At 39.7% G+C, this 70,290-nt stretch overlaps 3 protein-coding genes and 1 long non-coding RNA gene across 4 annotated transcripts; 2 read left to right on the plus strand and 2 right to left on the minus strand.

The window, feature by feature from the left end:
* Positions 1-3,741: 3,741 nt before the first annotated feature.
* LOC138306691 (A-kinase-interacting protein 1-like) lies at positions 3,742-10,643 on the minus strand. The gene is made up of 5 exons (XM_069247148.1): positions 10,587-10,643; positions 8,251-8,391; positions 7,781-7,861; positions 7,300-7,404; positions 3,742-6,875 (listed from the first exon to the last, which is right to left on the minus strand). Exons 1-5 carry the CDS (start codon positions 10,596-10,598, stop codon positions 6,732-6,734), a joined length of 483 nt encoding a protein of 160 aa, XP_069103249.1. The 5' UTR covers positions 10,599-10,643; the 3' UTR covers positions 3,742-6,731.
* Positions 10,644-11,255: 612 nt separating this feature from the next.
* Positions 11,256-12,709, plus strand: LOC138306696 (uncharacterized). Its single transcript, XR_011205896.1, has 2 exons — positions 11,256-11,471; positions 12,331-12,709. It is a non-coding gene; the product is annotated as an uncharacterized lncRNA (long non-coding RNA).
* A 6,131-nt stretch (positions 12,710-18,840) lies between these two features.
* LOC138306644 (uncharacterized) lies at positions 18,841-21,253 on the minus strand. Its single transcript, XM_069247087.1, has one exon. The coding sequence runs from the start codon at positions 20,692-20,694 to the stop codon at positions 19,024-19,026; it is 1,671 nt and encodes a 556-aa protein (XP_069103188.1). The 5' UTR covers positions 20,695-21,253; the 3' UTR covers positions 18,841-19,023.
* A 1,080-nt stretch (positions 21,254-22,333) lies between these two features.
* LOC138306685 (serine protease inhibitor dipetalogastin-like) lies at positions 22,334-38,304 on the plus strand. Its single transcript, XM_069247134.1, has 13 exons — positions 22,334-22,397; positions 23,283-23,379; positions 23,924-24,043; positions 27,003-27,122; positions 27,342-27,461; positions 30,361-30,480; positions 30,983-31,102; positions 33,642-33,761; positions 34,258-34,377; positions 34,637-34,756; positions 37,308-37,430; positions 37,666-37,750; positions 38,071-38,304. The coding sequence occupies exons 1-12, from the start codon at positions 22,334-22,336 to the stop codon at positions 37,712-37,714; spliced, it is 1,293 nt and encodes a 430-aa protein (XP_069103235.1). The 3' UTR covers positions 37,715-37,750; positions 38,071-38,304.
* Positions 38,305-70,290: the final 31,986 nt, after the last annotated feature.

The raw sequence follows: 70,290 nt of genomic DNA on the forward strand, positions 1-70,290 counted from the left end.
TGGTCCCTCCCACAGCCCCCTGGGGGTGGGGGTCAAATGATTCACATTTTTATTGGCCTTATGCCTAAGAAGTTTTGTGAAAATTTCATTGACATTGCATCAGCTATTTTTGAGAAGAAGTCGAAAATGTAAATTGTTAACGAACACACGACGGACGACGCACGACGACGGACTAAAGGCGACCTACAAATCACTTATTCGTCTGCAGCTGTTTTTGATAGCGCAAAAAAATGCCACTTTTCTGCGGTGGAGCATCTTTAACGAGAGTGCTGATATAATAAGTAGGGGGAAAGACGCCAATATAGGCTTAAGGATGTATTCTTCTGAGGTTTCAGTCCCGTTGAAGTCTCGTTTCGACAAAGATCAAAGAAGTTATGAGATTTTCAAATACAATTTATCAATATCTGTAGCAAGTTGCCAGTTGCAAATTTTGTCAAAAATTACAGTTCTAACTTTAGCAGATTTTTTTATACGGGGATTTTAAGAAATGGCCCATTTGGCGGCCATTTTGAAATTGTATCTTTTTTCGCTTCAAGTAGAGCCACAGTTTTACCATTTTTTACTGAAATTGTTTTTACTTAAATCATCACTGCACCAGCATTTTTAGCTGTATTGAGCTAATTTTTGCTGTAAATCTTTACTTGGTTCGTGACAATTAAAATATTGAGCATTAATGTATGAAATGATTCACTTTTTTTCACTTTATTTTTACATTTAATGGTAATTTGAGCACTTTTAATTTTTACTCTAAAATACTGAAAAATAACAAATATTCAAGTGGGACAAAAAAGTAAGCACACGGACCCCCCCATTTTTCTGCCTGATTCTGAAAGAATAGCCCTTTTCCTATTGATATGCAAAATATAAACAAAAGTTTAATACCAGAACTTTTTCTATAAAGGGTTAGATTTGGCAAAAATGGCTGAAAATGGTGCATTTTGTAGCTCAAAATTAAGGGTTAGGGGTAGCATATCTTGTTATTCTGAAAAAAAAAAATAGTCTTTTTGATCAAAACTGGTATATTTTAAAAGAAGACTACTGGAAAATAAATTCTACAAACATAAATACATATCAAACACCTCATTAGGAAATTATGGCTTTAATATCTTGTGTATATGGTCAAAACGGCAAAATTCCCATAAAATCCAATATTTTGTCAACTAGGTATCTTTCAGTGACAGTAGCTCAAAAACGAGCATACGGACATATGTTTTTTCTTTCATTTTCTTTCATGGTATGAACTCCTCTTTCAAAAAATCTATATGAGAAAAAAAATTAAATACAAGAAAATTTTGACTTCTGAGAGGAGTACATCCTTAAGTGATAAAAGCAGCATTGACAGTGAAAATATCATTTTGATTGTTACGTCATTAGTTTGCTCACAAAATTAATGTCATATTTTTGAGTAGAAATATGACGTTATGATCCAAAAATACGAAGTAATAATCGCAAGGGAAAATAACTGTTAAATACAATGGCAAAATAATATTTGGCGGAACTAGTAGTGAAGGCCATCTGTAAATGGAAGCAAGAAAACAAATGTGATAAATTTAATATTCCTTGTTTCTTGATGAACACCAGTAATATTTCATCTCCTGAGGGTTAAACTATTATTTTTCACTCGTGAAAATATCTTCTATATATTTTTTGATACAGTTTTAAATAAAAAAAGAACCCTGACATACACCTCTACTGTGCAATTGTAAAGGACTATGTTGTATGATTAGAGTCCTTTTTGGCCCCCAAATCAATTTTTAAAAAAGTATTAAGAAAATAAGTTGTTGTAGTTGAAAAATTTAGTACATCTCATATCTAAACGCAATAAAAGTTCTCTAATTTTGCGGCAATAGTTGCTATGGTAACCATTCGATCTATGCATAGATTAAGTGAATTTGAAAATGTTGCAATTTTTTGCCTATATTTTGATACTTTCTGTCTCAGAAACAATAGAGCGCAATATAGAACAAATTCCATATTTATTCAGAATATGTAGGTACCTCAGATACATCTTTAGGATCAATATAAAGTTTGTTCAAGGATGCACTCCATAGTTTCTAGATGAAAAACTAACAAAAGTATAACCAAAATTGACCTTTTCTCTGCTTTTCAATCTTTTCAAAAATTTGAGACACATCATTTCAGTACTTTCTGAGAAATAGCGCAAACAAACTTCATTTACGGTAACAAAATCCAAGATGGCGGTCTTTCGGCCATCTTGTTGACCGATCGTCCCAAACTGCAATATGCACAACTAGGGCCATAGGGGACCATACAGATACAAATTGAGACAGATTGCTTCAGTACTTTCTGAGAAATATCAGTAACAAACTTCAACCTGTCAGCCATCTTGTTCGCAAATCGGTTCGAAAAATGAAACACGCACAACTTGATCCCTAGGAGAACCTGCACGTGAACTTTGAGACAGATCCCTATAGTTCTCTCTGAGAAATAGCGGTAACAGGAATTGTTAAAAGACGGAAGATCCTGAGAGTCATTTGATGAATATTCATGAACTTTTTTTCATGAACCACAATATGCTAATATTCTTGAAAGTTCATGAATCATTCATGAATATTCATAATGTCATGAATACCATCTCGCAGGGGTTATGCTTAGTGTGCTATCCTATGCTTAGTTCCATAGAAGTCATTTAAATTTATATGGAAATTGCCAAATCGACCCTGCCTCTCAGACCCCCCCTGGGGGTCAACCTAACTAGATGTATAATTTTAAACCCCCCCTTAATAGGCTAGGGATGCCATTACGAATAGTAGTGCTGACATATGCTTTGTTTTAGAAAAGAGTCAGTTATAAGGAAATAGCCAAATTCAATTATTTTGGCTCTACCCCTCAGGCCCTGGAGAGTCAGCATGATCATACATTTGTACAATTTTCAGTCCCAACTCCATGAGGTTGCAATCAGGCATATTTATTAAATTCCAACCAGCAGTTATGATGAAGAATTTTTGATTGTTGACGGGACGGTATAATGATCAGATGGACCCCACATGTAGGTCATATGTACCTTGGGCGTGAGGACTAAGTTAGCCAAAAATTTACACAGTATTTGGGGCTCCATTATAGCATGCCTCATAACCTGTACAAAAGTCTTTTGACTTTGATATTATTAAGTGGTAATTTACAGTTAATTTCACAAATTTGACTGAAATTTATATATCGCGACATTGCATCATTTGCCTTTATCAAATTCAAAGATCCCATTTATTATTTATGTTTGAGGTTATGACGGTATAATGAATTTGTATTGAGCACATGTAAATTATTTAACCCCAGTCGTTTCCTGTGTTACCACAAAATTTACATGAGTCTCACGAGTGTATCCATTTATACCGCCGAATAATACGGGTTTAAACAAAAAGATTCAACCGTACGGTTCGGTTCGGTACGATAATTCTAAGTTTCGGTTCGGTTCATTAAAAAAATAACTGTCCTATAATACCTGTAATTTACGTGTATAAACTGTATTGCAGATTATTTCATTGAAAATACGGCGAAGTTGTTTGTCAGAATCCCGAGAAATACACCTGTTGACCGACATATATGTGTAACACGTGTGCAAGTTCAGTCATTCAGAAGATCGTTTTTTGTTGTCTGCGGACATGATTTTTCACATACATAATATCTAAATGATATATTTCACTAAATGTTTGATATTTTATAATTGATAATTTTTTATTATGTATTTTTCCGATAACATTAATCCCGCAGAATATCGGCAGCTAAATCAAGCCGCCATTGTGTTGCCGATTGTAAACAATCGCGTTTCCGTCGGCCAATATTCCGCGAATTAAACCATTTTACGATTGAACATGCACCTGGTACGTAATAATGTTTATCTCTATTATAATTCAAATGCATAATACTTTTTAAAAACACTTTTTCTGGGATTATACCGATGTATTGATTTGCGGTAAAACTTACGATTTTCACATGTCAATCATCACATAATATTAATAATGCGTCATGAAGGATACGAGAAAAGTTTTAGTGACGAAATAATGTATCACAAAGGATACGAGGACATATATCTCTCTGTGACTGATTAATGTGTCAATAGTACTGAAAGAGTTAAAAAGATAAGAAAATGTTCAATTATGTTTTTTAAAGATGTTCCACTGCTGAGAGATCATAAATGATACTCAATATTTGAACAAACATTGGTATTTAATCGTGTTATATGTCTAATTAAGACACAAAATGATATAGAATAATTAATGAAATTTCTTTGCTGCATGCACTTTTAGAACTTCAATGTATACAGGATATAGTGCTGTGGATTATTTTTCAGGGCGCAATAAATTATATATTTTTAATTAGAAGTGAAATCTTGATAAAGAAAAAAAAAACATTTGTTTAAGTGATATACCATCTTTAAATCTAAAGCAGAACTTGCTTTTGATAGAAAATAGACTTAAAAAGTGTAATTGAGATTTGCCTGAACCGAACCGAAAAAACCGAAAACCGATCAAAAAAAGTTGAAACCGAACCGAGCTGAAAAAACATGAACCGTGACATCCCTGACCCCACGTTGCTGTGCCAGCGACTATTCCTATAACAATAGAATCATCACACGTGCTCTACTATCATTATACACTGATAATGATAATACTATGAAGCATGGTTATTGAGTCCATGTAGGCGCAAACTGTAAATATAACGAAATATTTGCTAATAAAACCTTTACCTTGACCTTTGAACTAAAAAATGCTCCACCGCATCTTTAAAGAAGTAATTACCTTAATTAAAAATCATTTTTACCAATAAAATTAATAATTGAAATAGACTATAAAACATTTTTTTTATAATTTGTGAGTGGATAATTACAAGGATAAAGGGAGGCAAATCTTGATATTGGTACTGGTAAACATCATTTTGAGTTCTCAGTTCATGATGGTCAAAGCATCAGTTCTGCAATGTAACTGGTCATGTGCTATGCAATAATGTAATACATTTATTTTAAGTTGATAAGATATTTTATTGCAAAACAACCAATGTCAGATTATAAAAACAGAAAAATTAATATTCCACCATTTCTGCGTTAAAATCATCCTAGAAAAAGTGAACTTAAGACGGAAGGAGCAAGAAACAAGAGATCCCAGAAGGATCTTGGCGCCCACCAAAGAATGATCTATGTTTGCTTTTCAAACTTTTACTACATACTACATATTCAATTTGACAAATATCTTTTCAGTACTTTCTGAGATATATAGCAGTAACAAATTGCAATTATCAAAATCCAAGATGGCTACCTGTCTTCCATCTTGTGGACCAATCGGTTCAAAATGCAATACACACAACTAGATCCCTACTACCTCCACATGAAATTTGAGACAGATCCCTTCATACTTTCTGAGAAATAGCGGTAACAAACTTCAATGATCAAAATTCAAAAAGGCCATCTTGTTCACCGATCAGTCCTAAAATGTAATATGCACAACTAGGGACCTAGGGGAACCTACATATACAATTTGAGAGAGATCGCTTCAGCACTTTCTGAGAAATAGCGGCAACAAACTTCAACTATCAAATTCCAAGATGGTGGACTGTCGGCCATGTTGGTCAGATAATGCAATATGCACAACTAGACCCTTTGGGGAACCTACACATAAATTTGAGACAGATCCCTTTAGCACTTTTTGAAAAATATTGGTAACAAGAATTGTTAACGGATGGAAGGACGGAGGGATGGACAGACTGAAGGACGGACAAAGGACCACAGACGAAAGGTGTTTGAATAGCCCACCATTTGATGATGGTGGACTAAAAAATGGGTTCAACAGATAATTCTAGAATGGTTCTCCTGAACAAAAGGCAATATCAATATAATATTATGTAAAGATAGATAAAAGGATTGTCATAAAATATAGGTAATTAAATGTATAAGTAGATTGAATGGAAGAAGCTAATTAAATTTATAAACTAGATATAGATTGCATATTTACTTCAAAAATAAGAAAATGTGTAAATGTTTGTCACAATATTTGTATCCATATTCTCATATGATTTTTGAAGACCTATTCACCCTCTTTAATATTAAGGGATGAGCCCCCCCCCCCCCCCCCCAGATCTGAGCTCAGTCACACATGGTTATTATGCTGTAGAACAATTCTCATCCATCCTTCTAACACAACTCACTCTCAAAGCTTTGTACATATGTTCAATCGACACACAAAAAGACTGACAACAGTCTTCCCTTATCTAACTCTTGATGTCCAATAAAATGGGCAAACCACTACTGAATTACATTGAAAAGTTTCTAGGCCCAGATATTTTATACCTTGTCATTGATCATGTACACGATTCTTAAAATGAAAATAAATATGTTTTAAATAAAGATATTGCGAGCCATCTCAAAGTAACCTACAATACATATCACAGTAGTGGCTGAGTCAGCACTAGCCATCTCATCAAATTGCACAACACCATTGAATGTAATCTTCTCCAACTCAAAGTCACTATCGAACTCTCAGTACTTGTGTGGTCAGTGGGATGATTCTCGGATATGGATTTTAACATGATTTTGCATTGTCCTTATCTGAAAGTTTATCATACACAGAGACCGATCACAAACAGCCAAATCTCAAGATTGTCAGTCACAAACAGTTCAGACAGCTGACCATCAGATTTTCACATTCAAAAGTCTAGACTGACCATTACTTACAACAATGTAAACTGACCATCACAAACTGAGGTCTAAACTGCAATGACTATCACATACAGAAGTCCAGACTGACCGTCTGACCTTGGTTCACATTGACCATGTGAGTCTGCTGTTGTTGAGTTCCCCATGATCCGGCCGTAACAGCGTAAGTGCCTGGGTGGACAACTACATGGACGTCCTCTGTTCTCTGTAGCTGTAAAGGACAAGAAGAACAGGTTTTATCTTCCTTAATAAATTTTCATATCATTTATTAATGCAAGCATTTAAGTTTACTGATATTTTTTTGAATTTGTTATGCCATATATCTAAGTCAGCAAAAGAGAAAATGTTTACATATGTTTACATAAGTTTACCACGTAGATTGTACATATCTCTGATATATGCCCCAACAGTGGGAACTACTTTCTCTTTCCTTATATATTATATGATACTGAAGCATTGGACTGCCAATATTGTAAAATAACTTGAGGTTAAAATTTCTGTTGTTTTTGTTTTAATTATTTCTTAATTTAATAACTTGCATGTACCTTGAGCCCCACAGCCTATACACAAAATTGTTTTCATTATATCTTCATGCTATATGAGGTGTGGCTGTTTCTGGTAATACTAATACTTACAGGATTTTTATGTTGGATCTCTGTGTAGGCTGGTGTATGGAAGCGGTTACAGTGCACACTATCACACGATTTCTGAATGTTGTCATCGTTACTCTTGTAATATCTCTGTAGAAGAAGAGAGCATTTCACTGATAATCCATTGTAATGGAACGTCCAGACAACTTGGGATGTGTGCAAGACATGGTTAACAGAATACATCCCCCTCACTCTATCTCATGACATGAGTTATGTGTGATACAAAGTATAGTAAAAAGATCACTTGCAACCTTTTTCACATGTCAAGTTGTATGAAATCAGTTAGACAACTGAAAGTATACATGTATAGTGTTGTTCTGCCTATAATTGAAGATTTTTGTTATTTTTTTCAATAACTGCCTTACAACTAGTTATAACTTTCCGACACTGTCCGGTTATAGAGATATCTGACACATTAATCACTCAGCCAGACACTTACACTAATTATCTGCTCTGACTCACTTACCTGGCACTGTCTGGTAGTTTGGGACATGAATTGTAGTACAGAGGCAAACGCATCATCGACTGTTGTATATACTAATGGATCCTGAAATAGAAACAAGACTTTGTAACAGGATCCATTAAACCAAAGTTTTCAACTACAGAATGACACTGCAAGTCCAAGATTTTAGATTTGCAAGTACAACTACTACATATATATATCACATTCTGATATAAGTACCTGCTATTGAAGATCATAAAAGTATCAACTTGTTTTGTTATTGTGACATTTGTAGATCTACACTTTCTATGAACATGAACTAATGAGTAATTGAAAACAAATTACTTACATGAAAAAAACCAACATGAGTAAAATTAAACTTAGGTTAAATTGCTCATATAATCAAATGTTTTACAACATGTATATCCTTTATAAAATCAAAGAATCCTCCTGCCAATGTCACCATTCATCTGTAAGTATGTAGATCGTTATACCTCTACTGGGTTTTTCTGGTTCTGTTTTTGAGATATCGATGGCCATTCTATTTTCCTTGTGACTGTTCGCTGGAGAACATCTTGTCCCATTCTTTGTGCCCGGTTGAGGGTACTATGGGCCCACTCCCTACCAAGGTGATCCTTGAAAAGAAATAGTAAACAATAAGAAATATATTAGTAATAAAAATTAAATTACAGTAAGGCACATACATGTACAAACCTTTCCAATATAAATTATGTGAACCCCTTTGTAATACAGCTACATATCTACAGATACATGTATCTTGTTAGATACTGGTTAGCGACCATTGACGACCAATTCTCACCATCACATGTACATTCACATGTGTATATATTTGTATGATTACACAAATCAGTTTTCAAGCAATATTTTGTAGAAACCAGATCACAGTAGTGTCTTCTATCACGATACAACTTTATTTGTTGGGTATGAAACAATGAATGATAAAAAAAGTGTCTCGTCATGTTAGCCTAACCTTACTCCCATAACATCACTTGGTCATGATCAGTTGTTTTCTGATATTGGACTAACACGTTATTTTGCTGACTGTCGCAAGATATAATCAAATAGTTCAAAAGTGACATCTTGTTGTGCTATTCCTAATTAACCTGTAACTTTGTTACTTGATAGAAAGCTTGTGTTTGTGGTCAGAGCAAACTTATCACATACACAGCGGTTTGTAATGGATAATAATGAAAATAACAGTAAACCAGAGTCGAGGATATTGTTATTTATTAATTTATTTGCATTAGCTAGGTTCATTGGGCACTCTAGATCTCCTGATCCTATATATGCGGGATAGCCCTGCATGCATTTGACTAAAGTAACGTTTTCTATTTCTAGCCCCATGGCCATAGTGAGCAAAAGAGGTAATTTTGTTTATGACTTTTACAAAAATTTAGACAATATGACACCTGTCCCGATTCGAGTAATAATTACGTATACTAACGTTATAAGTTGTATAAGTGATTGTGACATGGAAAATTTTAACGCCTATTTATTTCATTAAAATGTTTAAAACAACTTCGTGCGTTTTCATTTCACAGAATCCTGCATTTGGATAAGTAATTATGATCACTCAAATGCAGGACTGTCCCATAGTCAGGTTGGGCACAACCCTGCATATGGGTAACAGTTACCCATTTGAGTAACGGTTACCTGTTTGAGTAATCAATAAGTTACCCCAAGGACGTATATGAGAAGGATAAGTCACACTGAGTTTTAGGCAAAGACAGCGCAGGTGCTTTTGTGTTTGTGCACTGACCGTGACGTTGGGCGACGACTGATTTCCTTTGATATCCGCCACAGCAGCCTTTGATGTAGCATGGGGGTGCGAGGGTTACCGTCTTACTTTCTGAAGCGTGCTGCCATTTCATGAGCGGTCGTATTTTTTTAACGATAGTTTAAGACATTTCTTCTAAATCTTCCGTCTTTAAAGCAAGTTATAAACGTTGTGAAATTTAATTTACTTTACATTGGTGTTTCGTTTGACTCGATAAGACAAGTATTTGTTGAGAAAAACGGTTTTTATTCCCGGTTCATAAGCGTCTCGCGTGGTGTTTAGTAGTGTAAAGAGACAGACACGAATCCTTCTCACTTATAAATCCTTGGTTACCCAAATGAGGAATATTTTGTAAGAAAAATGCATGAATTTGTTTTAAACTTTTTTATCAAAAAAGGGCGTAATAATTTTGACATGGCACCATTACTAACATAATATAGTACATTATTAATCAAAATGGGACAAACTTCATTGTCTCAATTTCGGTAAAAGTCACAAAATAAACCACCTCCATTGCTTACTATGGTGCTAAAAATAGAAACCATTTAAAACTCATTTAACCATGACATTTGCACTGAATTTCCCTGATAGCTTATACACTGAAGTCAATGGAGAGCACCTAAATTGTCATCTTACAACAAAGTTAGACAACAGATTTTGATATTTCACCCACAGAAGCATAGTCTTTGATCAGTTGTAAGGCATTCTAAAAATTATGACGCCCTTTTTTGATAATAATTTTTAAAACAACATTATGCGTTTTCTTTTCACATTATTACTCACTTGGGTAACTTATTGATTACTGCAAACAGGTAACTGTTACTCAAATGGGTAACTGTTACCCATATGCAGGGTTGTGCCCAACCTGGTAGTGTGAGTGTGTCCATCTCATTCTCAGTAAATAAACTGCTAAACCAACTTCGTATTCTACTTTCTAGACATATATTTACGATAAATATGTTTTCTTTGACAATTAAAAACACGACGGCATTTACTAAATTTAATTTGTTGACATATCAGAACAAAACAAACCTCTTGTGGCATTGCTTCTCTTTTCAAAACAAGTTCAATCTGGAACCGGAAATACAAATATCATCGGTCAAATCATGCGCACCGACACATCCGGTTTAAATAACATACTTCCCGCGCTATTTTAAAATGTACAAAGTAGGATATTCAGGGCAACTTCGAAGTTGGTTTCAGGAATCTAAATGATAGGCCTAATTATTTTTAAAATTTGATTAATAAATGTAAAAGTATTGGATTTATCCGTACTTACACTCGGTGTTTTTATTATGTCCTGCGTGACAAACTATGTGTTGTGATCGAGACTCCATTTGTTATGGGGATTTTCCTGATTGAGAATCCCGTTTACGGTTCATACTTATGTAAATTTTGATTGGCTGTTATTTTTTATACCTAGGCCCTTTTCGTTTATTCGGAACAACCGGTTTGACCGTTGGTTAAAGCCGCATGATCCGTATCTTTCAGGGTCCGTAAAACAAACAGTGACAAGATATGGTGTAATATCCCTAAAAAGTTATGAACTTTCCCCAAATTACAAGTCTAGAAAGTTAAGAGGTCCAAAGATATAAATATACAAAATTTTATTTTAGACTTATGCGCGGTCCGACAGAAAGTCAAAAGTGAACGCCCCCAAAGCTTAGAAATGCAACTTTACGCATGTCCGGAAATAAAAGTTGTTTACCGCAATATAATGGAGCGAGCTTTGCAGTGAAAGCTCGCCGGCTTAGAATCAACTGCTGATTCGAAGTGAATAAGGAAATTATTTAAACTAAGAAATGTTGTGAATTGCTGAGAATATTATATGGAAACGAATTCGAGCTATGACAACAACTATGATTTATGAATGATCTACCAAAACCACATTAACTGACTTCTCTTCGTCTCTATAAGGTGAGTGGGGCCCCGAAGGGGTAACAGTTTTATATTCTATAAGTGTTTGGTCGCTTTTTGGAATTGGTACCATAGTAAAATAAAGATTAGAAATCAGGAAAAGTATTGATAAATTGGGGAACATATTACAGATTTAATCTTGGGTTACAACAGAAGCATTAATAGAGTCGTATTATACGCGTTTCCTTAAAAGATGATCACATTCTTCAGTGTTATACATGTACGATATACATGTAGCTACTGTTACAGGCTTACAGCGTCAGGAGTGTGATATCTTTTCCGATATCTATTTGTGTATTTATGTATATCAGTGATATATATCCTTTAACTATATGTATGCTATGGATATTACTGAATTAAAGAAGCCACTTTCAAACTTACAAATGTACTTCATCAGTGCTCGCGTGTGTAAGATTGTACATGTATTTTTTAGACTTACAGTCACTTAGTCACGTAGTCGTTATCCTATCTGCTGGTCTAAATTATATAAAATTCACACCAATACATCATAAGTGGTGTAAGTAAAGAATAGTAATTGACTTTTAATATATGTATTATATATTATGTCCAATAAATTTAGGCTTCATAAATTCTGGCACCAATTAGTACCATTATTCTTCACATGAAAATGCCTAGACCCCTGTAATTCAAGAAATGACTAACTTGTTAGTATCTAGTGAGGTTTGATTTTGATAAACGTGTTCAAAAGATGTGTAATTGTTATAAATTTGTGTTTGACAGAAAACAATTGGAACTAGTTTGTTTTACATGTAGGCTTACACTGAAAGATTATGTACATGCATGTATACAGTATTTATCTATGTACATAACTGACATTTACTCCATGTTTTCTTTATAGAATGTATGGGACCTTCAACCGGATGACAGAAGTGCAAGATGTGATGGCAGCTCGCCCAAAAATAAAAGGGAAAAACAACTACATGTATCTCTGAGATCAAAACTGACAGTAAAAAATAAAGTCTGTTTGTAATGTACCCATTATGAACCAGAAAGAAATTATTTTCAAGAAGGAAGGACAGAACAAACCTAGCATAGTTCTTTACTATTATCACTAGGATATTTTCAAATTAATTTCTTCTTCACACAAATGAAAAAAGGAATAATAATGATTATTGCATGTTTACATACCTAGTATGTATAACTTTTGAATAATTTATATGGGACAAGGATGTAATTCCAATTTATGAACAGTAAACCAATTAAAATAATAAATGTCATTTGTCTGAGTTGTTTAATTATGTAGTGTTCATTTTAGAAATGTTCAAATACAGAAAATAAATAGCAAACAAGACTGGAGCTAGATCAAAGGTTATTTGGGTCAAAAGTCAGTGTCAAATCTCAAGATTTTGGATCTATAGATATACATATATCCCTATGTGTAATAAAAAAAATCTTGTTGCTGTGTAATACACAGATTGCACATATATATAAGAATATCCATATATCTGTAGAGACAATAGCCTGTCATGTATGTTGTTAAATTGCATTATTCATTATTGACTATTTTAAGTTGCAATGTTTTGATTGAATTAGAAAGGAATAGACTGACAATAACTTCTAATTAGTCCAGGTCAATCAAGGTCTACATGTATAAGCTCTTAGCAACTTCACTTAGTGTTTGGAGCAAGATCACACTAAAGGAATCAGTATTGTTTGAATATATAAAGAAAAAACTAACAATATACAACTAATAAAGTTAGATATTCCACCAGGTTAGACTATTTACATACTGAAATTGAATTTTACTGCAATTACTCTGATGACATGAGAATCACACGCTATGGTCAGCTTATTTACTACTGGATACTATTTTGAACTCCAGTCATTTTTTTATTGACTTAAAATTCAATGCACAATATGTGTACATGTACACTATACAATGTACATTGTATATCTCAGAATGTGCTATTTGTGCATGAATATGATTGTATAAGAAACACATAGGTCTTTCATTATACATGTTTCTGATTCATTTTTTCAGAGGCAAATTCACGGCTGGACATCATATTATATGGTAGCTATATGGTTCATTGGCAAGCTATCATATACATGTACATCACAAATTTAACCAAGGGAGCTGTATTCATTATCTACATTATCAGAAAATATATACAGTACATAATTGCATGTTAGACATTCAGAACTTTTAACACACATTAAACCGCCTTATTGCAACCTCAACCCCATTCTTTCTTTTATTTTTTTTTTTATTTTCTGTAATCCCTGAAATCATATATATAACCAATTGTTTATAGTCTCACCAGAAATTTATCATCATGTTTTTAACGAACATGGAGCTTTTCCAACATAAATATCCGAAATATACATACAATAACATGCATGTATTAGGTTTTATACTCGTTTGGCGGTACATGGTGATTTTTTAACTAATAGATATGTATGTATACATGTACATGTACATACACATATGACATTGAACAAAAATGCATATTATGTCAAGTTTGCTCTCCGTGCTTATTTTACTTGATTTATTATTTTATTTTATTTGGACCTTTATAAAACAAGTTATATGGTTATCCAAGGCAAGTCAAATATCGTCTGAGATATTTATTTTAGAAAATATCACCAGAGATTTACATGTAGATAACCATTTTCGTCTCTATATAGTACGATGTGTCTTGTCTATTTCATCATTTATCAATTCCATTATTTATTTATCTGGTATATGTTTGTACAATTTATTATCTTGTCTAGTACGATGTATGGTATCGCAACACGTATTTTATACGAAGTTTAAATACCGTTCCCACAAAAATCCCTCCGATGGCCCCCGGAAATTAGGCAAAGCATAGTCAACCGATCGCCGTATTGTAAACACTCAAAATGACCGAATGTAAGTATTGTTCACACGACGATAATGTATATATATTGTTCTGGGGGACCCTTTAACTTCATTAAATAACAAAACATTCACTTGTTCATGAAAAGTAATAAGTTCTTCCGTAGAAGTTCCTGCTAACATGAACGACACACTTTTGACTGGGCACGCCATTTCGTTTGGTCTGGAAAGTCACGTGATCGTCTACGATTGAAAATGCATATTCAAACACTCTCGATATCGAATTCTTAATCATCAATTTCTTTTGAACTCGGGACTTTTTGGGTGTGTAATTAGGGGAAAGTTGATAACTTTTTATAATATATGTACCCTAATTTTCTTTTGTTGATTTACGGACCCTGAAAGATACGGATTATGCGGCTTTAAAGTAATTATTTCAAGTATAAATCCTGACGGACCTGCAGTTTTTGATACAGGCCTGTGAGGGCTTTGCCAAGGCTCGTCTGAAAACAATGTAAAATCACCAGGTCCGTCTTTAATTAATAAACGAACAACTAGGTCCAACCAGCCAAACCGTATACCTGTATAGCTTGAGCACGTGCTGTTCATGGCATATTATTAAATTTGGGTGTTTTAGCTTAGTATAGCGAGTTTTGACGGAAGCTTCCATGTAGCTGGTCAGCTCCATTCTCTCTCTCTCTCTCTCTCTTCAAGGTAGGATTTTTCGGCCGTAGTCCTCAAAATTACTCCGGGTTGGGTGGTTGTATTCTATAAAGACAGCACTAGGCAGTATTTAAAATGTGGTAAATGTTAATATAGTGAACACCACTAGTGGTCGGAAGAAGGGTGGTCGTTGGAGTCGGTAATATTAAAATATAGTGTGCTGTTGTTGCTCAGCTTAGGCCTGTATTGATTTGGCCATGTTGTCTCGCTGGTGAAATGCGTTCTTTGTAAATATTCTGTGATGTTCTGTATTTCAGCTCCATGTTTAGCCATTGTGCCTTGTCTATAATGTTACAGGGTGCAGGATTTACAATAAATTTAATACCTGCCTCTGCCAGGGATCGAACTCGGGACCTATGGATTACTAGTCTGATGTTCAACCGATCGAGCTAAAGAGAAGTTCTCTCTAGCCGAGCGATATATTGCGTCTAGTATTGACCAGGGTTACATACTTGACGAACCTATAAAAATCCACTATACGAGGTTAAATTGCATATCGGTGACGAACACTGAAACTTTTATATAAATCTTAGCGGATTCACACAGTGTGCAAGCAAAATTCCTTTCATATCCCGATGAAATTAAAACAAATAGTGACATCAATGCCTTTTAAAAATTATTTGGGGAACTTTTAACTAGCTCTCAGATCCATGTAATGCTTACAAGTATTTGCTTACATGTACTTGTCCCGATACAGTTTCAAATTAAGTACTTCATTTATTACAGATATCAATAAATTGCGAAATTCAACAAGATTAAAAAATAGTTTAGCCTCACTAGCAGTGGCGTAGGAAGATGAAACGTCATGGGGGGCAAAGGTCCTCAATATTTTTAACCCCCCCCCCCCCCCCCCCCCCCCCCCGCCACACATACAGGAGGAGATTAATTCAACTCAACTCCCAACCATATAATATATGCTTTATGTACATTTTTCATATCTCACTAAATTTAATCCCTGTACACATTTATAGACAGTAGTGGGGTCGCTAAAAGGAAATTAACGAATACGCAAATTGGCCAAATTAGCGTGTGAGCGTCGAAGGCGCGAGATTTTGGTGTTTTATTAGGGTCTGAGGGTGACCCCCGGGATGAGTTTTATGTATTTTGATGATTTTGCCATCGCCCGAAAGCGCGAGATTTTGGTGTTTGGGGGGTCCGGGGGTCTTCCCCGGGAAAAAAATTACGATTTAGAATGGCTTAGATGAGTTTTACGATGCATTTTGATGAATTTGCGAGCGCCCAAAGGCGCGAGAATTTGGTGTTAGGGGGGTTTGGGGGTGAGATGAGTTTTACGATAAAGTTTAATGACTATAAAGCGTTCTTCACATGGTAATTTTTCGATTTAAAGCTACCTGCATTTAGAAATGATAATTGTGTCGTCATAACATTATGCAACCCTACTCGATCTGAATATACCGGCTTCACACCATCGGCACATTGTTGTGTAACATAAAAAAATGAATTAATTGTCTAGCTAAGACATATAAACAAATTTATCTTTTAAGAGACATTTTTTTAAATAGTACATAGAATCTCTTGATGGACATTTTTAGTCTAGTTTGTGTGTATTGAATTTTTACGATTTAAGGTTTGACATTATGTGCTTGAACCTTTTAGGAAATGCGCCGCGCAGCGGAAAATTTTCTAGAATGACGTACGAAAAATGTGCAGGAGGACCCTTTTTTCTTTCAAATAAGCTTTTTTAGAAAATTTCAGTCGGCGAAAATGGGGGGGGGGGGGCAAAAAGACATGTTTGCCCCCCCGTCCTGGGGAACGGGGGGGGGGGGGGGGGGGGGGGAGTTGCCCCCCCCCCCCCTGTCCCCCGCTTCCTACGCCCCTGACATTTTTAGTCTAGTTTGTGTGTATTGAATTTTTACTATTTAAGGTTTGACATTATGTGCCTGAACGTTTTAGCAAATGAACAACTGAAGCGCGATCTGACCAGGACTGTGCACTTGGCTCTCGGACTCTCACCTGGTCCCCTGGTGCAAGCTTATCTTGTAACTTGACATGGTAACGTTTGTCATAATAATACTTCTGACGCTCTTTCTGACTTTCCCGCCACTTTTTAACTTCTATAGCCTTTCTGTCCTTGTTTCTGACCTTTGACGATTCTGGTAGATTTGATTTGAGTCGTTTACCCATAAGTAATTAATTTCTGTAGGAGAGCGTCCATTTTCTAGCGGTGTAGTTCTATACACTAATAATGCCAAATGAATATCGTGTTGGCTCTCTCGACATTTTTTCATCATATTCTTCATCGTTTGGACAGTTTTTTCGGCGAGTCCGTTTGACTGCGCATATCTAGGACTGCTGGTGACATGTTTAATGTCCCAATCTCTTACAAAGTGACGATAATTGTGTCGTCATAACATTATGCAACCCTACTCGATCTGAATATACCGGCTTCACACCATCGGCACATTGTTGTGTAACATAAAAAAATGAATTAATTGTCTAGCTAAGACATATAAACAAATTGATCTTTTAAGAGACATTTTTTTAGATAGTACATAGAATCCCTTGATGGACATTTTTAGTCTAGTTTGTGTGTATTGAATTTTTACTATTTAAGGTTTAACATTATGTGCTTGAACGTTTTAGCAAATGCGCCGCGCAGCGGAAAATTTTCTAGAATGAAGTACGAAAAATGTGCAGGAGGACCCTTTTTTCTTTCAAATAAGCATTTTTAGAAAATTTCAGCCGGCGAAAATGGGGGGGGGGGCAAAAAGACATGTTTGCCCCCCCCCGTCCTGGGGAACGGGGGGGGGGGGCAGTTGCCCCCCCCCCCCCCCCCCCCCCCCCCCCCCCGGCTTCCTACGCCCCTGACTAGTCTATATAGGTTCAATTTTGCTTGTTATGAGCATTTTCATTGGCTTAAAAATTAACTTTATCAGCCCATAATGGAAAAAAATTGATATGCTTTTATGCTAAATTTTCTCTCTTTTTGTTGCCCGATCTGATACATTTGGCTAAATTTAACATATCTTTTATATCATCTGTTTTTATTAATTTTCGATATATAGGTATACTTAATAGACCTTTTCAAAGTCACAAGTGAGACCAGTGCCGTGCCAAAAGTTGTTTTCCCTAAACATACCATGTATTTGTCTCCTTTTTTCTTTGAATTTTCCTTATCTCATCTATTAATGTTTTTTTTACCAAATTTGGCATACTTGTATACCCGGTGAGGGCCAGCTCAGCTGTTTGACACTGTTGCATCTATAGGCCTAATATTTGCATAATTTTCAACTATCTCGTTTTAAAAAATATCACTATTGGTTTCCACCGCTTAAACTTGATGACGTCGTTTTCTATTTTGTTCTTACCGAAATACATTGTAACAAAGAAAAAGTTTTGCTTAACATGGCTATCTCAAAAAGTAGGCCTATATAAAGGAAAATTATGAAATTTTGTAAATAATATGAGCTGAATGTGTAGACAATTATCTAATAGCACTCAAAATTTAGTTGAAATTCGTCAATATAGATCAGGAAAAATCAAACAAAATTGTACAAATACACTGCACAGAATATTAGTAGGGGAAAAGTAACAATTACGAATAATTTTGGTACGGCACTGTATATTGTATCGTTGTGATATTCACAGAATAGGCAGTTTCCTGCTATTAATACCAAGGTTTAATCAAGTTTTTTGCTGAGTAATTAAGTACTATCAATATTTAATTTTCACGCCAAATTAATGTATAGTCAAGAACAAAAAGTTAGTAAAATATTATTTATGTATCAAAAAGTTAGTAAAATATTATTTACGTATCAAACTTGAACGCAATTACGACAGAAAATGGTGTCGTTTTTTTATTTGCCGGTCGAAAGTTATAGTACGATTTGTATGTAGGTCGGGTACATATATTCATTGTAATTGTGAGTGTGCATAATAATAACTAAATGACAAATAAAGTATCAATAATCTATTTCAATCGAGTTATTTTCACACACTTTCATATTTGACATGTAACACATATTAGAGGCGGTTTGTTGTCTGTTCTTATACAGCATATTCCAGAGAATCGGTGATGCTGTCTCGTAAACGTTTTGGCAGAGGCAACCGAGCTGCCTTGTCAATTTTCCGACCACAACTGACCCACACAGAAAATACACACCATCTACGAAGTGACCAGACGTCTGAAACTCTCTTCTCATATTCCTTTTCAATTCCCGTCATAATTCGCACGTGCTTGGACGGCGGCTGTTCAAAGCTAGCCGCCATGTTTTTGAAGATTTCATATGAATCCCGCAGTGCCGGTTGAGCCATGGAGTCCATGACAAAGGCACTGTGTTGTATATCAACTACGTGTGAACAGTCGGAGTGAGTGGCGTAAGCCAAAAGTTGTTCGAAAAACACATTTATAGGGTAGTATCCATATACCTTCGCATCTGGGTTCGCACCATGTCGTAATAAAAGTTTTAACATTTTCCCGCCAAGTCCAATTTTCGGCGCAATTCTACAGAAACAATGGAGACTGTTTCCGTAGGTATCGCACTGATCTTCAACTCGCCCTACGTAGTTCAAGTTTGCTCCGTGCTTCAGTAACGCCTCGGTACATTTCCCAAGATGGCTTCTCAATGACACTTTTTGCTCTATCTCTACCTGTTCCGAATATTTCCCAATTGTGTCAAATAAGCAATGCATGGCAGAAGAAAATGCGGACCTACCAAATGCTGCTGCTGCGGTGAATTGTCTTTTTGTAAGCTCCCTTTCGAATTCTAGTTCGTCAAAGTTTGGGTCAGCCCCAGCATTTAACATGACCAGAAGACAAGCTAGGAGATAGGGAGACGAGTTGTCTAGGTCGTGACACGAGGAGTGAGACAGAAGACTATATAGAGGATATGTCCTGTAAGGGAGACACTTGGACAAGTCATGAGAATGTTTGATAAGCAGTGTTGTGACAGTTAGCAGAGATTCGTACCAAGATTTCTTAAATGACATGCTGTAAGAGAATAGGACATGATACAGATTCATGCCACCAAATAAAGAGCTGATGTCGGGCTTCAGACCAAGTAAAACATCTAAACATTCTGGTCTGGCCATTTTTAGTGCTACTCCCACTGCATTTTTAATATCCTCCTCCGTGGGTTTATGTGATAGAAGCAAACGTAGTGCAGGCGGGGAGTCTAGCTCACAGGCTAAATTCACATAGGCCTCCTTGGTACTTTTGGCTTTGTTCCTTACTTTTCCTCCATAGAAATGGTCCAAGACGGTATGCACACATCCAACGTGTCCGTACTCTCCAGCAATATCCAGGGGAGTCAATTTATCTTTACCGCTCATTACAGGTATCCGCATGACCTTTGACGAGTCTCCAGAGGATCCTGTTGGACCATAATATTTAAACTCCATTGGTCTATTGTCTAGGCTTCGTTCCTGAATCAACATAGAAAGAATGGTCTTGTGACCAAGTCTGGCACACAGGTGGAGATATGGCACTGAAGGCGATTCGTGTGGGAGCTTGAAATACCCCTTATGAAAGAAGAGTCCAACAGCCTCGATATTGTTAGTTATTATAGCATGATGTAGAATATCTAGTTCCTCTTCGTCTACGTACCATTCAATGGCTGCCTTAGAAAACTTCGCGATGCCTGCTTTCAGCACCGAAGCTTCATTTGTGGACTTGATTAAGTCGACAATACTTTTAACGCTCTGGACCGGCTTCTCCATGGTAACTGAACTTAACCGCTAGGTTAAATGACAAGTAATGACATTTTGCAACGGAAGCACGTGTCCATTATACCACGAAATACCACGAATGTGCACAATGTACAGTGTATACATTGTAAGTGTAGAGAAAATGTTAAATCGGTACCGCTAGCTTTACTGTATATGTGGTTTGGATATCAAAGGTCTTTATAAAAGCCACACAGCTACTCGTTCAACACGTCACCAATATCGATTTAAATATCCGTTCAACAGCTTTATCAAGTAGTACAATGACACACTACCAAAGTACTGCCAAAGGTGCGTGCTTAGTTTCCTAGTCATAGTCCTTGAGACGTTTGTTGTTATTGATATTTTTTCAAGTGTATACTACTCAGATTTCAAACATTTTCAAGACCTTCGTAAGGAATCGCATCTAAAATTTGAAGTAGAGTGAAGCGGCAGTCCGGAATATAACATTATTTCTTGGGACAATTTTAATGATCGATATGATCACACCAAATAGCAATGAACAGAATAGATAAAAATAAATGAAATAAATTAAAAAATTGTTATTAACAATTTTAAAACAAATAAATAAATGAAAAAAAAACCCACATAAAACAGAGATAGCGAAAAGTCAAATACAATGACACTGTAATAACAAACTAACACGACGTCTTGATAAACTGATCAAATGATAAAAACACTGCTGTATAAAAGTTATGCGAACACGAGTTGAACAGCGCGACGAGGATAGCTATTAAACACACTACAAGAAAGTCACTTCTGTTGTACACTTAAACCCCCTATATTTAGCATCGTAGACAACGATAGTCAACCGGCAGATTTGCCTCAAAATATGCAGGAGGACATTTTTTTCTTTCAAATGTGCATTATAAGAACATTTCCGTCGACGGAAATTGTGGGATGGGCAAAAATTATTGTTTGCAATTGCCCTTATCCTTCCCCCTGGCCCTCCGGTCGCTTCCTTCGGATCCGCCGCCCGTAGAAATAAATCCCGCCAGTATATTATGGTAAGATGCATTGTGTCAGCCTGCTTTCCTTCTTGGTTTCATTACACAGTTGTTACATTTTCTACCCCAATTCACGAACATAACATTTATTAATACTTAAAATGTCCCAGGTTTAATAACTGGAGAGCACATGGCGGTAATATCGCTTACTCACACCGTAAAATATAGAATTTTGTATAGATGTTATCTGGTATGACCGTTCACTTCCGCAAAGCTTCTTAAAGACAAACATTTTTTTTGTGACAGCTGTAAGGATTTACTCTGGTAAACATGGTAAAAATTCAGTAAAAGAGTATTTATAAATCAGGCAGTTATAATGTACTGTTATTTGGTGTGGTCCGCGTAGATGCGACAGTACAGTTTATGACTTAACACAGTTATCAAAGGTAAGTCAAAATACTTTTTAAATGTACTTAAAAACCACGTTTTCAACACCAAAATAAAATTGATAAACCAACTAATATTTCTACAATACTGATAAGGCGCTACGGAGGGAACCTTAGGTTTAACTTTCCACGACGAAAAAAATATACATTATGTAACTGATAAGTTGTTACTATGGGGGCCTAGGTTAGGATTTTGTCACTCCACTTATTACATAAAATATTTACATTTTCTTTGCAGCCATGAATCAACATCTACTTATTGTGGTTGGTGTTTCGTTCCTCCTGTACGCTGTAACAGAGGGCCGTAAGTAATCATTGAATAGATTGGTAACGGAAGGTCTGGTAGCACCGTTATCGCCAGATTGCATTAAATAGTTATGATCAGTTTTGGTATTTTTTTAACGGGATTGACAGATGATTGTTAATGAGCGATACCACACAAGTAAGATGATCTTACTTACACCGTACTAAAGCATTCACAGTTCTTTATTGCTTTAAACTCTTTGGTTCCTCACTCAGTGCATGGTATCAAAAGTCGATTATGTGTAAAAACCTGAAATCAAATAATTAAAAATAAGTTATGTTATGATGTTTACAAAGTATATATAATTCTGCTGTAATAATTATGCTTACGTGAATGTTGACAACATACGCTTTTATATATTTGCGTGTATATTTACAATGTATTCTTATGTTTTATGTTTACAATATATATAATTATGTTATATGTTTACAATGTATACTGATGTTGTAGGTTTACAATGTATACTGATGATGTAGGTTTACGATGTATATTTGTGTTGTATGTTTACAATGTATATTTGTGTTGTATGTTTACAATGTATATTTGTGTTGTATGTTTACAATGTATATTTGTGTTGTATGTTTACAATGAATACTTGTGTCGTATGTTTACAATGTATATTTGTGTTGTATGTTTACAATGTCTACTTATGTTATATGTTTACAATGTCTACTTATGTTGTATGATTACACTGTCTACTTATATGTTATATGTTTACAATGCATACTTTCGTTGTATGTTTACAATGTATATTTGTGTTATATGTTTACAACGTATGCTTATGTTGTAGGTTTACAATTTATACCGATGTTATATGTTTAAAATGTATATTTATGTTATATGTTTACAATGTATGCTTTACAACTCATAAAAATTATGTTGTAGGCATTGTTGGGGGAAAGAAGTGTAACAGAAAAAGCGGCCCAGTGTGCGGCGCTAGGCTTAAAACTAGGACGTTCAAGAACGAATGCAGAGTTGGGAGGTAAGTTACGTTTTAATTTTCTCCCAGCCAATTTTGATTCCAAAACACTCTTAATTCTAGCTTGAGAATATAATGTTTTGTTGTCAAAATTTCTGAAGGATTAACCTGAATATACAAGTTTGTGTTATGGAAATATAACATAAAAATCTGAGTGTAGTAAATAAATCGCGGAACGGGTTATGACGAGAGTACAATCGGTTAACTCAACTTAATCCTTATAATATTTTGACATCTTATTCCACTTTTATCGATGAACTCTAGACATTTTCTCTTGGAAATGATTACGCAGTTGTATCCTTAGAAGCCTGTTACAACGTGATCAAGTCTGCGTTGATCAAGAAACAAAACCATAGTCAATGTTCGACTCACCTATTGATGTCAGATTATTAATGTTTTAGTGTAAGGTGGATTTTTTTATATGTAAAGATACGTTGCATGGATGTAAAGCCTCAAGGTCAGAAAATATTCCTATAGTACCCGTACTGATATATAAATGACAGTTATGATATGTATAAAGTAAGACCACAATGTTTGTGATATACAGGGGGTTTAACGTGATCCTGTCCGGGAAATGTGGAGATGATTGTGTGTGTACCCAGGACTACACACCAGTGTGTGGCGTGGATGGCAAAACATATCCTAATAAGTGCCACGCTGGTCGCAAGTAAGTTTTAGGGCTACAATCTGTTTCCCGGTGGGTGACTTATAGACTACACTTACCCATATGCATTGTGCTTCATAGCAGAGGACGCTTGCGATTATTCAATATTTGTCTATATGCAGTCATGAAAATCATAATGAATCCCCTGCGAGATAGTATTCATGAAATAATGAATGTTCATGAACTTTCAAGAATATTAGCAGATTGTGGTTCATGAAAAAAATTATGAATATTCATCAAATGACTATCATGAACTCATCATGAAGTTTTATGAATCCATGAAACATTCATGATTGTTCATGTTCATGTCAGGAATTATTCATTCATTTTGAAGAATTTTTCTCTTTGGCAGTATATGAAAACATAATTAACACAGTAAACTGTTGGTGATTTCATGTGTAAGCTCTTCAGTTGTTACAATATATAATGAATTTATATATGGATTATAACCTTTGTCATAAGAATTTGTTTCATCAAATACTGAATTGATTCCAATAGAAAATCCCATTGGTTTGATAGAAAATTTCATAGAAATTTACCACTTGAATTCTATTGGTAATATCAATGGAGGCACCAGTGGAAATATTTATGGAATCCAATGGAATGTCCATGCAATTTTCTGTAGGGTAACACAGGAATACCACTAGATTCAGTGGTAAAATCTTGTGGAATCCATGGGCCATTTCAATAGGCGTTTCAAGAATTTTGCTTTCTAAACTCAATCACAATAAAATCATCAATTTTTAAATTAGTTTGTTAACTGTATGCTCAGATTTAGTTTCAGAGCTGATTAAAACTTGCATCCATGGAAAGTCATGAACACAACACTGACCTGGCTCAATTAAGTTCATAAATATTCATGAATTGTTCCAGTTCATGAATTTTCATGTATTTTTATGAATTTGTCGCGCATATTGAATAACTCATGAATTGTCATGAATAAACATTTATGATCATTTATGAGAGTTTGAATTAAATAATAATAAATAAATATTCTTCAAATATTCACGAAATTTTAATGAATTTTCATGAATGGATTGTTCATGAATGTTCATGATTTCATGAATAAAAGTGATTCATGAATGTTCATTATTTCATGAATAAAAGATTAATGAATGTTCATAAATTCACGAATGAAAGAATTCATGAATGTTCATGAAATATGTTTTCCTTAAGTAGTCATGAGGTTTTAAGTTCATGAATTGTATACCATATTCAGGAATAATTGAAGAATATTCATGAACATTAATTATTCATATATGTTCACGAATTATTCATCAAGGTCTCGCAGGGGATGCTCTCTTGATGAAATTGTAAAATGCAGATCTCTAGGTTTCAAATGGTAGTAAGAGTTTAACCTAGAAGTATGGAATAGTTAAACAATATCCTGTGTAATGGTGGAGAATACTAGTGCCATTTGATGTCATGTTTTAAGTATATTAACACTTGCTAGGCTTTAGCCGATTTTGTTTACCATAACTGCATGGTAACATTGAAATTTGAACTAGCGTATGAAAATATTCTATGCAACGTAAAGGGGGTACTTTAAAAAAAAAAGAAACACGTGGCTTTGTTTACATTTTGACGTAACATTACGTGTATATTGCTGTTTTTCATAGAATTTTAGGAAAATGTAAACAATACATATATTTATGTATGTATTATATTTATATATGATACAAACATTTTTAAAATTAACAATTGTATTAAGAAACGGGAAAAAATATCCCGACCGCTAGTAATCCACGGTCACACGTCACCACAAATACATTGTATCCATCGAACACAAGTGAAGTTGTTCCATCTATAGATGGCGTTGGATCTAATCGTAGATTATATAATCACATGGCTCCGAATATCGTCAAGTCAGACGACAATCTCAAACAAATTTAGCTACTTGAACATCGGTGTTTTGACAACTTCGGAAAACTCCAGTGTGTAAGCGTGCGTCAGTCTCGCCTCGCTGCACAATAACGGTCACCGAGTTCACACATGTGGCCGATTACAAATACTTTATGTTATTACGCTATATATTAACATTAACTTTTAGCAAAATTGAATACCTATTTAAAGATTTGATATGATTGAATAAAATTATCTCTGAAATTTACTTTGTTTGTCATGTTTATTTAACACTAAATTATTGAACTTTTTTTCATCGCGGATGGATAATTCTATCTTACGTGAAGAGTCATCATTCCCTGTTCAATTGAGTAAGCTCCTCCCACTTTTGACCGACTTTTATTGAAAAATTACGTCACTTTCAAATGACGATTTTATTGTATAAAATATAAATAAAAATTCGTGTGAGTGTAAATATAGGGATTGGATTTCGTTTTTATGTTAATCATGCTTGTATGGAGCAATTCCTCTAAGAATATATTCAACATGGGAACGCGCCCCATAGAATATATTCTTAGAGGAATTGCTCCATACAAGCATGGTTAACATAAAAACGAAATCCAATCCCTATATGAGAAACAACTCAAACTGTGGAGTTATCAAGATAATGACCGGTAATCGAACCTTTTTGATCTCGAACTATTCATGATCTTTCCATTATCTTGACTATTCCACAGTTTTCGGCGTTTCCCCTATTCATACCATAACAGTCATCTTTACGACAGTATCTGTATACAATATATAGTTACAGCGACATTCATATTTGAATATCTAATACTTAGAAACCGATGTTATCTTCCGATATTGATAAGATTTTGATGTATGTAAATTGGTAAATGTCCATGCATATATAAAAGTGTCGATGTAATACTGTGACGTGTGCCTAAATTTATTTATAGAGGTATAATTAAAGAGCAGGTAAATTTCCTCGTGACTGTGTCTTTTATTAGAGGTGTTGCTATAGAATGTGCGGATGAATGCCCCTGTGCCTGTATTTCTTTATAGAGATGTTGCTATAGAATGTGCTGGTAAATGTCAATGTGACTGTATTTTTTCATAGAGGTGTTGCTGTGGCATGTGCGGGAAAATGTCCCTGTGACTGCGTGTGTACCCAGCAGTACGACCCTGTCTGTGGTGTGGATGGGAACACGTATGGAAACTTATGTACAGCAGGTTGCCAGTAAGTCGCGATTTGTTGTATATAATTAGATATATTAGTGTTAGCCTAATTATAAAGTAGTGAATTTCAACTTGCAAGAAAAGTCTTAAATCTACGATTTATAAAAAAAAAGAAAGAAAAACTCATATGGAAAGGTTTAAGTATATTAAATCATATTGCAATAGATATTGTTTTGACAACAGTAGTAATGGGCCAAGATGAATTATGTTTTGATTACAGAGGAGTTGGGATCGACTGTTTCCAGAAATGTCCGTGCCCGTGTATCTGTACCCTGGAATATAACCCGGTGTGTGGAGCCGATGGTAAAAACTACAGTAACCCGTGTGCAGCCGGCTGTGCGTGAGTAGCATCTATAACAATTGTTCATGAATATATCAAACAATATATCATTACATTGTTCATGTATACATCAAACAAGTATATATAGAATATTACAATGTTCATGTATACATCAATCAATAGAATATTATATTGTTCATGTATACATCAAACACTATATTATTACATTTTTAATGTATACATATAACAATAGAATATTATATTGTTCAGGTATACATCAAACAATAGAATATATTACATTGTTCATGTATACATCAAACAATATATCATTACATTGTTCATGTATACATCAAATAATTGTATGAAATATTACAATGTTCATGAATACAACAAACAATAGAATATTACATTGTTCATGTATACATCAAACAATAGAATATATTACATTGTTCATGTAAACATCAAACAATAGAATATTACATTGTTTATGTATACATCAAACAATTATATAGAATATTACAATGTTCATGAATACAACAAACAATAGAATATTACATTGGTCATGTATACGTCAAACAATATATCATTACAATGTTCATGTATACATCAAACAATAGACTACTACACTTTTCATGTATACTTGAAACAATAGAATATTATGTATTATGGGTACGAAAGTATTAAAAGAATCAGAGGAGAATTAAGTGATTTTGTACACTTGACACACGGAGTCGGTCAAGGAAGAGTGTGCAGCGATTTATGTTTAAAATTAAAATGGTAGATAGACATATACCTGCTATTTTATTAGCCGACGACACCTGCTTGATCTCGTCGACGAAAGCAGGTCTACATAATCTAATCAAGTTGGTATGCATACCAATGGCAATTGAGATTTAACGCGCGCAAGAGTGTTATCGTTGAATTCAATAGCAGGAATCCTAATTCAAAGTATGAATTCTATATGGGAGGAAACGTTATTGAAATAAAAGAAAGTGTAATATATGCTGGGACTGTCATCTCATTTGTTAATCCTGTAAATACGTGCGTAGACAGAGCCTGTCAAAGGTTGCAGAAATCATTCCATTCTCTTCGTGATGTCGGTCTTCGATTTGGAGAAATTACGCCGATCGCGTCCTCCGTCATAAGGAAACGCGTGATATTACCAACCAGAATGTACGCTTGTGTGACTTAGAGAGAAACGCGGAAAGGAGTTTTGACACACTTGAAGTAATCCAGCGGAAGTGTTGTCGAATTATCCAAGGATTTGACAGAAATTCTTCTTCCGACAGTTGAAACCCTTGGAATCTGTAGACTTTCGCATTATATAGATAAATTAATTTTGCTCTTCTTTCGAAGGCTGTGTTTACCTGATGTAAGGAAAATTGACAAACGGTTATTCAATTTTAATATTGGTATATTTCTCATATAAGTATTCCGGACATTGGTTGCAACAATATATAAATACGGCCTTGAAGGATTTCTCAGTAGTTTTATAAAATTACCACTAAAGCTGCCTGGAAGTATTATGTTGGAAAAGAAACCAATATGTGAAACATCAGAAATAAAATGGAGAGAACGGGTATCTAGACGGACAGATCTATCACGGTTTCGGGAACCTCATCCTAAAATAATTCCACATAAGTTATGGCTGTTGTATCAAGAAATACAAAATATGTGTAGAGAATTTGGATTTCTAGTAAAGCTAGGAACCCTTCCTATTACCAGCTGTATTTGTGACTCTTGTAAAAGAAACGTGGATGACATCGTGAAAAATCTACTAATAAATTGTCGTGTTTATTTTAATGAAAGAGACGAATTAAAAACAGCCATAGTAAATCTACTTCCGGTCATACAAAGTGTGACAATTCTTAATGACGATGATGATCTAGTTAAATTTCTTGGAGGAGACATTGATTTAACAGAAATCAATCTGGATCATTGGAAATACATTATGGTAGAATCAGCAAATACAATATATGAAATGAAGCCAGCCCTCGTGCATTGGTTCAACCGGTTGTAAATTATGAAATACATGTAAAAGACTGACAATCGTTTAACTTAAGTCATTGACAGTTAATCATTGCAATTTCTAACTTACTGTACATATTTTTTTCTATCTAATTTCTTTTTTTTTTCTGTATTGAGTTGAATTGTACAAATAACCAATCTTCACATGTTGGCGGAAATAAAGATATTCATTCATTCATTCATTCATTCATTCATCAAACAAAAGACTATTATATTTTTCATGTATACATAATACAATAGAATATCGTGTTGCTTTAAAGTCTCATGTTTGAATAACTTATCATGTAAATCATCTAAAATAACACTTTTTTTGTAATAGTATTCGATAAAAGATATGCACATGCTGTCTTCTGATCTATTTTAACCCTCTTTGAGTAAATTTTTGCAATCCTTTCTGCACTTAACATATTATTGACGTGTTCTTAGAGAACTACGTTCTTAGCTCTATAAATGTCTTTTATTTATGTCGGGTATTTTTGTGAAAACGTTTTTAAATCTAACACTATTCGATGTTGAATTCAACATTACACTGCATAATTATGATATCAATGGTTTTGACTCACATGTTTTCTAAAGTTCCCTTGGTCAATACATGTATCTACAGTTTATATTAGATATATGCGACTTCGGTCAGTTCAATGACTGTTGCAAACTCCTAAAGAATAAAAAACAAGATGCTTGTAGGTTTACAAAGGAAAATGTTTCCCGGTACAGTTAGTGGCTCATTGATACGGTATTGATGGTTTGGATATCAGTGAATTATGATAATATATCTTATCTCTTAATCGTTTTAACTGAGTTAAGTGGTTTGTTGTATATGGCTTGTGCGATTTCTTTCTCTTCCGGAAATTTCAGGTCTATTGTTGATACTCGTTGTGTAGTGTGTCCTTTGTCATGATAATGGAATTAATCATTATATTTTCTCCAACAGTAAGGTGGACGTTAATTGTTTTGGTAAATGTCCCTGTGACTGCGTGTGCACTCTCCAATATGACCCTGTTTGTGGAGTGGATGGGAAAACGTATGGTAACGATTGCTTCGCGGGATGTCAGTGAGTACCTTGCCACTGTATATAGGTTATAGGTATATTTGGTATCGACAACATCTATATACAATATCGCGGTAAGTAAAGGTCGGTTATGTGTTTTCGCAATGACCCCCAGTCCCCCTTAAGTAACGCTAAGATACGTTGTATAAGGTAAGGATTGCCTTGCACGATGCTGGTAAGTATTTAGCAACTCTAAATGTATTTTTGTACGTATATTTGATGGGTGTCCGCAACAAGCATATTAATTATCACCGTAAGTAATTTTCGGTAATTAATCTTTTCGCAATTATATTATTCTACTTTTATTTCCAATTTTCCTTAGTTTGCAAAACAAATTTTGCATTTTAATGTAATTTCTTTTATAATATTTTATCATATATATATATTTATAATTTCTTTTACTTTAGATGAGCTATTTTTCCTAAAAATAATTATTTGATTAAGTGATACATTTGTAAGTTGATAACACCAATTTCAGTTGATATCTGTGTGTCACTGTTGACAGAGGTGTGGGGATCGCCTGTAAAGGAAAGTGTCCATGTCCTTGTATTTGTCCAGCAATATTTGCCCCAGTGTGTGGAGCTGACGGGAAAACATACAGCAACAAATGTGCTGCTGGATGTCAGTAAGTGGTGGATTTATTGTCTGTCAGTAACTGGGGGACTTGTTGTGTGTCAGTAAGTGGTGGATTTGTTATCTGTCAGTAAGTTGGGAACTTGTTGTCTGTCAGTAAGTGGGGGACTTGTTGTCTGTCAGTAAGTGGGGGACTTGTTGTCTGTCAGTAAGTTGGGAACTTGTTGTCTGTCAGTAACTTATGAACTTGTTGTCTGTCAGTAAGTGGAGTGACTTGTTTTCTGTTCGTAAGTTGGGAACTTGTTGTCTGTCAGTAAGTGGGGGACTTGTTGTCTGTCAGTAAGTTGGGAACTTGTTGTCTGTCAGTAAGTTGGGAACTTGTTGTCTGTCAGTAAATTGGGAACTTGTTGTCTGTCAGTAAGTGGGGGACTTGTTGTCTGTCATTAAGTTGGGAACTTGTTGTCTGTCAGTAAGTGGGGAACTTGTTGTCTGTCAGCTAGTGGGGGACTTGTTGTCTGTCAGTAAGTTGGGAACTTGTTGTCTGGCAGTAAGATGGGAACTTGTTGTCTGTCAGTAAGTTGGGAACTTGTTGTCTGTCAGTAAGTGGGGGACTTGTTGTCTGTCAGTAAGTTGGGAACTTGTCTGTCAGTATGTGGGGGACTTGCTGTCTGTCAGTAATTTGGGAACTTGTTGTCTGTCGGTAAGTGAGGGATTTGGTGTCTGTCAGTAAGTTGGGAACTTGTTGTCTGTCAGTAAGTGGGGGACTTGTCTGTCAGTAAGTGGGGGACTTGTTGTCTGTCAGTAAGTGGGGGACTTGTTGTCTGTCAGTAAGTTGGGAACTTGTTGTCTGTCAGTAACTTGGGAACTTGTTGTCTGTCAGTAAGTGGGGGGGACTTGTTTTCTATCCTTAAGTTGGGAACTTGTTGTCTGTCAGTAAGTGGGGGATTTGTTGTCTTTCAGTAAGATGGGAACTTGTTGTCTGTCAGTAAGTGGGGGACTTGTTGTCTGTCAGTAAGTTGGGAACTTGTTGTCTGTCAGTAAGTGGGGGACTTGTTGTCTCATTAAGTTGGGGATCCGTTGTCTGCCAGTAAGTTGGGACTTGTTGTCTGTCAGTAAGTGGAGTATTTGTTTTGTGTCAGTAAGTGGTGGACTTGTTGTTTGTCAGTAAGTTGGGGATTTGTTGTCTGTCAGTAAGTGGAGTATTTGTTTGTGTCAGTAACTGGTGGACTTGCTGTCTGTCAGTAAGTGGGGGATTTGTTGTCTGTCAGTAAGAGGGGATTTGTTGTCTGTCAGTAAGTGGGGACTTGTTGTCTGTCAGTCAGTGGAGTATTTGTTTTGTGTCAGTAAGTGGTGGACTTGTTGTTTGTCAGTAAGTTGGGAACTTGTTGTCTGTCAGTAAGTGGAGTATTTGTTGTGTGTCAGTAACTGGTGGACTTGCTGTCTGTCAGTAAGTGGGGGATTTGTTGTCTGTCAGTAAGAGGGGATTTGTTGTCTGTCAGTAAGTGGGGACTTGTTGTCTGTCAGTAAGTGGAGTATTTGTTTTGTGTCAGTAAGTGGTGGACTTGTTGTTTGTTAGTAAGTGGGGGATTTGTTGTCTGTCAGTAAGTGGTGGATTTTTTGTCTGTCAGGAAATGGCAGACTTGTTGTCTGTTAGTAAGTGGGGGATTTGTTGGCTGTCAGTAAGTGGGGGTTTTGTTGTCTGTCAGTAAGTGGGGGCTTTGTTGTCTGTCAGTAAGTGGGGACTTGTTGTATGTCAGTAAGTGGGGGATTTGTTGTCTGTCAGTAAGTGGGGGACTTGTTGTCTGTCAGTAAGTGGGGGATTCGTTGTCTGTCAGTACGAAGGGACTTGTTGTCTGTCAGTAAGTGGAGTATTTGTTGTGTGTCAGTAAATGGTGGACTTGTTGTCTGTCAGTAAGTTGGGACCTGTTGTCTGTCAGTAAGTGGAGTATTTATTGTGTGTTAGTAAGTGGGGGATTTGTTGTCTTTCAGTAAGTGGGGGATTTGTTGTTTGTCAGTAAGTGGCGGACTTACCATTGTATGATGTGTATGTGGTAGGAAGGTACCAGTGTATGATGTGTAGGTTGTAGGAAGGTACCAGTGTATGGTGTGTGTGTTGTAGGAAGGTACCAGTGTATGGTGTGTATGTTGTAGGAAGGTACCAGTGTATGGGGTGTATATTGTAGGAAGGTACCAGTGTATGGTGTGTGTGTTGTAGGAAGGTACCAGTGTATGTTGTGTATGTTGTAGGAAGGTACCAATGTATGGTGTGTGTGTGTGTGTTGTAGGAAGGTATACCAATGTATGGTGTGTATGTTGTAGGAAGGTACCAGTGTGTGGTGTGTATATTGTAGGAAGGTATAAGTGTATGGTGTGTGTGTTGTAGGAAGGTACCAGTACCAGTGTATGGTGTGTATATTGTAGGAAGGTATACCAGTGTATGGTGTGTATGTTGTAGGAATATACCAATGTATGGTGTGTGTGTGTGTTGTAGGAAGGTATACCAATGTATGGTGTGTATGTTGTAGGAAGGTACCAGTGTGTGGTGTGTATATTGTAGGAAGGTATACCAATGGGTGTTGTGTATATTGTAGGAATGTACCAGTGGCTTGTTCTGGACAGTGTCCTTGTGGTTGTGGATGTACTAAAGAATTAAACCCAGTTTGTGGGAAAGATGGTCAGTCCTACGGGAACCCGTGCATGGCGAAATGTCAGTAAGTTTGTTTTATTATTATCAAATGTGATACATACAAGGAATATGCAATAATTTACGCGACATGTTACCACAAGCTCTCGACCTATGTGTCGCAAGGCATATATGGAACAGTTACCCAGTTGACAGGTTCTGGCCAGAAGTCGTTTTTTTTCTCCGGGTTATCTGGCTCTCCTCCACTTGTAAAACAAAACATGACATTAAAGCAATCCAATCAAATAGGAATCTAGCTTATTGCATGTAAATGCCTTTTCGTCACAGTACGTATGCCCACATAAATTTAAATAAGAAAGAAGAAAATATCCTGCAATTTTCAAATATTTCGAACCTTTAAGGTTTACTTCCGTTTTTTTCTAGTTAAAGCTCGCAAAATTAATGTTTAAAGATTCGTTTCTTAAAATATTTAAAACTGTGTTTGTAATCGTATGACACGATTTAACATACAATCGTATCTCAGTGATCTGAACTGTTTTCATGCTTACGTTTTTTAAATCTAGAGGCGTGTCCATTGAATGCAAAGGACGTTGTCCATGCGCATGCATATGTACAGAAGAATTCAACCCAGTTTGCGGTGTGGATGGAGTTACATATTCTAACAAATGTAAAGCAAAGTGCAAGTAAGCGAGATATAATTGTTTCACAACTGTTTATGAAAGGCTCGTTGTCCAATCTGAGTAATACAACTAAAGCTACCAACGCGCGCCTGCATGTTGCAAAAATGTCTGACGAATGTAGAATTGGAATATTCCAAATGCAAATTCGTATCACCTTTAACTATATATTATCAAGAGAATTCATTGGTAATGAATATACAATTGTATTGCTGTTTTACGTATATCGTATACTATATGATTTGACTTCGATTTTGTTTTTCAGTGACACCTTGGTGGAATGTTGTGGGCCGTGTCCATGTAATTGTAAATGTACAAGAGAATATGACCCGGTGTGTGGAGTGAATGGAGAAACATATGGAAACGCGTGTGTAGCCAAATGTCAGTAAGTATGGCGGATCTCAGACTTACACACACGCATATGTAGCCAAATGTCAGTAAGTATGGCGGATCTCAGACTTACGGACACGCGTGTGTAGCCAAATGTCAGTAAGTATGGCGGATCTCAGATTTACGGAAACGCGTGTGTAGCCAAATGTCAGTACGTATGGCGAATCTCAGACTTACGGACACGCGTGTGTAGCCAAATGTCAGTAAGTAAGGCGGATCTCAGACTTACACACACGCATATGTAGCCAAATGTCAGTACGTATGGCGAATCTCAGACTTACGGACACGCGTGGTTAGCCAATGTCAGTAAGTATGGCGGATCTCAGACGTACATACACGCGTTTCTAGCCAAATGTCAGTAAGTATGGCGGATTTCAGACTGACGGACACGCTTGTGTAGCAAAATGTCAGTAAGTATGGCGGATCTCAGACTTACTTGCACGTGAATGTTGGCAAGTGTCAGTAGGTATGGCGGATCTCAGACTGACGGACACACGTTTCTAGCCAAATGTCAGTAAGTATTGCGGATCTCAGACATACGGGCACGTGAATGTTGGCAAATGTCAGTAAGTATGGCGGATCTCAGACTTACGGACACGCGTGTGTAGCCAAATGTCAGTAAATATTGCGAATCTCAGACTTACGGACAAGCGTGTGTAGCAAAATGTCAGTAAGTATTGCGGATCTCAGACGTACGGGCACGTGAATGTTGGCAAGTGTCAGTAAGTATGGCGAATCTCAGACTTACGGACACGCGTGTCTAGCCAAATGTCAGTAAGTATTGCGGATCTCAGACTTACTGGCATTTGAATGTTGGCAAGTGTCAGTACGTATGGCGGATCTCAGACGTACAGACACGCGTTTCTAGCCAAATGTCAGTAAGTATGGCGGATCTCAGACGTACGGAAACGCGTGTGTAGCCAAAAGTCAGTACGTATGGCGGATCTCAGACTTACGGACACACGTATGTAGTCAAACGTCAGTAGGTATGGCGGATCTCAGACTTACGGACACGCGTGTGTATCCAAATGTCAGTAAGTATGGCGAATCTCAGACATACGGGCACGTGAATGTTGGCAAGTGTCAGTACGTATGGCGGATCTCTGACCTACGGACACACGTGTCTAGCCAAAAGTCAGTAAGTATGGCGGATCTCAGACGTACGGACACGTGTGTGTCGCCAAATGTCAGTACGTATCGCGGATCTCAGACTTACGGAATCGCTTGTGTAGCCAAATGTCAGTAGGTATAGCGGATCTCAGACTTACGGACACGCGTGTGTAGCCAAATGTCAGTAAGTATGGCGAATCTCAGACTTACGGGCACGTGAATGTTGGCAAGTGTCAGTACGTATGGCGGATCTCTGACCTACGGACACGCGTGTCTAGCCAAAAGTCAGTAAGTATGGCGGGTCTCAGACGTACGGACTCGTGTGTGTCGCCAAATGTCAGTACGTATCGCGGATCTCAGACTTACGGAATCGCTTGTGTAGCCAAATGTCAGTAGGTATAGCGGATCTCAGACTTACGGACACGCGTGTGTAGCCAAATGTCAGTAAGTATGGCGAATCTCAGACTTACGGGCACGTGAATGTTGGCAAGTGTCAGTACGTATGGCGGATCTCTGACCTACGGACACGCGTGTCTAGCCAAAAGTCAGTAAGTATGGCGGACCTCAGACGTACGGACACGTGTGTGTCGCCAAATGTCAGTAGGTATTGTGGATCTCAGACTTACGGGCACGTGCATGTACGAAATGTCAGAAAGTATGGCGGATGTTGATGTTGAATTCCGCACCAAAAATTGACCAAAATATTCATGAAATTCCTATATTGATACCTCCCCCTGTCAGAAACACACTTGACAGAATTTTAAAATTGCTTTACATATTTTACATCTACGTGTATATTGCCCAACCCACACATAAAACATTTAAAACTGATACACCCTGAATACCCAATAATAGGGCTCCGAAACATTCACCTCTCTATGAGATCTTGTGCCAACAAGGTGATTTCCAGGAATCAATTTTTGGTTTGATTATGCGGTCCTATTACAAGTAATGTGAGGGGGTTACGAATGACGGACAGGTGCCGCTCATCTATAGTGTCAATTTATTGGAGACACCGCGATGGCCATTTGTAGTTCTATAAACACCATATCACTTCTAGTGTACTCTATGTTTTTCTTTTCTTATTGGTGTTTCACCTAGAGCACCTTCATTTAGCCTTACAACATAGCACTGACTGTTACCCTATATCTATGCAGGAGTCGCATCATAGCTCACCTTTAATAAGTTTTGAAGTGTTTCCAGATACATTAATTCGCGGTTTCGTAAGCAGAACTTTTTTATCCGAGGCTTTATTTCGCTGTTCAACAATTCCTCTTAAAGCGATATCCACAGATAACAATTTGATGATGTCAATGTTATTTGTTGTCAAGGTCTTTGAGTATAATCGTTCGAGAGCGATGTCATTTTGAATAAGGTACACGAAATGCAGCAATCACGAATATAACGAACAAAAGTGACCCTATTTTATTTTCCAGTGGGGTTGATATTAAGTGTAATGAGACGTGCCCCTGTCCTTGTATCTGTACGAAGGAGCTGTTCCCAGTGTGTGGTGTGGACGGTAACACATATGACAACAAGTGTCTAGCCGAGAAGTGCGCGTGAGTACAACTTGTCTCTATCACACAAATCTGTCTGATTTCAATTTTGATGATATTAAAAGTTTGGATAAAGTGCTTGGTTTCGAATTGCTGTTTCTGTAATTTTAATGGCTTCAACTTTGCTTTCTTGATAAAGACACACTTATCATTGTCCGTACAATGTGTAAAAACTACGGATTACATAGCGGTAATGGATAAAGCCTTCCCTGATGGCAGACTTTTTAACTACTTACAGGAAAGTTGCTATAAAGTGCACAGGGAAATGCCCGTGTCCAAAAATCTAAGTAATATGTGCAAATCCGCCTGCTTCCTAAAGTAAGGTAAGTAGTATATAGTCTCCACAACTTATCGTGGTTCTTTTAAAACAACATTAAAACATCATATTTGTGATAAACCCCGGATGAGTCGAATACTTTGTATCCCTCGAACTATTGATCTGGTACCCTGCAGTTCAAGTTATAGGGGTTTTATTTGTTTGTTGTTTTTTGTTACTAAATCAACAAGAAAAATAGATGAAGCAAATAGTCCTTCTCTCAACGACGTCCCTATGTAGTGGTAGTTAAATTCACAGACAAGAATCAATAAAGTAACACAGATACACTCAGTGTAGTATATTCTACATTTTCTTATATATTTTCAGGGATTTCATTTGTCTTGGCGGTCGACGGATTGATTGAAACATGTAAACATTGGTGTTTCGAAATAAACATATTAGATATGTTATGATGTTGCTGTTCACATTCATATGTTTTTCGTCTGAAATGGCGGTGAGCAAATATCACAATGTCAAAATATGAAATGAGAGACGTAAGGTGCGATAACAGAGTTATCGTTCCTTCGGAACGAATGTTAACACGACATTTTTTACCTACCAACACGCTTATAACCGCAAGTTGAGTAGGGGAAAGTAGTCAAATTTCGGACACCTTAATTGTAAAACCTTTGTATGCTTGAAACCTATCCACATACCCCCATAACTGAGGTATGAGCAGAAAGAGAATTTTCTTTTCTTGCATTTATCACCTGAAACTCGACACAGATACTAAATTTGTGTTATATCAGGCCAAAGTAATCAGCAATGTATAACTGTTCGAATTTCAGACAGGGGTGTTCATAATTCGGACATAGGGTGTTCAAATTTTGGACAGCAATTAAAAACCAATCAAAATAAGTATGATTTTCATATAAAACATGTATATCGTTACATAATCATGAATTTCATGTGAGCAAATGTATATGCATTGAAATAAAAAGTTTGTTTAGTTTGTTTAGTTAATATAATATATATCTTTTGTAACTTTCATCATATATACCCAGATTTTGGGCTCAATGTGTAAGTACCCTTAAAGGCTTTAGCTGATAAACATGTTCCCTTGTCTACTTGCACTTTTATTTCTAGGATATAACTGGTTACCCTAGTTACTACTTTTACATTTTTATTGATTTTATAACTAAGGAAAGCTCTGAATTACTAAAATCCATTCAGAACTTTACAAATGTTATGAAAATCGAACAATATTTAAGTATTTATTGATTATTTGGACTGTTCCAAATAAGGAAATTTTCATATTAGTAATGGGTGTTCAAATTTCGGACACCAAACTTTATATAGGTATAGTGATGGTTAATTCCCACTGTATTGTTTATTTTTTACTCAAAATACAAAAAAAGGATATGTTTAACAAAAAAACAAAAAAAAGTTTAATGAACACACTGAATAAGACATGTTTGACATGGAGTTCAATATTGCGTCATTTGACAAGTTCATTTTTGTATATTAAATCGCAGAAAAGGTCGCAGTCACATATTCACATTCAAACTTACCATACAAAATATAATGCTCACATATCTGTTCTTCAATCTTGTTAATTTCCGATTTGAAAGTAAAGCATAGGTCAGTTACAATGACTTTTTATTAAATATCTCGACTATTTTATGAGTTTTTAAGTATTTTTTAATTACTGTCCGAAATTTGAATCCGTCCGAAATTTGACTACTTTCCCCTAATAAGGAAACTGACAGATACTTTTAAACGGTATTTTACAGTTAAGTAAATCCTGGCGTGATCTATCGACTGAGATAGATGTTGACTGTACGAAAATTCATTTGAGTGAGAAATTTAGGGTCAAACAGGCAAAAATAGACATTTTCATCGCTAGTTTCTGTTTAATCCGACCTAGCGAACAAACGTTAAAAGTTGACAAACTGAGATTCTACACATTAAAAATTTAAGTAATTCTGAACAAAACGGTATCTTTCGTTTTTGAAAATATATTAAAGAACGACCACAAGACGGTCTTGGAAATTGGTGGTATTTCGCAGGTTCCCAGTAAATTTCCACGACAGGGGAGATTTCGGGACTGTGAGCCGCCTTGCTTCAAAGCTAGTCTGACCGATTGGATCGACGTGTGGACCGTTCACAAATTGATCGTATTTATGGAAATTATCTTTATTTTATCATAAAATTACTTAAGTTTATAAAACGTTTAATAAGTCTTGTAATGATATCCAAAAGTTTGTTGTGGATTGCGTGTTTTGTGGAAATGGGTGTTGTTTTGGGCGTTCAACCGCATAAAAGAATGCTATACGACTAGCGCCACCTGGTAGAAAGAAATATGCATGGTAACGTTGTGTCACTTGTGTATCCGGTTTGAACCGGTTCGGATTGATGTTGAAAGCCGCCTCGCTGTTCAAGTTACAATCGGCAATAACGGTAAGTGAGACTAGGCCTAGTTATGTATGTTAAGTTGTTATACCTTATTCGCTATCTTATATTTGAGGTTGCTGTTGAGTAGGCCTACCGAGTCTGATCACGACAGCGACTGAATCAAGCGTTATGCCAGGCAACACTGCATGGATTGAATTTAAAAACAACTCGTAAACTGACAGTCTATTGTACAGATTCTGAGACAGAGGTGCCGTTTTAATATGTTCTCCTAATATATTGCTTAATTGTATGATTAAATTGCTACCTACTAGTTAAGTAGATCTAGCGTAGTTAAACCATACTCGTTATCAGATGACATGTTTTGTTGATCAGTTGCAGTCTAAAAATAGCACAGAGTATTAGCTGTACCGTAATGAGATCAAAGCGAAAGACACGTCCATGCAACAATGTCAGGCAAGGGCTAGCCGTAAACTATAAATATAGTGACAACTAGGCCTAAAGAAGACAAACCTGGTAATTGAAAACTGGTATTTTGACAATGGATATGACCAACATTATTACATGTAACGTTAGATATGCACTGCAGTTTTACATGACACGTTAGGCTAAGATAGGTACATGTACGCAATTTTTACATTACCTTAAATTTAAAGTTACTGTACACTTAGGGGGAGGGGGGCATAGTAACAACAGGTTTTAAAAAAGTAAATGTTCTGTATATCAAACACTCAACACGACAACAGTCTCTTCAGTTTCAGCATTTCAGAGACCTTTTAATTGATTTTTTTTTACATTTTTTGGCGAGGGTCACCTCGCCATTGTGATCGTGGTTGCAAAATTCTCTTACAGTCAATTTCCTCAATATGATTGGCTTAGAAATTGCTCGCAGATACTAGCGCTCCTAGCGGCAGTGTATTCAACAACTTTGATTTTACCGGAATTTTAAATAGCAAATTTTGAATATGAAAGTTACTGAAATAAGCGTATCTGTAACGTTGAAATAGGAATAGTATATTACGGCTTTCATATCCTTACTATATACACTATCCAAAAGATCTTCTGTTTGAAAATTTTCACAAACAAATTGTTTACAAAGTATCTAGACTTTTCGTCCCCAAAATGGTGTTTACAATGAATGAAGACGTTTCGTCCCAAAAATGCTTCGCTCCGAAGCTGGTTCCCCCCAGACGTTTACTCCCTATTAGAGACGGTATTCCGCAAAGAAAAAAAATGAAATCAATATTTCACCTCGAACATCAAAATTGATACCATAATGAATTTTGTAATTTGAATCAGATTTGTCTCGGAGCAAATACATTCCATGGCGAAATGGAGATCGATGCATTTATCACGGCTGTGTTATGGCACATGGCCTTACTACAATGGAAGAAAGACAACTCTAACAAAATTTTGGACAAACTTGGTCTACTGATAAAATAGCACATGACAGACGGTGAACATTTTGTAAATGTCCAAGGTGGCGTAATCTTAAAACTAACGGTAGTTAATAAGGTATGAATATTTACCACATCCATAATTATCGATAATTTCATAAGCACATGTAAAAGCACGTTCAGAGATTACCACTAAACCATACTTTTAAAACATTTTAGTTATTTTCACCACAGGAGCTTGACGTTCTGATCATATACATACAGCATATTCATTAAACTAGGTAATACGAAGTAATTTTTTGGCCGAATGACATAAATCATATATGGAATGTTCATATAACTCGAAGTGATATTTTTTGAACTACTAGATCGACGAAAATGTCGATTTCTTTTTCATAATTCTTCCGTAAAACCTCCCTAAAACGACACTTAAAAAGCTGTTTCAATTTGTAAAAATGTAGAGAAAACTGTTAATTGTTTAGCAATTATCCTGAGTTATATTTTACCAACAAGCATCAGAGATTAGCAATTAAAACTTACATAAACATATTCCCGACTCTCACTTGCATTGTGTGATCACTCGAGCGGAACTAATCTCTACCACCTGGCACAGTCTTACAAATGCAATTGTACAAAAGCCCACATGATCACTGTTTTTAGTGCGATTACATCTTAGGGTGTGAATAATGTAATTTCAGTAATTACTCTGTTAATACATTTATTGTTTCCTTATGTTTTACAGAATGTCAGCATGCATGTATCATTTCAACTGGAAACAGTCTAGGAGAAGAATTGTGTGAACAAAAAGAAGTAATTTTCAACTGTGGAAGCTTAATATTGTAATCATTTTCAATCCGAAAATAATTACTAGTCTATCATCATCTTCAAATTCCTTATTGTGATTATTTTAATTTAAAACACAATATGACATTAGCTGTTTATATTTTTTGTCAAAAACATATTAAGCTTAATTATCGTTCATAACACACTAATCATCACCTTCGAGACAATTTAATGAAAATCAATTAAACATTAATTTGTATAACACAGGTCGTCTTATGTTTTCCCCGCCTTGACTATCAATGTTCCCTGATCACTCTGACAGTATTGATTTTACCTTTTTTTCGGTCAACACATGAACTGCCTTTAAATCAATCCCACCAATGAGACATACATTTACTACATTCATTATAACACTGTAAGGCAATTCTGCAAGATCAGCGAACATTGTTGATTTACCTTGAATATCTACATGCTTGTTTGTTTGTTTGATTTATTAACGTCCTATTAACAGCTATGGTCATGTAAGGACGGCCTCCCATGTATGCGGTGTGTTGCGTGTATGTTGTGCGAGGTGAGTGTACTGGGAGACTGCGGTATGTTCATGTTGTGTCTTCTTGTATAGTGGAACTGTTGCCCTTTTTATAGTGCTATATCACTGAAGCATGCCGCCGAAGACACCAAGCAACACACCCCACCCGGTCACATTATACTGACAACGGGCGAACCAGTCGTCCCACTCCCTGTATGCTGAACGCTAAGCAGGAGCAGAAACTACCACTTTTATAGACTTTGGTGTGTCTCGGCCAGGGGACAGAACCCAGAGCCTTCCTCTACATGCACAGTATGGTACCATATGTAACAGGAGAGGAGAAAATGTAGCGGCAAGACCGGGATTCGATCCCGGGACTCTCCGAACACTAGCTGAGTGCTCTACCGACTGAACTACCTGGTCATCGATAATCGACCCAGTCCAGTCCCGCTACACTTCTCCCTCCTTTTTTGAATACATACGAGACCCTTTCAAACACCACAACCGTTGGTAGGAGAAAAGAAAATGTAGCTCTTCCGACTAAGCTACCTGATCACCGATAATCAACCCAGTCTGATCCCGCTACAAATATTTATCTGGTATTTTATCTCCCTTCCTATTTTCAATCTACCTTTATGACTTAGAATCTTACCTGGTGGAAAAGAATATTTTGTCTTACAAATCTTGACAAATTATGCACACTGTGATTGTTGCAAGCTAAACTACGTATCCGCTAGCTGATTGCTGTTGATTGTTAATTATCTCAAACACACTAATTACTTATTGTGCCAATTTAAGTACTTCTACTCTTTTCAAATATTCCTGATTACTATTCATGTGTAATATCTTAAAACATTGAAATGTGCACGAAGTACGGCGGACCAGACCGCCAATGTTTTGGACATCTGCTAGATATTTCAGTTTCAGGTTACGGTGGCCAATAAAAGAAAACAAACAAAAGTACCTGCGCAAATTATACCAGTTTTTACGGTATATGATATTGGAATATATCCCAAACTTTTTATCATATTATTTGCCAATAACACTGTTATGTTATCAGAAATATCTGAAGGTCTACAACAAATGTTACATGAATATTGCATAACATGGAAATTAGAACTTAATATCAGAAAGAAAAAAATTGTGATATTCTCAAGACGTAAATCGGTACAACAACACCAGTTGATGTTATGGAATACAGAATTAGATTTATAAGAATTGTTTACATATCTAGGTACAGAAAATAATGTTAATGGTAGCGTTTTTAAAGAAAGGGAAAAAACCTGCTGAACAAACAATTAAATCGGTGTTTGCTATTTATAAGAAATAAAGGAATGTATCTCTTCCTGTTCATCTTAAACTGAAAATATTTGATTCACTTGTAATGACAGTTTTATTATACTCATCAGAGGTATGGGGATTTGAAAATAAAAAATGTAGAAAAATTCATTTGTAATTTTGTAAAACAATCCTGAAGTTAAGAAAGTGTACAAACAATTCCATGGTCTATGGTGAGCTAACAAGTTATCCAGTTTGAATTGAAGTTCGGATACAATGTATATCAATCAACTTGCTGTTTTACAAAAGAATAATTACAAAACTTGTTAAGAGTAGACCAATTGACCAATTTGTTCAAAAATCACATGGTGATATTGATAAGTCTTCAAGAGGACAGACATATTCTATATTTAAGACATCTTGACATAGAAAAGTTTGCCTCGTCTTTCTCTGCTGCAAAACAATACTTGTTAACTGATACTGTGGTCCCAGGAACTTGATGACAATAGTCATTAAGAATGGATATTTTCATTAACATCAAATTAACAAGGAAAATGCTAAAGGTGTTATAAAATCATTTGACATATAACATCATAGGAAATATTAGAATGGGCTTCCAAGATTTAAGTATGTGTCTCTTATTTTACACCTTGGTGTCCAAGGAACCTCAAAAGTCCAAACTGGAAGGAACACCAGACAAATTTATTTCTTATTGTACAAAACTACAGTAGTATTGACCTTAGAAATATATTCCTCCTATCCTCGAGACCGAGCCATTTAGTACTTTCAGTACTTTGATTTATATTTATTCTAAAAAAATGTTTGCTACTGGGACCCAACCAGTACTGTAGTCGTGATTATATGCATATTCTACTGTGTGTCCAGATTTACGAATGTCTGGAGCTGCTGACGAATACTTCATTAAGGTGTTGTTTTGTTTATGTGGAAATAATATGTTTCATGAGATGCAAAGAATTATTTTTTCCCAAATCACGACTACTGGTAGGGTCCCAGTAGTTTGCCTAAAAAACGTCTCGTCTTCCAGCCAATTCCTGAACAAACTAAATATTTTATAATTATTAAACAATAACTTTGAGGAATAGATCTACAAAAAAATATATCTCTCTCATTATACAGATACATTTAAAAAAATTTAAGTCATATCGGTTAAGGTATTGTACCAATAAAGATATTATTTGCTTTTGAAACTTTTTTTTTTAATTACTTCATTCTTTACATGTTCGCAGAATATTTTTTCACTGGGATTGAATAAAGGGAGGCAATTTGCTATTTGTTTGTTCATTTTCTAGCATAAATAAATTAATAATGCTAAAACACAATTAAAAAAATAGCCAAAATATAGAAATGTATGTACTATTCTAATAGATTTCTTGTTTATCGAGATTGATATTGTCTATCAATACCATTTTCTTATTTATATGGGAATTTTTTTTTATATAAAATATGGTTAGCGGAGACTTATACATCAGTGGGTTTTATTAGTTTAACGTCCTATTATCAGCCAGGGTCATGTAAGGATGTGTGGTTTGTTAGTGGAGGAAAGCCGGAGTATCCGGAGAAAAACCAGTCAAGTGACAAGAGTGACCCAGAGGTGAGCTAGGCTTGAGTTGTGGTCAGGACATCTTAACCACTTGGCCAACGTGACTCTTACTATTTATGCTAATTATATACAAGACATTTAAAAACCGTTTATGTCATGCCATTATTTAAGTTAAATATCAGAAGAGAGGAAAGTCAGAGTACTCGGAGAAAACCCACTGACCAGCAGTCAGTACCTGGAATTTACCCCACATGGGATTCAAACTCAAAAACCAAAGGCAGAGGGATTGTGGTAAATATGTTGAGACATCTTACCACTAGACAAACCCTGTCCACAGCCCAAAACAAGCTACTCCATCTTTTTCACCTTCTAAATAACCAGTGCGTTCTAATAAGTGACTGATACTGATGTAAGGACGGAAAACAAAATTAATCAAGTGATTCTTGTTCTCTAAAATGTATGTATTTGTAAGGTATTTAGTGTTTGACAAGGACGATATTGTCTATTGTTACCAATTTCTTACTTATATGAGGAAAAACAGGGGGTAACAGAGCTTTTTACATGATTATTCATGAACATGCATATTTCCAGGATACATGTAAGAATACAAAACTTGTGATGTCATACTGCAATTTCCAAATCTTTTATACTGGGTATCATGTCATTATTTATAAATCCGAATCTGGATTATTTAATATGATTTGTTTTTTTTACATTTTTTTTTTTATTTGGAAACTCGTAAAGCTACGCCAGTAGTACATTTTTGACTGATACAAAGCATATATTGTATAAATTGCACAGATTTTGACAAAGAATTATTCATTTAGCTATATGCTAAAAGCAAAAATCAGACTGAATTAAGTTTTCAAGATTAAGTAATGTCTGCATGGTGCCCAAAATATCCTGCTTTATGGAGTTATCTTCCCCTACTGACAGATTATTTGGAAAAACTCAACTGTATTTATATCCCTTCGCTGACTGAACATTTTTTACAAGAATTCTTTCAAATTCTTTACATTGATAACATTATATAGTACTTATGATGCAGATAAAACTTTTTGAAATCAATAAGTTGTATAATGACATGATTTTAGCTTTAAACATTTTTAGGTCACCTGAGACGAAGTCTCAAGTGACCTATTCTAATCGCCTTTTGTCCGTCGTCGTCCGTCGTGCGTCGTCCGTCGTCCGTCGTCGTCCGTCATGCGTCGTATGTCCGTAAACAATTTACATTTTCGACTTCTTCTCCAAAACTGCTGAAGCAATTTCAATGAAATTTTGCACAAACCTTCTAAGGCATAAGGCCAATCAAAATTGTGAATTATATGGTCCCCACCCCCCAGGGGGCTGTGGGAGGGGCCAAAAGGGGTAAAATTGACTAAAATTTCAAAAATCTTCTTCTCTACTCACAGATGTGGTAGAATCAAATACTCTTCATAGATAGAAAGGTCTTAAGGTCCTTTACAAAAATTGTGAATTATATGACCCTGGGGTCTCTAGTTTCCCCCTGGGGAGGGGGTTAAGTTTACTAAAGTTTATATTGGGAAAACACATTTTTGTGCATTATTTAGTCATTTGTAATAGGAAATGAGTCAAATGTTGTCAGAATTATCAGTATGAGAAGGCCATTTAATCCTATTAACAAATTTTCTATGACTGACCCCCAGGGGCCTTAGGGGTGGGGTCAAAAGGGGTCAAATAGGCTAAAACTTCAAAAATCTTCTTCTGAAATTCTGGAAATGGTAGAATCAAATACTTTTCATAAATAGAAAGGTCTTAAGGTCCTTTACAAAAATTGTGAATATATGACCCTGGGGTCTCACGTTTCCCCCCTGGGGAGGGGGTCAAGTTTACTATAGTTTATATAGGGAAAACATATTTATGAGCATGTTTTGCTCAATTTTCATTGGAAACAAGTCAAACTTGGTTAGAATTATTAGTCTGAGATAGCATTTTAATATCATATACACATTGGTCCTGGCCGACCCCCTGGGGGCAGAGGGGCGGGGCTAAAAAAGGGTCAAATAGGCTAAAACTTCAAAAATCTTCTTCTGAAATTCTGGAAATGGTAGAATCAAATACTTTTCATAAATAGAAAGGTCTTAAGGTCCTTTACAAAAAATGTGAATTATATGACCCTGGGGTCTCACGTTTCCCCCTGGGGAGGGGGTCAAGTTTACTATAGTTTATATAGGGAAAACACATTTATGGGCATGTTTTGCCCAATTTTTCATTGGAAACGAGTCAAACTTGGTTAGAATTATTAGCCTAAGATAGCATTTTAATATCATATACACATTGGTCCTGGCCGACCCCCTGGGGGCAGAGGGGCGGGGCTAAAAAAGGGTCAAATAGGCTAAAACTTCAAAAATCTTCTTCTGAAATTCTGGAAATGGTAGAATCAAATACTTTTCATAAATAGAAAGGTCTTAAGGTCCTGTACAAAAAATGTGAATTATATGACCCTGGGGTCTTACGTTTCCCCCTGGGGAGGGGGTCAAGTTTACTATAGTTTATATAGGGAAAACACATTTAACATATTTGTGAACATTATTTGCCCAATTTTCGTAGGAAATTAGTCAAATTTGATTAGAATTATTAGCCTAAGATATAGCATTTTAACATCCATATCCGTCCTCGATGACGCCTTGGGGGACCAGAGGGGCAGGACCAAACAGGGTCAAAATGATTAAAATTTCAAAAAATACCTCTAAGTTCACAGCATGATGGAAGCAAATACTCTTCATAGTCTAAAAAGTCAAATTTATAAATCACTGACCAACTTCAAGGCCCAGCATATAGTGTTTATATGTCTTTAATTTATTTCATTATTTGTTTCATTATATATTCTAACTCAGGTGACCGTTAAGGCCCATGGGCCTCTTGTTAGGTTTTAATTACTGAACTTGAAAATGCTATAACATAGCAAAAACAAACATTCTTTATTGAACAGTTTGTACTGTAAAAGCAATGTAAAGTTGATTCTAATAGGAAAATGTATTAAAATTAAAAACAAAGAATTTCTCAATTACTACTGAAAACTGACTTTGAGAGGGTGTGCTTTCATTACCAAAGTCTTTAATTATTTATAATGGAAGTATTACCCAATATGCTGTTCTACCTCCATGACAGAAACCACATGAGAAGTTCTAATTTGGATTGAATAAATTTTTTAATTTAGTAATTTTTGAGCAATACAGTACTTCCAAGCATAATGCTATATAATTAATTTTATTATAACCGCTCATCTTTCACAGAGTTATATCTCCCCTTATGACTTATAATTGTACAGCAATGACGGACGAATCATATATACTTAAACACGGAAATCCTTAACACAACACCCCTCCATAGCATATTTTCTGTATAATAAATTTTTTGTTCCCGAGACAGTGTGATATGAAGGTTCATTTACCCATATTTACATTTACTTGTAACTTCTACTATATAAACTAACCAAGGCAAATTGAAGGATATGACTGTATAACCGACACCCAAAACGTGACTTTTATGACGTCACTAATGTTGACGTGGGGACGTCAACTGATCACCGTCAAAATGGCTGTTCCATCTTGTGGATTAAATTGTCGTTGATAAACGGTTTTCATGGTCTAGCTTAAACAATGTTAATGCAGAGATCCTAAAATGAGTTTATAATGTAAATATAAGCATTAAACTATCTTCCTATGTTAGTTTAATGCTTAATTAGATGTAATATTCCTCGGGACATATTTCATCTTCGGATAAATAAACCTTCATATCACACTGTCAAAGGGTCCATAAATGTATAGAATTGATGAAAAATAATTTGGTAGACCCATATTTTCATAGGAATACAAAACAATAAATAGCCATTTTGGTGCTACTTTTATTATGGAAAGTAACCTAAAGACAAAATAATTCATCTTATCTTAACAGGTAAATACATTATTCACCAAAAATGTTTGTTAATGTGTACATTCAGGTGCTTTTTGTTAGAAAATTAAAATATACTTCCGAAGATTAGGATGAGACATGAAAGAATAGCACTACCTCCAATTTAGAATTGGTAAGTTGTAATAGAATCAGACTATCTTCCGAAGGTTAGGATAAGTTGTAAAAGAATCAAACTGCCAGTTTTGAAATGGGAGTACCTGTAACATGCTGAAATGGAAGGCTACCTAGTTTGTTCAAATAAATGGACTTGACCTTAATTTAAGGTCACAGTGTCAAATGAGCTTAAATCTTTAAATGACTCCTCTATCAATAATTGACTGGCCTGTAGTCATATGCATGGTATATGTATTAGTTTGCAGCATGCTGGGCTGAAGGGCTACTTATTATGAGTTTGATCAAATAAATGACCTTGACCTTCATTCAAAGTCACAGTCACAAGGGTCAAATAGACTAAAATTGTAAAATGACTTTAAATTGTTGGATACGTTTCCTAAGCTTATGAAACCGCTCTCTTTTAAGAGTAAAAGCAAGAGTTATATCCCGTTCCCGACACTCCTTCATACAGACAAAATAGATCAGAGATATGTATAACATGATCCCTTGTGCGTTATTCTTCATTCAGTTTCCATACACGTTTGTACTGTATACATGTACATTTATATGCATAGCGCATACTTTGGAGAATTATCACGAGTTATCATGGTCCTTTATGTCTCTCATTTCATCTGCAACACCCCTTAAGGTGTTGCCCAACTAGTAACAAAAGTAGTTTAACAACGACCAGACCTGTATATAATCGCCTTTTTAAAGATGCTTCACAGGTGATGAATATTTATTTTTGTCTATCAAAATCGAGAACAGACGAATAAGTAGTTTTTCTTCAGTTATTAAAATTACTTACTTCTTTACACCATTGCCACAAATGAAAAGATTGAGCTTCTTATTTTACTTCAGGCTAAAATATCAAAGAAATATTAATTGCCTCCCGGAAAATGTCCATGGCCTGTGCCCTATATGTAATGAAGTACTAATGGCTTAAGTAACAATAACAAAACAAATTATTTTCAGTATTTTCAAATTAGACATACATTTACAGGAGTAAATACCAACTATTGCTAAAATTATGAGTTTCGTTATTGCTCTGTCGTCGATAGAGCATCTTTAGATACCTCTGCATTATTGAAGTAAGTCATCTCTCGTTACATTAAACGCAATAACCAGGGGACTGTACTCCCAGTGAATGTCTCCTTACCAGGAGGCTGAGTTCAACTGTACTCCCAGTAAATGTCTTCTTACCAGGCGGCTGAGTTCAACTGTACATCCAGTGAATGTCTCCTTACCAGGGGGCTGAGTTCAACTCTACTCCCAGTGAATTTCTCCTAACCAGGAGGCTGAGTTCAACTGTACTACCAGTAAATGTCTCCTTACCAGGAGGCTGAGTTCAACTGAGATCCCAGTGAATGTCTCCTTACCAGGGGGCTGAGTTCAACTGTACTCCCAGTAAATGTCTCCTTACCAGGGGGCTGAGTTCAACTGTACTCCCAGTGAATGTCTCCTTACCAGGGGGCTGAGTTCAACTGTACTCCCAGTGAATGTCTCCTTACCAGGGGGCTGAGTGCAACTGCACTACCAGAAGGTGTCTCCTTACCAGGGGACTGAGTTCAACTGAGATCCCAGTGAATGTCTCCTTACCAGGGGGCTGAGTTCAACTGTACTCCCAGTAAATGTCTCCTTACCAGGGGGCTGAGTTCAACTGTACTCCCAGTGAATGTCTCCTTACCAGGGGGCTGAGTTCAACTGTACTCCCAGTGAATGTATCCTTACCAGGGAACTGAGTTCAATTGTACTCCCAGTGAATGTCTCCTTACCAGGGGGCCTAGTTCAACTGTACACCCAGTGAATGTCTCCTTCCCAGGGGGCTGAGTGCAACTGCACTACCAGAAGGTGTCTCCTTACCAGGGGACTGAGTTCAACTGTACTCCCAGTGTCTCCTTACCAGGGGGCTGAGTTCAACTGTACTCCTAGTAAATGTCTCCTTACCAGGGGACTGAGTTCAACTGAGATCCCAGTGAATGTCTCCTTACCAGGGGGCTGAGTTCAACTGTACTCCAAGTAAATGTCTTCTTACCAGGCGGCTGAGTTCAACTGTACATCCAGTGAATGTCTCCTTACCAGGGGGCTGAGTTCAACTCTACTCCCAGTGAATTTCTCCTTACCAGAGGGCTGAGTTCAACTGTACTCCCAGTGAATGTCTTCTTACCAGGGGACTGAGTTCAACTGCACTACCAGCTAATATCTCCTTGCCAGGGGGCTTAGTTCAACTGTATTCCCAGTGAATGTCTCCTTACCAGAGGGTTGACTTTAACTGCACTACCAGTAAATGTTTCCTTACAAAGGGTCTGAGTTCAACTGTACTCCAAGTGAATGTCTCCTTACCGGGTGGCTGAGTTCAACTGCACTACCAGTAAATGTTTCCTTACAAGGAACTGAGTTCAACTGTACCCCCAGCAGGTGTCTACTTCTCAGGGGTCTGGGTTCAATTGCACTCCGAGCAGGTGTCTCCTTGTCATGGGGCGGGGTTCAACTACACTCTAAGAAGGTTTCGCCTTACCAGGGGACTGGGTTCAATTGTACTCCATGCAGGTGTCTCCTTATCAGGGGGCTGGGTTCAAATGCCCTACCAGTAAATGTCTCCTTACTAGGGGGCTTAGTTCAACTGTACTCCCAGTGAATGTCTCCTTACCGGGGGGCTTAGTTCAACTGTACTCCCAGTAAATGTCTCCTTACCAGGAGGCTGATTTCAACTGTACTCCCAGTGAATGTCTCCTTACCAAGAGGCTGAGTTCAACTGCACTACCAGAAGGTGTCTCCTTACTAGGGGGCTGAGTTCAACCGTACTCCCAGTGAATGTCTCCTTACCAGGAGGCTGAGTTCAATTGCACTACCAGTAAATTTCTCCTTACCAGGGGGCTGAGTTCAACTGTACTCCCAGCAGGTGTCTCCTTATCAGGGGACTGGGTTCAACTGCACTCCAAGAAGGTGTCTCCTTAATAGGGGCCTGGGTTCAATTGCACTCCATGCAGGTGTCTCCTTATCAGGGGGCTGGGTTCAACTGCACTCCCAGTAAATGTCTCCTTACCAGGGGGTTGAGTTCAACTGTACTCCCAGTGAATGTCTCTTTACCAGGGAGCTGAGTTCAACTACTCTACCAGAAGGTGTCTCCTTAGTAGGGGGCTGAGTTCAACTGTACTCCCAATGAATGTCTCCTTAGCAGGGGCTGAGTTCAACTGTACTCCCAGTAAATGTCTCCTTACCAGGGTGCTGAGTTCAACTGCTCTACCAGAAGGTGTCTCCTTACCAAGGGACTGAGTTCAACTGTACTCTCAGTGAATGTCTCCTTACCAGGGGGCTGAGATCAAATGTACTCCCAGTGACTGTCTCCTTACCAGGAGGCTGAGTTCAACTGTACTCCCAGTGAATGTCTCCTTACCAGGGGGCTGAGTTCAACTGTACTCCCAGTGAATGTATCCTTACCAGGGAACTGAGTTCAACTGTACTCCCAGTAAATGTCTCCTTACCAGGGAACTGAGTTCAACTGTACTCCCAGTGAATGTCTCCTTACCAGGGGGCTGAGTGCAACTGCACTACCAGAAGGTGTCTCCTTACCAGGGGACTGAGTTCAACTGTACTCCCAGTGTCTCCTTACCAGGGGGCTGAGTTCAACTGTACTCCCAGTGAATGTCTCCTTACCAGGGGGCTGAGTTCAACTGCACTCCCAGTGAATGTCTCCTTACCAGGGGGCTGAGTTCAACTGTACTCCAAGTTAAATGTCTTCTTACCAGGCGGCTGAGTTCAACTGTACATCCAGTGAATGTCTCCTTACCAGGGGGCTGAGTTCAACTCTACTCCCAGTGAATTTCTCCTTACCAGAGGGCTGAGTTCAACTGAGATCCCAGTGAATGTCTCCTTACCAGGGGGCTGAGTTCAACTGTACTCCAAGTAAATGTCTTCTTACCAGGCGGCTGAGTTCAACTGTATTCCCAGTGAATGTCTCCTTACCAGAGGGTTGACTTTAACTGCACTACCAGTAAATGTTTCCTTACAAAGGGTCTGAGTTCAACTGTACTCCAAGTGAATGTCTCCTTACCGGGTGGCTGAGTTCAACTGCACTACCAGTAAATGTTTCCTTACAAGGAACTGAGTTCAACTGTACCCCCAGCAGGTGTCTACTTCTCAGGGGTCTGGGTTCAATTGCACTCCGAGCAGGTGTCTCCTTGTCATGGGGCGGGGTTCAACTACACTCTAAGAAGGTTTCGCCTTACCAGGGGACTTGGTTCAATTGTACTCCATGCAGGTGTCTCCTTATCAGGGGGCTGGGTTCAAATGCCCTACCAGTAAATGTCTCCTTACTAGGGGGCTTAGTTCAACTGTACTCCCAGTGTGAATGTCTCCTTACCGGGGGGCTTAGTTCAACTGTACTCCCAGTAAATGTCTCCTTACCAGGAGGCTGATTTCAACTGTACTCCCAGTGAATGTCTCCTTACCAAGAGGCTGAGTTCAACTGCACTACCAGAAGGTGTCTCCTTACTAGGGGGCTGAGTTCAACCGTACTCCCAGTGAATGTCTCCTTACCAGGAGGCTGAGTTCAATTGCACTACCAGTAAATTTCTCCTTACCAGGGGGCTGAGTTCAACTGTACTCCCAGCAGGTGTCTCCTTATCAGGGGACTGGGTTCAACTGCACTCCAAGAAGGTGTCTCCTTAATAGGGGCCTGGGTTCAATTGCACTCCATGCAGGTGTCTCCTTATCAGGGGGCTGGGTTCAACTGCACTCCCAGTAAATGTCTCCTTACCAGGGGGTTGAGTTCAACTGTACTCCCAGTGAATGTCTCTTTACCAGGGAGCTGAGTTCAACTACTCTACCAGAAGGTGTCTCCTTAGTAGGGGGCTGAGTTCAACTGTACTCCCAATGAATGTCTCCTTAGCAGGGGCTGAGTTCAACTGTACTCCCAGTAAATGTCTCCTTACCAGGGTGCTGAGTTCAACTGCTCTACCAGAAGGTGTCTCCTTACCAGAGTTCAACTGTACTCCCAGTGAATGTCTCCTTACCAGGGGACTGAGTTCAACTGTACTCTCAGTGAATGTCTCCTTACCAGGGGGCTGAGATCAAATGTACTCCCAGTGACTGTCTCCTTACCAGGAGGCTGAGGTAAACTGTACTCCCAGTAAATGTCTCCTTACCAGGGGACTGAGTTCACTGAACTCCCAGCGAATGTCTCCTTACCAGGGGGCTGAGTTCAACTGTACTCCCAGTGAATGTCTCCTTACCAGGGGACTGAGTTCAACTGTACTCCCAGTGAATGTCTCCTTACCAGGAGGCTGAGTTCAACTACACTCCCAGTAAATGTCTCCTTACCAGGGGGCGTAGTTCAACTGTACTCCCAATGAATGTCTCCTTACCAGGGGGCTGAGTTCAACTGTATTCCCAGTGAATGTCTCCTTACCAGGGGGTTGACTTCAACTGCACTACCAGTAAATGTTCTCCTTACAAGGGGGCTGGGTTCAATTGCACTCCCAGCAGGTGTCTCCTAATCAGGGGACGGGGTTTAACTACACTATAAGAAGGTGTCGCCTTACCAGGGGTCTGGGTTCAATTGCACTCCATGCAGGTGTCTCCTTATCAGGGGGCTGTGTTCAAATGCACTACCAGTAAATGTCTCCTTACCAGGGGGCTTAGTTCAACTGTACTCCCAGTGAATGTCTCCTTACCAGGGCGCTTAGTTCAACTGTACTCCCAGTGAATGTCTCCTTACCGAGAGGCTGAGTTCAACTGCACTACCAGAAGGTGTCTCCTTACCAGGGGGCTGAGTTCAACTGTACTCCCAGTGAATGTCTGCTTACCAGGGGGCTGAGTTCAACTGTATTCCCAGTGAATGTCTCCTTACCAGAGGGTTGACTTCAACTGCACTACCAGTAAATGTCTCCTTACAAAGGGTATGAGTTCAACTGTACTCCCAGTGAATGTCTCCTTACCAGGTGGCTGAGTTCAACTGCACTACCAGTAAATGTTTCCTTACAAGGGGGCTGAGTTCAACTGTACACCCAGCAGGTGTCTCCTTCTCAGGGGGCTGGGTTCAATTGCACTCCGAGCAGGTGTCTCCTTATCAGGGGGCGGGGTTCAACTACACTCTAAGAAGGTTTCGCCTTACCAGGGGACTGGGTTCAAATGCCCTACCAGTAAATGTCTCCTTACTAGGGGGCTTAGTTCAACTGTACTCCCAGTGAATGTCTCCTTACCAAGGGGCTTAGTTCAACTGTACTCCCAGTAAATGTCTCCTTACCAGGAGGCTGATTTCAACTGTACTCCCAGTGAATGTCTCCTTATCAAGAGGCTGAGTTCAACTGCACTACCAGAAGGTGTCTCCTTACTAGGGGCTGAGTTCAACTGTACTCCCAGTGAATGTCTCCTTACCAGGGGGCTGAGTTCAACTGTACTCCCAGTGAATGTCTCCTTACCAGGGGGCTGAGTTCGATTGCACTACCAATAAATTTCTCCTTACCAGGGCGCTGAGTTCAACTGTACTCCCAGCAGGTGTCTCCTTATCAGGGGGCTGGGTTCAACTGCACTCCAAGAAGGTGTCTCCTTACTAGGAGCCTGGGTTCAATTGCACTCCATGCATGTGTCTCCTTATCAGGGGGCTGGGTTCAACTGCACTCCCAGTAAATGTCTCCTTACCAGGGGGTTGAGTTCAACTGTACTCCCAGTGAATGTCTCCTTACCAGGTGACTGAGTTCAACTGTACTCCCAGTGAATGTCTCCTTACCAGGGAGCTGAGTTCAACTACTCTACCAGAAGGTGTCTCCTTACTAGGGGGCTGAGTTTAACTGTACTCCCAATGAATGTCTCCTTAGCAGGGGGCTGAGATCAAATGTATTCCCAGTGAATGTCTCCTTACCAGGAGGCTGAGTTCAACTGTACTCCCAGTAAATGTCTCCTTACCAGGAGGCTGAGTTCAACTACACTCCCAGTGAATGTCTCCTTACCAGGGGGCGTAGTTCAACTGTACTCCCAATGAATCTCTCCTTACCAGGAGGCTGAGTTCAACTGTATTCCCAGTGAATGTCTCCTTACCAGGGGGTTGACTTCAACTGCACTACCAGTAAATGTCTCCTTACAAGGGGGCTGAGTTCAATTGCACTCCCAGCAGGTGTCTCCTTATCAGGGGACGGGGTTTAACTACACTATAAGAAGGTGTCGCCTTACCAGGGGTCTGGGTTCAATTGCACTCCATGCAGGTGTCTCCTTATCAGGGGGCTGGGTTCAACTACTCTACCAGAAGGTGTCTCCTTACTAGGGGGCTGAGTTCAACTGTACTCCCAATGAATGTCTCCTTAAAAGGGGCTGAGTTCAACTGTACTCCAAGTAAATGTCTCCTTACCAGGGTGCTGAGTTCAACTGCTCTACCAGAAGGTGTCTCCTTACCAAGGGACTGAGTTCAACTGTACTCTCAGTGAATGTCTCCTTACCAGGGTGGCTGAGATCAAATGTACTCCCAGTGACTGTCTCCTTACCAGGGGGTTGACTTCAACTGCACTACCAGTAAATGTCTCCTTACAAAGGGTATGAGTTCAACTGTACTCCCAGTGAATGTCTCCTTACCAGGAGGCTGAGGTAAACTGTACTCCCAGTAAATGTCTCCTTACCAGGGGACTGAGTTCACTGAACTCCCAGCGAATGTCTCCTTACCAGGGGGCTGAGTTCAACTGTACTCCCAGTGAATGTCTCCTTACCAGGGGACTGAGTTCAACTGTACTCCCAGTGAATGTCTCCTTACCAGGAGGCTGAGTTCAACTACACTCCCAGTAAATGTCTCCTTACCAGGGGGCGTAGTTCAACTGTACTCCCAATGAATGTCTCCTTACCAGGGGGCTGAGTTCAACTGTATTCCCAGTGAATGTCTCCTTACCAGGGGGTTGACTTCAACTGCACTACCAGTAAATGTCTCCTTACAAGGGGGCTGAGTTCAACTGTACTCCCAGCAGGTGTCTCCTTCTCAGGGGGCTGGGTTCAATTGCACTACCAGCAGGTGTCTCTTAATCAGGGGACGGGGTTTAACTACACTATAAGAAGGTGTCGCCTTACCAGGGGTCTGGGTTCAATTGCACTCCATGCAGGTGTCTCCTTATCAGGGGGCTGGGTTCAAATGCACTACCAGTAAATGTCTCCTTACCAGGGGGCTTAGTTCAACTGTACTCCCAGTGAATGTCTCCTTACAAGGGAGCTGAGTTCAACTACTCTACCAGAAGGTGTCTCCTTACTAGGGGGCTGAGTTTAACTGTACTCCCAATGAATGTCTCCTTAGCAGGGGCTGAGTTCAACTGTACTCCCAGTGAATGTCTCCTTACCAGGGGGCTGAGATCAAATGTATTCCCAGTGAATGTCTCCTTACCAGGGGACTGAGTTCAACTGTACTCCCAGTAAATGTCTCCTTACCAGGAGGCTGAGTTCAACTACACTCCCAGTGAATGTCTCCTTACCAGGGGGCGTAGTTCAACTGTACTCCCAATGAATCTCTCCTTACCAGGGGGCTGAGTTCAACTGTATTCCCAGTGAATGTCTCCTTACCAGGAGGTTGACTTCAACTGCACTACCAGTAAATGTCTCCTTACAAGGGGGCTGAGTTCAATTGCACTCCCAGCAGGTGTCTCCTTATCAGGGGGCTGGGTTCAACTACTCTACCAGAAGGTGTCTCCTTACTAGGGGGCTGAGTTCAACTGTACTCCCAATGAATGTCTCCTTACCAGGGGGCTGAGTTCAACTGTACTCCCAGTAAATGTCTCCTTACCAGGGTGCTGAGTTCAACTGCTCTACCAGAAGGTGTCTCCTTACCAAGGGACTGAGTTCAACTGTACTCTCAGTGAATGTCTCCTTACCAGGGTGGCTGAGATCAAATGTACTCCCAGTGACTGTCTCCTTACCAGGGGGCTGAGTTCAACTCTACCCCCAGTGAATGTCTCCTTACCAGGAGGCTGAGGTAAACTGTACTCCCAGTAAATGTCTCCTTACCAGGGGACTGAGTTCACTGAACTCCCAGCGAATGTCTCCTTACCAGGGGGCTGAGTTCAACTGTACTCCCAGTGAATGTCTCCTTACCAGGGGGCTGAGTTCAACTGTACTCCCAGTGAATGTCTCCTTACCAGGAGGCTGAGTTCAACTACACTCCCAGTAAATGTCTCCTTACCAGGGGGCTGAGTTCAACTGTATTCCCAGTGAATGTCTCCTTACCAGGGGGTTGAGTTCAACTGCACTACCAGTAAATGTTTCCTTACAAGGGGGCTGAGTTCAACTGTACACCCAGCAGGTGTCTCCTTCTCAGGGGGCTGGGTTCAATTGCACTCCGAGCAGGTGTCTCCTTATCAGGGGGCGGGGTTCAACTACACTCTAAGAAGGTTTCGCCTTACCAGGGGACTGGGTTCAAATGCCCTACCAGTAAATGTCTCCTTACTAGGGGGCTTAGTTCAACTGTACTCCCAGTGAATGTCTCCTTACCAAGGGGCTTAGTTCAACTGTACTCCCAGTAAATGTCTCCTTACCAGGGGCTGAGTTCAACTGTACTCCCAGTGAATGTCTCCTTACCAAGGGGCTGAGTTCAACTGCACTACCAGAAGGTGTCTCCTTACTAGGGGCTGAGTTCAACTGTACTCCCAGTGAATGTCTCCTTACCAGGGGGCTGAGTTCAATTGCACTACCAATAAATTTCTCCTTACCAGGGGGCTGAGTTCAACTGTACTCCCAGCAGGTGTCTCCTTATCAGGGGGCTGGGTTCAACTGCACTCCAAGAAGGTGTCTCCTTACTAGGGGCCTGGGTTCAATTGCACTGCATGCAGGTGTCTCCTTATCAGGGGGCTGGGTTCAACTGCACTCCCAGTAAATGTCTCCTTACCAGGGGGCTGAGTTCAACTGTACTCCCAGTGAATGTCTCCTTACCAGGGGGCTTAGTTCAACTGTACTCCCAGTGAATGTCTCCTTAGCAGGGAGCTGAGTTCAACTACTCTACCAGAAGGTGTCTCCTTACTAGGGGGCTGAGTTTAACTGTACTCCCAATGAATGTCTCCTTAGCAGGGGCTGAGTTCAACTGTACTCCCAGTGAATGTCTCCTTACCAGGGGGCTGAGATCAAATGTATTCCCAGTGAATGTCTCCTTACCAGGAGGCTGAGTTCAACTGTACTCCCAGTAAATGTCTCCTTACCAGGAGGCTGAGTTCAACTACACTCCCAGTAAATGTCTCCTTACCAGGGGGCGTAGTTCAACTGTACTCCCAATGAATCTCTCCTTACCAGGGGGCTGAGTTCAACTGTATTCCCAGTGAATGTCTCCTTACCAGGGGGTTGACTTCAACTGCACTACCAGTAAATGTCTCCTTACAAGGGGGCTGAGTTCAATTGCACTCCCAGCAGGTGTCTCCTTATCAAGGGACGGGGTTTAACTACACTATAAGAAGGTGTCGCCTTACCAGGGGTCTGGGTTCAATTGCACTCCATGCAGGTGTCTCCTTATCAGGGGGCTGGGTTCAACTACTCTACCAGAAGGTGTCTCCTTACTAGGGGGCTGAGTTCAACTGTACTCCCAATGAATGTGTCCTTAGCAGGGGCTGAGTTCAACTGTACTCCCAGTAAATGTCTCCTTACCAGGGTGCTGAGTTCAACTGCTCTACCAGAAGGTGTCTCCTTACCAAGGGTCTGGGTTCAATTGCACTCCATGCAGGTGTCTCCTTATCAGGGGGCTGGGTTCAACTACTCTACCAGAAGGTGTCTCCTTACTAGGGGGCTGAGTTCAACTGTACTCCCAATGAATGTCTCCTTAGCAGGGGCTGAGTTCAACTGTACTCTCAGTGAATGTCTCCTTACCAGGGTGGCTGAGATCAAATGTACTCCCTGTGACTGTCTCCTTACCAGGGGGCTGAGTTCAACTGTACTCCCAGTGAATGTCTCCTTACCAGGAGGCTGAGGTAAACTGTACTCCCAGTAAATGTCTCCTTACCAGGGGACTGAGTTCACTGAACTCCCAGCGAATGTCTCCTTACCAGGGGGCTGAGTTCAACTGTACTCCCAGTGAATGTCTCCTTACCAGGGGACTGAGTTCAACTGTACTCCCAGTGAATGTCTCCTTACCAGGAGGCTGAGTTCAACTACACTCCCAGTAAATGTCTCCTTACCAGGGGGCGTTCAAATGTATCCTTACCAGTGAGCGTAGTTCAACTGTACTCCCAATGAATGTCTCCTTACCAGGGGGCTGAGTTCAACTGTATTCCCAGTGAATGTCTCCTTACCAGGGGGTTGACTTCAACTGCACTACCAGTAAATGTCTCCTTACAAGGGGGCTGAGTTCAACTGTACTCCCAGCAGGTGTCTCCTTCTCAGGGGGCTGGGTTCAATTGCACTCCGAGCAGGTGTCTCCTTATCAGGGGGCGGGGTTCAACTACACTCTAAGAAGGTGTCGCCTTACCAGGGGTCTGGGTTCAAATGCCCTACCAGTAAATGTCTCCTTACTAGGGGGCTTAGTTCAACTGTACTCCCAGTGAATGTCTCCTTACCAGGGGGCTTAGTTCAACTGTACTCCCAGTGAATGTCTCCTTACCAGGAGGCTGAGTTCAACTGTACTCCCAGTGAATGTCTCCTTACCGAGAGGCTGAGTTCAACTGCACTACCAGAAGGTGTCTCCTTACCAGGGGGCTGAGTTCAACTGTACTCCCAGTGAATGTCTCCTTACCAGGGGGCTGAGTTCAATTGCACTACCAATAAATTTCTCCTTACCAGGGGGCTGAGTTCAACTGTACTCCCAGCAGGTGTCTCCTTATCAGGGGGCTGGGTTCAACTGCACTCCAAGAAGGTGTCTCCTTACTAGGAGCCTGGGTTCAATTGCACTCCATGCATGTGTCTCCTTATCAGGGGGCTGGGTTCAACTGCACTCCCAGTAAATGTCTCCTTACCAGGGGGCTGAGTTCAACTGTACTCCCAGTGAATGTCTCCTTACCAGGGGACTGAGTTCAACTGTACTCCCAGTGAATGTCTCCTTACCAGGGAGCTGAGTTCAACTACTCTACCAGAAGGTGTCTCCTTACTAGGGGGCTGAGTTTAACTGTACTCCCAATGAATGTCTCCTTAGCAGGGGCTGAGTTCAACTGTACTCCCAGTGAATGTCTCCTTACCAGGGGGCTGAGATCAAATGTATTCCCAGTGAATGTCTCCTTACCAGGAGGCTGAGTTCAACTGTACTCCCAGTGAATGTCTCCTTACCAGGAGGCTGAGTTCAACTACACTCCCAGTAAATGTCTCCTTACCAGGGGGCGTAGTTCAACTGTACTCCCAATGAATGTCTCCTTACCAGGGGGCTGAGTTCAACTGTATTCCCAGTGAATGTCTCCTTACCAGGGGGTTGACTTCAACTGCACTACCAGTAAATGTCTCCTTACAAGGGGGCTGAGTTCAATTGCACTCCCAGCAGGTGTCTCCTTATCAAGGGACGGGGTTTAACTACACTATAAGAAGGTGTCGCCTTACCAGGGGTCTGGGTTCAATTGCACTCCATGCAGGTGTCTCCTTATCAGGGGGCTGGGTTCAACTACTCTACCAGAAGGTGTCTCCTTACTAGGGGGCTGAGTTCAACTGTACTCCCAATGAATGTCTCCTTAGCAGGGGCTGAGTTCAACTGTACTCCCAGTAAATGTCTCCTTACCAGGGTGCTGAGTTCAACTGCTCTACCAGAAGGTGTCTCCTTACCAAGGGTCTGGGTTCAATTGCACTCCATGCAGGTGTCTCCTTATCAGGGGGCTGGGTTCAACTACTCTACCAGAAGGTGTCTCCTTACTAGGGAGCTGAGTTCAACTGTACTCCCAATGAATGTCTCCTTAGCAGGGGCTGAGTTCAACTGTACTCTCAGTGAATGTCTCCTTACCAGGGTGGCTGAGATCAAATGTACTCCCTGTGACTGTCTCCTTACCAGGGGGCTGAGTTCAACTGTACTCCCAGTGAATGTCTCCTTACCAGGAGGCTGAGGTAAACTGTACTCCCAGTAAATGTCTCCTTACCAGGGGACTGAGTTCACTGAACTCCCAGCGAATGTCTCCTTACCAGGGGGCTGAGTTCAACTGTACTCCCAGTGAATGTCTCCTTACCAGGGGACTGAGTTCAACTGTACTCCCAGTGAATGTCTCCTTACCAGGAGGCTGAGTTCAACTACACTCCCAGTAAATGTCTCCTTACCAGGGGGCGTAGTTCAACTGTACTCCCAATGAATGTCTCCTTACCAGGGGGCTGAGTTCAACTGTATTCCCAGTGAATGTCTCCTTACCAGGGGGTTGACTTCAACTGCACTACCAGTAAATGTCTCCTTACAAGGGGGCTGAGTTCAACTGTACTCCCAGCAGGTGTCTCCTTCTCAGGGAGCTGGGTTCAATTGCACTCCCAGCAGGTGTCTCCTAATCAGGGGACGGGGTTTAACTACACTATAAGAAGGTGTCGCCTTACCAGGGGTCTGGGTTCAATTGCACTCCATGCAGGTGTCTCCTTATCAGGGGGCTGTGTTCAAATGCACTACCAGTAAATGTCTCCTTACCAGGGGGCTTAGTTCAACTGTACTCCCAGTGAATGTCTCCTTACCAGGGCGCTTAGTTCAACTGTACTCCCAGTGAATGTCTCCTTACCGAGAGGCTGAGTTCAACTGCACTACCAGAAGGTGTCTCCTTACCAGGGGGCTGAGTTCAACTGTACTCCCAGTGAATGAATGCTTACCAGGGGGCTGAGTTCAACTGTATTCCCAGTGAATGTCTCCTTACCAGAGGGTTGACTTCAACTGCACTACCAGTAAATGTCTCCTTACAAAGGGTATGAGTTCAACTGTACTCCCAGTGAATGTCTCCTTACCAGGTGGCTGAGTTTAACTGCACTACCAGTAAATGTTTCCTTACAAGGGGGCTGAGTTCAACTGTACACCCAGCAGGTGTCTCCTTCTCAGGGGGCTGGGTTCAATTGCACTCCGAGCAGGTGTCTCCTTATCAGGGGGCGGGGTTCAACTACACTCTAAGAAGGTTTCGCCTTACCAGGGGACTGGGTTCAAATGCCCTACCAGTAAATGTCTCCTTACTAGGGGGCTTAGTTCAACTGTACTCCCAGTGAATGTCTCCTTACCAAGGGGCTTAGTTCAACTGTACTCCCAGTAAATGTCTCCTTACCAGGAGGCTGATTTCAACTGTACTCCCAGTGAATGTCTCCTTACCAAGAGGCTGAGTTCAACTGCACTACCAGAAGGTGTCTCCTTACTAGGGGCTGAGTTCAACTGTACTCCCCCAGTGAGTTCAACTGTACTCCCAGTGAATGTCTCCTTACCAGGGGGCTGAGTTCAATTGCACTACCAATAAATTTCTCCTTACCAGGGGGCTGAGTTCAACTGTACTCCCAGCAGGTGTCTCCTTATCAGGGGGCTGGGTTCAACTGCACTCCAAGAAGGTGTCTCCTTACTAGGAGCCTGGGTTCAATTGCACTCCATGCATGTGTCTCCTTATCAGGGGGGCTGGGTTCAACTGCACTCCCAGTAAATGTCTCCTTACCAGGGGGCTGAGTTCAACTGTACTCCCAGTGAATGTCTCCTTACCAGGGGACTGAGTTCAACTGTACTCCCAGTAAATGTCTCCTTACCAGGGGGCTGAGTTCAACTACTCTACCAGAAGGTGTCTCCTTACTAGGGGGCTGAGTTTAACTGTACTCCCAATGAATGTCTCCTTAGCAGGGGCTGAGTTCAACTGTACTCCCAGTGAATGTCTCCTTACCAGGGGGCTGAGATCAAATGTATTCCCAGTGAATGTCTCCTTACCAGGAGGCTGAGTTCAACTGTACTCCCAGTAAATGTCTCCTTACCAGGAGGCTGAGTTCAACTACACTCCCAGTAAATGTCTCCTTACCAGGGGGCGTAGTTCAACTGTACTCCCAATGAATCTCTCCTTACCAGGGGGCTGAGTTCAACTGTATTCCCAGTGAATGTCTCCTTACCAGGGGGTTGACTTCAACTGCACTACCAGTAAATGTCTCCTTACAAGGGGGCTGAGTTCAATTGCACTCCCAGCAGGTGTCTCCTTATCAGGGGACGGGGTTTAACTACACTATAAGAAGGTGTCGCCTTACCAGGGGTCTGGGTTCAATTGCACTCCATGCAGGTGTCTCCTTATCAGGGGGCTGGGTTCAACTACTCTACCAGAAGGTGTCTCCTTACTAGGGGGCTGAGTTCAACTGTACTCCCAATGAATGTCTCCTTAGCAGGGGCTGAGTTCAACTGTACTCCCAGTAAATGTCTCCTTACCAGGGTGCTGAGTTCAACTGCTCTACCAGAAGGTGTCTCCTTACCAAGGGACTGAGTTCAACTGTACTCTCAGTGAATGTCTCCTTACCAGGGTGGCTGAGATCAAATGTACTCCCAGTGACTGTCTCCTTACCAGGGGGCTGAGTTCAACTGTACTCCCAGTGAATGTCTCCTTACCAGGAGGCTGAGGTAAACTGTACTCCCAGTAAATGTCTCCTTACCAGGGGACTGAGTTCACTGAACTCCCAGCGAATGTCTCCTTACCAGGGGGCTGAGTTCAACTGTACTCCCAGTGAATGTCTCCTTACCAGGGGACTGAGTTCAACTGTACTCCCAGTGAATGTCTCCTTACCAGGAGGCTGAGTTCAACTACACTCCCAGTAAATGTCTCCTTACCAGGGGGCGTAGTTCAACTGTACTCCCAATGAATGTCTCCTTACCAGGGGGCTGAGTTCAACTGTATTCCCAGTGAATGTCTCCTTACCAGGGGGTTGACTTCAACTGCACTACCAGTAAATGTCTCCTTACAAGGGGGCTGAGTTCAACTGTACTCCCAGCAGGTGTCTCCTTCTCAGGGAGCTGGGTTCAATTGCACTCCCAGCAGGTGTCTCCTAATCAGGGGACGGGGTTTAACTACACTATAAGAAGGTGTCGCCTTACCAGGGGTCTGGGTTCAATTGCACTCCATGCAGGTGTCTCCTTATCAGGGGGCTGTGTTCAAATGCACTACCAGTAAATGTCTCCTTACCAGGGGGCTTAGTTCAACTGTACTCCCAGTGAATGTCTCCTTACAAGGGAGCTGAGTTCAACTACTCTACCAGAAGTGTCTCCTTACTAGGGGGCTGAGTTTAACTGTACTCCCAATGAATGTCTCCTTAGCAGGGGCTGAGTTCAACTGTACTCCCAGTGAATGAATTCTTACCAGGGGGCTGAGTTCAACTGTACTCCCAGTGAATGTCTCCTTACCAGGGGCTGAGTTCAACTGTACTCCCAGTGAATGTCTCCTTACCAGGAGGCTGAGTTCAACTACACTCCCAGTAAATGTCTCCTTACCAGGGGGCTGAGTTCAACTGTACTCCCAGTGAATGTCTCCTTACCAGGGGGCTGAGTTCAACTGTATTCCCAGTGAATGTCTCCTTACCAGGGGGTTGACTTCAACTGCACTACCAGTAAATGTCTCCTTACAAGGGGGCTGAGTTCAATTGCACTCCCAGCAGGTGTCTCCTTATCAGGGGACGGGGTTTAACTACACTATAAGAAGGTGTCGCCTTACCAGGGGTCTGGGTTCAATTGCACTCCATGCAGGTGTCTCCTTATCAGGGGGCTGGGTTCAACTGCACTCCCAGTGAATGTCTCCTTACCAGGGGGCTGAGTTCAACTGTACTCCCAGTGAATGTCTCCTTAGCAGGGGCTGAGTTCAACTGTACTCCCAGTAAATGTCTCCTTACCAGGGGGCTGAGTTTAACTGCTCTACCAGAAGGTGTCTCCTTACCAAGGGACTGAGTTCAACTGTACTCCCAGTGAATGTCTCCTTACCAGGGGGCTGAGATCAAATGTACTCCCTGTGACTGTCTCCTTACCAGGGGGCTGAGTTCAACTGTACTCCCAGTGAATGTCTCCTTACCAGGAGGCTGAGGTAAACTGTACTCCCAGTAAATGTCTCCTTACCAGGGGACTGAGTTCACTGAACTCCCAGCGAATGTCTCCTTACCAGGGGGGCTGAGTTCAACTGTACTCCCAGTGAATGTCTCCTTACCAGGGGGCTGAGTTCAACTGTACTCCCAGTGAATGTCTCCTTACCAGGGGGCTGAGTTCAACTACACTCCCAGTAAATGTCTCCTTACCAGGGGGCGTAGTTCAACTGTACTCCCAATGAATGTCTCCTTACCAGGGGGCTGGGTTCAACTGTATTCCCAGTGAATGTCTCCTTACCAGGGGGTTGACTTCAACTGCACTACCAGTAAATGTCTCCTTACAAGGGGGCTGAGTTCAACTGTACTCCCAGCAGGTGTCTCCTTCTCAGGGAGCTGGGTTCAATTGCACTCCCAGCAGGTGTCTCCTAATCAGGGGACGGGGTTTAACTACACTATAAGAAGGTGTCGCTTTACCAGGGGTCTGGGTTCAATTGCACTCCATGCAGGTGTCTCCTTATCAGGGGGCTGTGTTCAAATGCACTACCACTAAATGTCTCCTTACCAGGGGGCTTAGTTCAACTGTACTCCCAGTGAATGTCTCCTTACCAGGGCGCTTAGTTCAACTGTACGCCCAGTGAATGTCTCCTTACCGAGAGGCTGAGTTCAACTGCACTATCAGAAAGTGTCGCCTTACCAGGGGGCTAAGTTCAACTGTACTCCCAGTGAATGAATGCTTACCAGGGGGCTGAGTTCAACTGTATTCCCAGTGAATGTCTCCTTACCAGGGGGCTGAATTCAACTGTACTCCCAGTGAATGTCTCCTTACCAGGGGGCTTAGTTCAACTGTACTCCCAGTAAATGTCTCCTTACCAGGAGGCTGAGTTCAACTGTACTCCCAGTGAATGTCTCCTTACCAGGGGGCTGAGTTCAACTGTATTCCCAGTGAATGTCTCCTTACCAGAGGGTTGACTTCAACTGCACTACCAGTAAATGTCTCCTTACAATGGGTCTGAGTTCAACTGTACTCCCAGTGAATGTCTCCTTACCAGGTGGCTGAATTCAACTGCACTACCAGTAAATGTTTCCTTACAAGGGGGCTGAGTTCAACTGTACACCCAGCAGGTGTCTCCTTCTCAGGGGGCTGGGTTCAATTGCACTCCGACCAGGTGTCTCCTTATCAGGGGGCGGGGTTCAACTACACTCTAAGAAGGTTTCGCCTTACCAGGGGACTGGGTTCAAATGCCCTACCAGTAAATGTCTCCTTACTAGGGGGCTTAGTTCAACTGTACTCCCAGTGAATGTCTCCTTACCAAGGGGCTTAGTTCAACTGTACTCCCAGTAAATGTCTCCTTACCAGGAGGCTGATTTCAACTGTACTCCCAGTGAATGTCTCCTTACCAAGAGGCTGAGTTCAACTGCACTACCAGAAGGTGTCTCCTTACTAGGGGCTGAGTTCAACTGTACTCCCAGTGAATGTCTCCTTACCAGGGGGCTGAGTTCAATTGCACTACCAATAAATTTCTCCTTACCAGGGGCTGAGTTCAACTGTACTCCCAGCAGGTGTCTCCTTATCAGGGGGCTGGGTTCAACTGCACTCCAAGAAGGTGTCTCCTTACTAGGGCCCTGGGTTCAATTGCACTGCATGCAGGTGTCTCCTTATCAGGGGGCTGGGTTCAACTGCACTCCCAGTAAATGTCTCCTTACCAGGGGGCTGAGTTCAACTGTACTCCCAGTGAATGTCTCCTTACCAGGGGACTGAGTTCAACTGTACTCCCAGTGAATGTCTCCTTAGCAGGGAGCTGAGTTCAACTACTCTACCAGAAGGTGTCTCCTTACTAGGGGGCTGAGTTTAACTGCTCTATCAGAAGGTGTCTCCTTACCAAGGGACTGAGTTCAACTGTACTCCCAGTGAATGTCTCCTTACCAGGGGGCTGAGTTCAACTGTACTCCCAGTGAATGTCTCCTTACCAGGGGGCTGAGTTCAACTGTACTCCCAGTAAATGTCTCCTTACCAGGAGGCTGAGTTCAACTACACTCCCAGTAAATGTCTCCTTACCAGGGGGCGTAGTTCAACTGTACTCCCAATGAATCTCTCCTTAACAGGGGGCTGAGTTCAACTGTATTCCCAGTGAATGTCTCCTTACCAGGGGGTTGACTTCAACTGCACTACCAGTAAATGTCTCCTTACAAGGGGGCTGAGTTCAATTGCACTCCGAGCAGGTGTCTCCTTATCAGGGGACGGGGTTTAACTACACTATAAGAAGGTGTCGCCTTACCAGGGGTCTGGGTTCAATTGCACTCCATGCAGGTGTCTCCTTATCAGGGGGCTGGGTTCAACTACTCTACCAGAAGGTGTCTCCTTACTAGGGGGCTGAGTTCAACTGTACTCCCAATGAATGTCTCCTTACCAGGGGCTTTGTGTTCAACTGTACTCCCAGTAAATGTCTCCTTACCAGGGTGCTGAGTTCAACTGCTCTACCAGAAGGTGTCTCCTTACCAAGGGACTGAGTTCAACTGTACTCTCAGTGAATGTCTCCTTACCAGGGTGGCTGAGATGAAATGTACTCCCAGTGACTGTCTCCTTACCAGGGGGCTGAGTTCAACTGTACTCCCAGTGAATGTCTCCTTACCAGGAGGCTGAGGTAAACTGTACTCCCAGTAAATGTCTCCTTACCAGGGGACTGAGTTCACTGCACTCCCAGCGAATGTCTCCTTACCAGGGGGCTGAGTTCAACTGTACTCCCAGTGAATGTCTCCTTACCAGGGGACTGAGTTCAACTGTACTCCCAGTGAATGTCTCCTTACCAGGAGGCTGAGTTCAACTACACTCCCAGTAAATGTCTCCTTACCAGGGGGCTGAGTTCAACTGTACTCCCAGTGAATGTCTCCTTACCAGGGGGCTGAGTTCAACTGTACTCCCAGTGAATGTCTCCTTACCAGGGGGCTGAGTTCAACTGCACTACCAGTAAATGTCTCCTTACAAGGGGGCTGAGTTCAACTGTAACTCCCAGCAGGTGTCTCCTTCTCAGGGGGCTGGGTTCAATTGCACTCCCTGCAGGTGTCTCTTAATCAGGGACGGGGTTTTAACTACACTATAAGAAGGTGTCGCCTTACCAGGGGTCTGGGTTCAATTGCACTCCATGCAGGTGTCTCCTTATCAGGGGGCTGGGTTCAAATGCACTACCAGTAAATGTCTCCTTACCAGGGGGCTTAGTTCAACTGGTACTCCCAGTGAATGTCTCCTTACCGAGAGGCTGAGTTCAACTGCACTACCAGAAGGTGTCTCCTTACCAGGGGGCTGAGTTCAACTGTACTCCCAGTGAATGAATCCTTACCAGGGGGCTGAGTTCAACTGTACTCCCAGTGAATGTCTCCTTACCAGGGGGCTGAGTTCAACTGTACTCCCAGTGAATGTCTCCTTACCAGGAGGCTGAGTTCAACTGTACTCCCAGTAAATGTCTCCTTACCAGGAGGCTGAGTTCAACTACACTCCCAGTAAATGTCTCCTTACCAGGGGGCGTAGTTCAACTGTACTCCCAATGAATCTCTCCTTACCAGGGGGCTGAGTTCAACTGTATTCCCAGTGAATGTCTCCTTACCAGGGGGTTGACTTCAACTGCACTACCAGTAAATGTCTCCTTACAAGGGGGCTGAGTTCAATTGCACTCCCAGCAGGTGTCTCCTTATCAGGGGACGGGGTTTAACTACACTATTAGAAGGTGTCG

The sequence above is a fragment of the Argopecten irradians genome, chromosome 1, assembly GCF_041381155.1.
Source record: "Argopecten irradians isolate NY chromosome 1, Ai_NY, whole genome shotgun sequence".
Taxonomy (NCBI): domain Eukaryota; kingdom Metazoa; phylum Mollusca; class Bivalvia; order Pectinida; family Pectinidae; genus Argopecten; species Argopecten irradians.

Coding starts and splice junctions, on each gene's coding strand:
- LOC138306685 (XM_069247134.1), top strand. CDS start 22,334: ATGAATCAACATCTACTTATTGTGGTTGGTGTTTCGTTCCTCCTGTAC. Junction 22,398..23,282: donor GTACGCTGTAACAGAGGGCC/GTAAGTAATCAT, acceptor ATTATGTTGTAG/GCATTGTTGGGGGAAAGAAG. Junction 31,103..33,641: donor AAATGTGCTGCTGGATGTCA/GTAAGTGGTGGA, acceptor TGTATATTGTAG/GAATGTACCAGTGGCTTGTT.
- LOC138306644 (XM_069247087.1), bottom strand. CDS start 20,694: ATGGAGAAGCCGGTCCAGAGCGTTAAAAGTATTGTCGACTTAATCAAG.
- LOC138306691 (XM_069247148.1), bottom strand. Junction 7,862..8,250: donor ACCAGAAAAACCCAGTAGAG/GTATAACGATCT, acceptor TTTCTATTTCAG/GATCCATTAGTATATACAAC. Junction 6,876..7,299: donor AGATCCAACATAAAAATCCT/GTAAGTATTAGT, acceptor TGTCCTTTACAG/CTACAGAGAACAGAGGACGT.